Source organism: Perna viridis, chromosome 6, assembly GCF_037379345.1.
Source record: "Perna viridis isolate PV_CMFRI_1.1 ecotype Kerala chromosome 6, ASM3737934v1, whole genome shotgun sequence".
Taxonomy (NCBI): Eukaryota; Metazoa; Mollusca; class Bivalvia; order Mytilida; family Mytilidae; genus Perna; species Perna viridis.
Window position 1 is genome coordinate 2,926,018 of NC_142450.1, and position 72,089 is coordinate 2,998,106.

General features: G+C 33.1%; 2 protein-coding genes across 16 annotated transcripts in view; one reads left to right on the forward strand and one right to left on the reverse strand.

The window, feature by feature from the left end:
* The first annotated feature begins 659 nt into the window (after window positions 1-659).
* On the forward strand, window positions 660-39,780 carry LOC148613221 (rab-3A-interacting protein-like). Of its 11 annotated transcripts, XM_088586471.1 has the most exons (13): window positions 672-774; window positions 3,586-3,744; window positions 4,797-5,000; window positions 16,778-16,798; window positions 21,635-21,845; window positions 22,812-22,907; window positions 23,683-23,760; window positions 24,557-24,802; window positions 26,308-26,319; window positions 27,868-27,996; window positions 29,588-29,767; window positions 30,641-30,707; window positions 32,045-39,780. In XM_088586471.1, exons 3-13 carry the CDS (start codon window positions 4,852-4,854, stop codon window positions 32,113-32,115), a joined length of 1,260 nt encoding a protein of 419 aa, XP_088442597.1. In that variant the 5' UTR covers window positions 672-774; window positions 3,586-3,744; window positions 4,797-4,851; the 3' UTR covers window positions 32,116-39,780. The 11 variants fall into 11 exon arrangements, with proteins under 11 accessions (XP_088442595.1, XP_088442596.1, XP_088442599.1 ...); XM_088586469.1 differs by lacking the exon at window positions 3,586-3,744 and having other exon boundaries at window positions 660-774; XM_088586470.1 differs by lacking the exons at window positions 3,586-3,744; window positions 16,778-16,798 and adding an exon at window positions 20,737-20,757 and having other exon boundaries at window positions 660-774.
* A 25,945-nt stretch (window positions 39,781-65,725) lies between these two features.
* Window positions 65,726-72,089, reverse strand: part of LOC148613222 (ras-related and estrogen-regulated growth inhibitor-like) — a 21,416-nt gene continuing 15,052 nt past the window's right edge. For all 5 annotated transcript variants that reach the window (XM_088586488.1, XM_088586485.1, XM_088586486.1 and 2 more), the window contains 2 exons: window positions 71,023-71,096; window positions 65,726-66,966 (listed from right to left, as the gene is read on the reverse strand). In XM_088586488.1, the coding sequence (XP_088442614.1) occupies window positions 66,529-66,966; window positions 71,023-71,096 (512 nt within the window). In that variant the 3' untranslated portion in view covers window positions 65,726-66,528. The remainder of the gene's footprint in view (window positions 66,967-71,022; window positions 71,097-72,089) is intronic.

Sequence of the window (72,089 nt, forward strand, 5' to 3'; positions counted from 1 at the left end):
ACTGTCGAATGCTTAATAAAAATCTGTAAAACACATATACAATCTACCTTTATTCGAGCTACGATATTTATCAATGAAAGTTTTGAAAATAAATACATAGTCAGCAGTGCGAGCATTTTTTTAAAGCCTACCTGAGTGTCACGAATAAGCTTATGCTTTTTGAGAAAACTAACAAGTCTATTATTCAAAATATTGTTAAACAATTTGCCCACTACACTGGGTATATATACATGTAGTAATCCTGCTGTAATATTAAGTGTCATTTGGGTCATCGGCTTCATAGATTGGACATATATACCCATCAGCCCAGATTTGTGGGTATATACCGTTTATGAAACATATGTTGAAAAGTTAGTTTAAACATGGGATAAGGTTTTCTTGTCTGCATTTTAACATTTCTTAAGAATTAAGATCAGGGCTTGTAGCTTTACCAAGTTCAAGCTTTATACTGTAAGGATTTACAAACGGAGACATTCTGTCTGGGAGGATACATGTTTGCGCTATTAAATTTACTATCCATTCCACTTCTAATGACTAAATTTTGTTTTCTCAGCTGTAGTTAAAATCTTATACGGCTAGAATGTAATAAAAAAAACTAGAACGTTGTGCAAAAATTTATTCCGGAGATGTTTGGTTGTCCGGTTTCATTTCTTTCCTAACTAACTAATGCGCATGCGTTATATGCAATAGAGTAGAACTGTCACTTCTACAGAAAGACGAATCAGCTAATTTCTTCCTTTACAGTAGTTTCTTCCTTGTCTTGTTTACTATTTGGTAAGAAGTAAACCAGGCTTGATAAAAAAGAATTATGATTTTACTTTTGAATTATATACAAGTAACTGTATCACAGAGGCTAAAAGTAAATGAAATTCGACTCTTGAAAATGTAAACAAAAGAAGATAAAAGTAAAACAATACTCGTCGAGGAGGTGTTTTCCTTGCAAGTTATTCTCGCCAACCATTTTTTCGTCCTCTCCACTGCAATATGTTCATGCCCAAAATTTAAAACAAAACGTCAAACAGATTGCTGATCTTTTGCTATCAAATATGAGCTTTGTAAAATGGGAAAGTTTGATTTTACTCACCCTAGGCCTAGAGGCTAGACCACTTACTGGTGACAAACCAGCAACAAACCAATTTGTCTAAAGAATTAACCCTTTAGCCAAGACAATTATATGGCTATTTAAATTTCACTACCTAATACAATGCAGGTAGGCCATCCTAGCGCTAACTGTCACACTTTCCCCACCTCAAGAATCATCGTTCCATGACCTCTTAATTAAGGCTAGAAACCACTAATTCAACTTCCCATAGGCTTCTATGTTAATTTCACAATATCCGATGGCTTCTTTAGACTTTACCTTAACTTTAACCTGCAGAGAACTATATATATATATCAGCATGATTCTACATATGTCAGCTCACAATCCTCAGAATGGCATGTGGGGTTAGCAGACTTGCAGTGCAGTACTGGTCACTGGAAGTGAAGGGTCTATAAATAGCATGAGAAATCCCAGTGTTTTCACAGGGTAGGGGTATATTTAGAAATCATTATGGAGATTAGGCTTCACTTCACAAGAAGCAAAATACACCTATATAATGTAATCTTTTTCCTTTCAGAAACTGTTAATTTTTAAATAAAATGAGAACTTTTTTCACAGCACTATGAGGAACAGGGGGTAATTCCTGCGTAGGACTCTTTTTGCATACTTTCCAAATGCTCATTGGTGGTCTGTAACCAAAAACAACTAGCTCATGTTCCCTGTGGGATTTTTAGTTGGGCCCAAAATGTAATGGAGAGCAAGATTTGGCTCACAAAATTATACCTAGACCGCTTGGCGACTAGCCAGGGACAATCTGATTCAGCTTAAAGGAGACGTGACACAAAATAATTATTTTTTCAATTTTTGGTTTATTTGATTCATTACACCTAATATATATCATAAAAACGCCCTTTGTAGTCACTTATGTCGTTAAATTGAAGATAAATTGGTTCAAAGTCGACAATGAACCAAGCCGTACAAATTTTAATTAGCCATATGGTTACATGACCATGCTATGTCATTGGTTCTCAGTTCATAGATCAAATGGTTGAGATGCGTGGGGCTTCTGCACTTTTACGTGATTTCTACAAATGAGAGTGAAAATATTGAAAGTTTTTGTTTGCCAGCAAATATATACTTACAGTTGTATCAATTTATGAACAACTTTGAGAAATATTTAACTTTTACATGTGTGAAGAGGACTCCAGAGAGAGACTACACCACTTCTTTTTGAAAATTACATAGTAATATTTCATTATATTCTGTCGTGTTTGATTGAACTTTTTGCATAAATTAAATTAAATTCACATTCTAAGTTATAAACAGTTCCAATCGCTATTTTCAATGAAAATATTGATTTCATCCCTTTTTATGGAACGTTACTCCTGACAAGTGTACCAGTAGCCCGCAAGTACAGCTATAGGATAATGCAAACATGCTTATTTTTTAATTGGTTTTTGATAATTCTATTTGAGAACCCATAAAGTTTCATGCTGAAGCTTCCTTGTGTTCCAAATCTGTTTTGCTAAAATTAAATATTTTAACTGAAAAAATATAGTTGGTACCAGAAAAGCTCCCTTATACTCACCTACGGTCACCTATTATAAATTGTGTGGTGTGTCAAATTCTCCGTGTAAATTGTCTTGATTGAAGATTTGTAAGACAAAATAAATGCAATTTTATTTCAATTATCGAAGTTATACACCTGTGTCACGAGGTGCCGAACGATATAATGATAAAATAATCCGCCTATGCTTTCTCTTCACCATAATTAAGTCTACCGGGCTTGTAAATTGACATAACTCACTAGCAAAGATAGAACGATACACAGAGTGTCTCTATCTTATTTGCACCCTCCTGTACAAGTCCTAAAAGTAGTGCGCGAAGTAGTTGTTTTTTCACCACACGGGGATGTATGCCTAACAAAGATGAAATTGACAGAAATTGAGAAGAACTTTAGTCTTCTTACTTTCTAAACACGATTTTATGCATATTAGGTTGTCGTGATAACACAAATAATCATTCTAAATTTATTTAGCGCTTACCTGATAAGAAAACGTTTGTTATACTCGTATCTAAACATACTCTAGTTTTTATAAATATAAATGTTTAAAAAATGAAATTTTTGTGTCATGTCTCCTTTAAGAATTAATTCTTTAGCAAGGTCGATTAACTGGCTTTTTTAATATTCACATACAATGTACCTACAACAACACAGGTGGGCCATCCTGCCTCTTATCATACAATGGTTTTCATTGTGGAATAAAATTTTGGTGAGCAGATTGGCAAGAATTGCTTCTGTCTTGAAATTAGCAGGATCTACAATCTGACCATTTTGTTTTAAATAAGAGTTAGCTGCCATACATTTGCACCATAGCTTTTAAGGTCCTCTTTTGTAGGTTCCAGAGCTAAAAGGCTAGTATTTGGTAGGTGTAATCTTTTAAGAGTGCTAAGACAGAGGAAGACCATTGAAATAAAAGAGATTACTTAAATGTACATACAGTATTTGTTTTATTTATTTACACATGCCATATACATTGTAGCATATATGGCAGGATGGCGTACCTTTGTTGTAGTAGGTAGTGAGATTTATATAGCCAGTTAATTGACTTGCCTAAAGGATTAATTTTGAAGTGGAAGCTGTTAGATGCTGGCTTGACACTGAGTGGTCTAGGGTTTGATTCTCGGCGGCGTATAATTTTGTAAGTCAAATCATGCTCTCCTGTTACGCATGATTTTATTTAAATTTATGAAGATAAACCGGTACTATACAAATGTAATTGCCAGTCCTGAAATAATTAAATGTACATTTATTTAAGTGCTGATTGAAATAGTATTAACCCATTCATACTGAAATGATCCTTTTGGCACCCTCATTCCCAAGCAGAAATTATCCTTTTAGCACCTTTGTCCCTAGGCCGAAATTATCCTTTTAGCACTGTCGTCCTTAGGCCGAAATAATTCTTAAGGATACATGAATTTCTATTTTTAGATATCGTTTTTTGAAATACAAATACGTACGTTAAAATAACTCAAAATGTCAAAAAATAAATGACTGACATATGAGGATTATTTAATCATAAACAGTTTTTGCTATACATAGTAATTTTGCATTCTTTGTTTTAAAGAACTTTTCTAGAAAAAGACACATACATGACTTCATAAATATTTTTTAACAGAAGCACCATACATGTGTACATATGTACAATGTACATGTATCTTACCCTTCTACTACAGGGATGATTTTTTTCCATTTTTTAGCAGAATTCCACTATTTCAAATTTGGATTTTACTGTATATATTTCAGCAACAGTATGAGCAAAGAACATTCATTTGTACATTTGTATATGTAAATATATACATTGTACCAGGGTTTGACACCAACTTCATTTGCTTGGTGGTGAACAGGACTACTTCACATTAAGGTAAAAATGATTGTCCACAGACGGTAATGACGGTTCTGTTCTTAGACCTTATGAAAATAAGACAAAATTTAGATAGCCTATAAGACTACCATGAACAATTTTTCAAGTAGTCCTCTCCAGAATTAAGGTGGCACAGGACTACTGGACTACTACTGGTGTCAATCCCTGTATACATGTACAAATGTACATGTGTATCTGTATACATGTATGTACACATTGTACATGTCCAATGTACCAGTACATGCCAGTATACTTGTTTGATTATTTTTAGCAATCTTGTTGATCTCAGAACTAGTTGTTATTTACTAACTGATTTCATTCTTTTCCAGCAAATTCAGTGCCATGTTGACATACACATACTTATAAGTTCACCTGGTCAATGTTATGACGTCAGTTACTGTAACATCAAATCACAAGGCCCATTTAGGCAGTACCAATGGGCAGGAACTTACAAATAATAATGTTGTAGAGAAAGTACATGTAGCTTCCAGTAACCTTGGCAACCATCATAAGCATGAGAATGGAGATGACAGGTAAGTTATAAAACCTCACATTACTTGTATCAATATATATTTGTACCTTTTAATCAGTATTGGAAATATGCAGGAGCTGCACTGGCTTCCAAAATTCTGTCCTCAGAGTATTATTCAGCCATGGCCTTTTTCAGCTATGTTCAGGGGCTCATCTGGCTCAAAAAATCTCTCACCAGAAAATTGCCAGCTGCCAATTTTTGTCACCAATTTTCAGAAAGTGGAGCCAACTTAAGTTTCAGAAAAAAAACCTGTTCTGTCTTAAGGTGGATGTTCCAGTTACTTTGGTTAATATGTATTCCCCAGAATATCACTCTCTGGTTAGATGGTATTTATATTAGATGTTTTTTTACGTGTTTGTTTCTTGTCAATAAAACAAGATTAAGTTTTTAATTTACTACTTTGAGAAATAATACACAAGTCACAGAATATAACTTTTAATCTGTGGTCATAACATAACCATGGACACCCAAATTTCCAAGTGTCCATGAATTTACTGGTACTAGGACAGAGGTTGAATTTCAGCATTTTTTCCACTAGCTAAATTTAGCAAGTACTGAAAAATTACACTTGCTAAATTTAAGTTTTTTTGTTTTTTTCTGGACTATACCTATATTACATGTAGAATTCCACTAGCAAATTTTAGCAAGTGGAAATAATTTCCTCTTGCAAAATTTAATTTGGACTTGCATTTATTTCCCCTTTACATGTTATTTGACCCCTGCTAGGAGTCTTAGGAATTTCACGAACAGAATTTGTTGAACTAACAGATGTAGATGGTGTAGTTGGTTGACTGCCAGTTGTATTGGCAGGGATGAAACCAAATTTTATATGCAGACAGCTTTTTTCACTTTTGACTCTGTTGACGTAAAATATCATATTTTTGCTTTGCCATGACAAGCATTTTTTTTCACGTGTTTGTACGTAAGGGTTCGTGAAATATGTGAAATTCTCTCATTATTTAAAAAATCGTCAAATGCCTTGAGTGAAATTTCAAATGCATTGAATTATCTTTAAACATTCCCTAAAATCGGACTGTGATTGGATTTACGCATGGACTTAAAAAAGGCTGGCATGATTCTCAGTTTTTTTTACATGTAAATAATATTCACAAACATGAGAAATGAAATATAAACAAGCAAAACATTGCATATAATTGCTATATGATCATATCATCCTAATTGATATTCATAAATCATGATCAGGACTCAGAAGTCAGTAATTTTGCTAGGCTTGCTCTGAAAATATAATCTTTAACGACGTGTCAGTCTCTGTAAGAATCAGGCAGTGGGTAAAACATGGTATGAAAAAACCTTCATTTTGAAAGTGTGTATGTAATTTGTCTATTTCCACCATCAGAATCCAGAAAAAAAGGCAAAAAATTCCATATCACTTTGTTAATTTAGATATAATTTCATTGAACTGCACTGAAAATGAACTTTTCAAGGGCAGATAACTCTGTCAAAGACCTCATTTTTCTTACATTCTATTGAAAAAATTATGAACAGATCCATTGGTGCAGAGGTCAAAAAATGGTGTAGTCAAACATAATTAAGCATTCTTGAGTGAAATTATATTGTCAGATTGATGGGATTTTGACATGCATGTTTCTGATTTTTTACTATTTTGCATGAGTGACCAAAATTTTTGCCGATTGTATTGTTTTACATCACAAATTATTTGTGTGTGTTGGTAATGTTGTCTTTTGACCTGAAGAATCGGAAAAAATAAAAAAAATAATGAATCATGTTTAGAAAAAACACACAAATTTGAAGAAGTGGGCACATATTTTAGGGTTGTTGAAAAGGAATTAACAGTTTGTTCATCTTAGAAGTGTCTGAACTCATGGAAAGACTTGTGTGTTTTATATTCTACCATGATTTACCCACTGCCTGATTCTTAGAGAATAGTACTTAAACCAAAAGGTTCCATACTACAAAACAAATGTCAGGCTGGGATTAAATTAAGGTGAAAAATGAACTTCTTCGTGATAGTTTAGGAATAAGCTTAGGGTCAGAAATGGGCTAAAAACAAATATTTTCTGTTTTTTGGACAATAACATGAGTACAGGTGTTTTGATCTCAATGTACATGTAGTTGTACCACAAGGTTTGTTAACACTCTAAAGAAGTTATATTGATGAGGTTTTCATGACCATAACTGTTTGAATTTAATATATGTTATGCCTGTAATGGTCAAAAAATAATCAAGAGAACCAAGGTTATAGGTCAAAAGAACAAAAACAAATAATTTCTTGTTCATTGCAAATAACTTTCAAGAATAATCAAGGGAACCAAGATTCTAGCCGAAATCAAAAGAATGTATTCCATGGTCAAGCAAGAGGGAATTTTAGGGTTGAGTTTAGTAGTGTTATAGTTCAAGGTGTTTGGGTCTATGAGAATTGGGGGATAAAAGGGGATAGCCAAATAACAATTTTTCTGGTTTCCAAGTTTTCACTTGGATCTACATGTATACGAAATGTTTATGTAAGTGTATTTGAGAACTTTTGTTTTGGATCAATTTGTGTGAACTTCTACACATACAATGCACATGTTGTACATATACATGTATAATATATGTTATATGCATGCACATTACATTTGACATTTGCTTAAATACAGCATCTAACTAGCTTTTACAATTTCAATAACATTGAGTCACTTGTTTTTCCATAGTATCCTGACCACAAATTATTTAAATTTTGCCACAATACATTTAAATCATTGTATCTGACTTGAGATATTACCTTAATCTATCAATCATAGAATTTGTTATTCTATCAAGTTGTCAATTTCATATGTCTTGTTTTGTGAAATTTATTTATGATGAAAGTACTTTAGAAGGTACATGGATTCAAATTGTAAAAATTAAACATCAGTAATTATAGCAAAATTACAATTATCATGGTTAAAAAATTAGACTCATTCCTTTATCAAGGAAAAGCACAAAAATAAAATGAAATTGCACATATGATGTATAAAATGTACATTTACCACACATAGAAGGTTATGATTGATTTGGGGTGTGACTTTTATCCATTTACGAATAAGGGGTTAAGATAGGACTTCTTTGATTCTGTTTGAATTCTGGTCTAGTGTCAAGTATTTAAACACAAATCCATCTTTATTGATTTGGCCATACTTACTGTAACTTTTCAGGGTTGATCTCTGTGATCATTTCAGGCTGCACCTTATGATGCATTTTATTTCACGTATATATTGTATATACAGAGAAATTAAACCCAAGGGTTTGAAAATAGATTGTGTGCAAAAACTTTGGAGTTTGAAAATAGATTGTCAGCAATATTGCCAAGATGAAACAACAGTTACTAATTTCAGCCTACAATTTATTTTGGTAGTGAAAACTTTTATACTTTAAAAATACACAGGTATGAATAATTTGGTTGAAGAGATTTTTTTTGTGATTTCACATTATCTCATGTTATTGTCTATTGGACTATACCTGGTGACCTTTGAGTCTTGTTATTTTCACCTGAAGTAGACATATTTATTACCTATATTGTTGTTTTTTACCTGTATGAGGTATATACCAGGTAACAAATGACAGGTAATTTGTTGTTTTCATCTGTTTGATATCACTTAAAATTAATGTCAGGCAGGTTAAAAGTCTCTTGCACAAGTTTTTTAGTCATAGTGAACTTTTCTCGTGCAGTTTTGTACAGATGCATGTATGATTTTACAAACTTCAAGTCTTGTTTACCAATTAAGATTTCAGTTTGGTAAGGTTTTGTTAACATAGAAATTGGTAAATTCTAAAAGAAAATTCCTGCCTTCACAGTTATTATTTAAATTATTATTTTTACATACATACATATACACATATTTATTAGAGAGTTCTTAGTGATGTCATAGGGTTTGGTTGGCAAAAAATCTATGAAGTGGCTTGGGTTCATCAACTTTAAATAATCATAACTTTTTCATTTTTTAAGATAATTGAAAAATTCGTTTGGTATAATTGAAATTTTACGATAAATATTCAGTGATTAGACTAGAAAGTGAACACCAAATTTAAATAACAATTTCATAGGAAAAATAGAGGTTATGAATATCACAACAAAGTATGAATTACATTGTATCAAGTAACACTATTTTGTTGAAATAAAAATAAAACATTTTACAAAGTCAAAATTGAATACAAAATAACGAAGTTATCAAGTTGTGAAAATCAGGATTATTATCATGAAATTTTCAATTGTTTATTTAGTTGTTTTTTTTTAATTAAATTAATGAGACTTAAAGGAAATATAGCACAAGTACAAAATGTACACTATATGCCCATTATCCAATTCCTGAGTCGATGTATTTTTCCACTACAATGGCATGTGCAATTACTTATTCCTTGCATACATGCACATGTACATTTGTATTGATTTACTACTTGTAATGTCAGACTTATTATTTGCCCGATTATTACATCAAGTTGTAGTTTTTATCAGACTGGTTACAATGACATTGAAGAGGGGGTCAATTTCATATTATTGACAATATGATATTTGTGATGAAATAGTTATATGATCAGATGTCATCAAGTTGATTATTACTTATCTAAGGTATATTTTTATCATTTGATGTTAGTGGCTTGTTTGTCTGAAAGTAGTTTGTTTGTCCATTGGACATTAAACTTCCAGGTTTAGTTCATGCAGCTGATTTTGCATTCTGGACTTTAGATTTGTTTACAGAGAAAGTATACACTTGTTACTTACAATGAAATATTTGGATAAATGAAATTAGTTTTTAGTGAAATTTTTCTCCACTTATTCACAGCAAAGCCAAAGGACAATGAACAATTGATTAAATTTAATATACCAGTGTCAGGGAGTACTTAATGTAGTCAGACAGTTATACATTGTTGTGTAATGAAAGAATTATCAATTATCACTCTAATATTTACATCAATACTTAATTTATCTGTGTGTTGAGATCTACTTAACACCCAACTATAAGGAGATTAAATATAGTGTTGTGAAAATTTTAACAGTCACTCTTGTTGTATATGTACAAAGAACAGTATAGCATGAACAAGAGGCTCATGGTTCAGTGGACTTCGGTTTAAAATACAAAGTACAACTTTGTTTACGTTTGTTTGGTCAAACTATTTGTGTTTCGTAATTACTATCAATTATTACATTTTCTATGGTTAACTAGTCTGGACGTGATGTTGTATAATGAATTAAGAAAAAAATGGATTAAATAGTACATGTATGTGAATTTACATTATATATATTTCTCAGTTTGGAATATACCTCAGAAGAGTCTAATTATAGCTTGGATATTCCAAAATATTGGAAATTCTTTATGTCACATGTTTTAATGTTATTGTTACGATCAGAGTAGAATAAGACTGGATTGAAAAGGAAATTACATAATTGTGACTTGACAAAATTCACTGCCTGTAACCTGAATAAATTGTTATTTGAAACGAAACAGATGTATGTTCCTGTTAGAAAGTTTTATTAATGGATAATTTCTATTTGTGACTTCCTAGTTCTTGAAAAGACTGGCCATATCCATGGTGTAAAGTGTTTTGTTTGAAATAAAGTAAATAAACAATTGTCACAACATGCCAGCAGAAACTTTTGTTGATGGAATTTATATGATACCAGAAATCATTTCAGGGTAAGGTCATAGTTTAATTTCTTTAGAAAATTCAATTACAAGTAATTGGACGCAGTTGCTTGTCATTCATTATTTATAGCCACTACCCCCTAATTGGTACATCCAAATTCAAGCTAGTAGAAATTCATTGGTACATGTGTTATAAAATTCATTGGTACATGTGTTATCGAATATTTACTGAAATAATTCCTTTCTGAAACTCACAGGACCCTTTTTAATTTTAAGCTTTAAGTGTTGCTTATGGAGACATTATTGATTAGCCATTCAATAACCAAAATAAGCAACTAATCTAAAACAGTGTGTAACCAGAGTGAAAAGTTTTATTATTAAATTAAATTGTAAATATTTCGATTAAACCCTGGATGAAATGTGCAGACACCTATCCCCATTCATACTTATCAACCTTCTTCATTAAAAAGCAAATTACGAGTCTAACATTCCTAGACAAATTGAATATCAAAAATAAACAACTGGTATAATCCAGTAAATGCATAGAAATGGGCAACAGGTACTGATAAGAGGTAAGATGTCAAAAAAGTATTATTGAAGATCAAAACTGATAAAGCTGTCACCAGAGCTAAAGGGGGGTTAGCAACAGCTATATCCTTACATGTATGCTGCTGGAAAATAGTTTTTATTGACATAACGTGTTAAGGTTCAAATGTACCCTTTACCGTTATTTCTAAAATATTGAGATCAATTTCATTTTATTTATGCTAATAAACTAATCCAATCCATGACTTTTTCCCTGAACTAAATACAAAAAATGTATGCTGATTAATTCGGTCTTAATTAACAATGATCTACTTTGAAAGTATTATTGTTCACGTGGTACCACTTTTTGTGGTTTTCGTTGGTTTGGTAAACCACAAATTTGGTTCCCAAAGAAAAGAAAATTTTCTATTGGTCTGTATGATATACATGTACATGTAGTTCACAAATCCTCAAAATCAAGTTTGTATGAACTGGACATAATTTCCCCTAAACCACAAAAACTGGTAGCCATCAATACTTTTCTTTCTCAGTTAAATTCAAAATATTTGACCTCTTACCTCTTATCAGTACCTGTTGCTCATTTCTGGATTATACCTGTTGTCTACGAATGTTAGACGCATAATTTGCTTTTTATGAAGAAGGTTGATAAGTATGAATGGGGATAGGTGTCTTCACATTTCATCCAGGGTTTAATCGAAATATTTACAAAAAAGAGGGCAAAAAAGGCCGATAAAGGAGGGCTTTGGACTGTTATACCAAAAGAGTTATATTTTATTATTTATGACCATAGAAGACATTCTTATCCCATGTATACATGTATACCCCGGGCCCTCAAAAGGGAAAACAAAACAAAAAATGCTGAATCAAAACTTATAATTGAAAGCAAATTGTGTACTGATCTTGATCTTAGCAGATTTTAGTACAGTTATCGCCTCGATGGTAACATTTGAAGGAGGTGACAAATAAACTTTGTGTAGATGGTGGCATAGTAATTATTACAATGCAATTTTTCCAGGAATGGCATCAGTCTGCGATCAGGGATGATTGATATTTGTAATAATCTATATACCTGTCTATACAACAGTTTGCAGAGCTTGAGCTATTGCTTAACCACTGAGGATTTAAACTGCAGCTAGATAAGATGTGACAAGGACAGGTCCTATTTCAACAGTTGTGGCTCCATTTGAATGATTTGATGGACAGTTTCGACCTGGAGTTTGCTAAATTGAATTTTGACTTGAAAATTAAGGAACTTGAAAAGGCCAACTAGTAGTTTGTAGTTCAATTATGCAGGATATCACAGAGTTTTGTTCATTCATGTAAACTGAAAACAAACCTGAATACTTGTAACACAAACTCGCCCGGTGCTATGATACCATGTTGAAGAGATAAATTGATTGTCATTGGTTTTTAAATAAGAATGGTGAATTTAAATCAAGAGTTTAATTTTTACAATTAACAACAATGATTTTATGTTTAGGTATGTTTGATCACAGTTCTTTCCTATTATTACTTGAGGCATAAAAAATCAAAGAAATCAATTGAAATTGATTCAGTACATGAGTACTTTGATTTCAAATGAAGAATACACAGTAATGTCCTCCTAGCTTCTCCTTACCACCCCTCAAGGTATAAATATAATGCATCATGATAAGCTAAATTGTACATGTTGTAGACTGTTATCTGATCATATTGATGACAAAATTATTTTGTCATGATGTTAGCATCATCTACATGTACATATTCTTTTGGCAAAAATACAAATTTGCTATGCTAATTTTTATGACACTCATGTAATATACATGATCAATTGACGATAGAAAGCCACATGTGTACATATATCACTTGTTGATGACAAGTCTCCTTCATCTTTGTTGGCTCCTTTATAGGATGTACAGTTGTAATTTGTAAATCCACTTAATAGCATTCCTGATAATTGTATAGAAACTCAAAAAATAGAAACATTTCCTATCATATCCATAGTAAAAATTCCTCTTATTGGCATAACATAAGACCAAAAATTAGAAAATTGCTTATTTGCATACAACTTTTTTTTAAATTGACTTAAAAATGTAGCTAAATGGGTAAAATAATACTTTTGCATTCTTTTGACTAGACACGATGGCAATGATCTAATTAGACATGATAAGAGAATATGTTCCACTTAAACATCAATAATATTAGGTATTTTCCTTGAAATGATAATTAATGGCATATTCCTGTTAAAAGCATATTTTTTTCTGACAAATAGACTATTATGATTAACAGGAATCCACTGTTATTAGAATTTAAACATAGTCAGAAATTAATTCATAAACAGGCAAACAAAAATCCTATATGCATACATATACATATATAATGTACCTGCACATTGTAATATATAGAGCAAACCAAATTACTATATTTAATTTGTACTAAATGGCCACTTCCTTGCTCATATCTGTTCACTTCATGGCTTGTTCAATTAACAAGAGTGACACAAACTCAAGTTACGCCAATTTTTTACCGCGTCATAACAAACAGTACTGAAATATCTTCTTTATATCAGATGCAAATACTTCTTTAAGAAATAAACCATTAAAATGGTCCTCAGTTTCTCATGCAAACGTGACTAAAGCTTTCAAAATCCTTGAAAAAACCCTGAGTATACCATTGCTCAGATCTGTCCATTTCAAGGCTCGTTCAATTAACAAGACACACTTCTCAATTTAAACCAAAATGTTTTGGTACATGTATGTGTGTTTTAATCTACAATGTATGGAAAGCAAAATAAAGGAAATCTTTTAACTACATGTAAATGAAAATTTAAAATCACCAAAAATATTAATGGATATCTCAAAGCTGGTTCTGTGACTAATGAAGATTGTACAGGTAAATACTATGGCAAATGTTAGTACAAGTGCATGCATGTACATGTATAATTTGTAATTACAAATAAGAATTGCAAATTAAGATGACCCAGCTTACAAATTTTAGTTACGGTATGTACATGTACATACCTGGTACATGTGAATAACCGGAACAAATTTATAACCCATATCCAGACTCAGTCATCACACTGCTCGAGGGGACAGTAACTGGTACAATCAGGGCGCTAATGTTGGTTGTTGAATATTTACACCTATAATCAATTCAAAGGCCAGTTTTGTATGGTATTTAGTAGGTAGACAATAAATTTTTCACTAATGGGACATAGATGTGTAACATTTTATTCTTGTAAAAAAGGTGTCAGGTGAAGTTCAAATTTTAATTTGTAGCTATAGGGAGGTACCAAAACATGCAAGAAAAAAAACTTAATTTTAAGTGTATGTTTTTCTAAGAATCAGGCTAAATGGTAAAAATCTGAACATGCATGTCCAAACCCCACTGATCTAAAAAAAAAACCATTAATTTCACTCAAGGATGCTTTCTCAGTTTGAAAAGAATACTACTTTAAAATCTCTGCATCATTGGATGTGCTCAGAAATTTTTTTCTGTAGAATGTTAGAAAAATGAGGATTGTGACAGAGTTACATGTATCTACCCTTGAATGTTCATTTTTAGTGCTTTTCAATTAAATTATAACTCAATTTACTGAAATGATATGGAAAATCTTGTCTTTTTTTCTTGATCATGAAGGTGCAAATACATGTAGTAAAATTACATTTTCAAAATGGTGTTTGTTTTCATATCATGTTCCACCCACTGCCTGATTCTTACAAAGACTGACACTTTAGTCTCATGATGCTGAAAGTGTAGTTTTTTTAAATGTTACAAAAAGTTACTTTAAGGGGAATGATGCATAAAATTTACCTAGGAATGATTTGTATTTGCATTTTAAAGTAATTTGTGTCTTTAAGTGTGATATTTATTGTTCTTGAGATCCTGCATTGTTGCATCCTGATGTGAGGACTTCATAAATTAAGTCACATTTGAGACACATTTAAGTTTCTTTTACCCATTTTTGGCATAGGTGTAGAAACTAAGATACATTATGTACTTTTATCAATTCTTGCATTTCATAGTGTTTTAGACACTTCCTGATGAGATAATCATTGTTGATTGGTTTTAATTTATTCAGTTACCGGTACTGTGAAAGTACTTTTGTTTGTGGGGTACCAATTTTCTTGGTTTTCTTGGTATCCATGAATTGAAGTACTTTCACAGTATAAGGTAAATCTGTTTCTGATTGTATCATATTGTTAAGCAGGACTTCGAAGCTTGTATGTAGCCACATGCACATGGCCATGATTGTATTTACATTTGACCAGATGATGAGAGTTTTGATTTGCTCAATGATATATTTACATACATGTAAATGACACCTCTCATGAGGTTGAGTCACAGTCATCAGGTCTAGTTACCCTTGATTTTCTTTTGTCCTAAATTGGTTATGGTTAATCAACTCTGACCAGGTGTCAACACAATTGTTTAATTAGAGAGATTATTAGCTGCTGACAAGCTTCATGTCAGTTTTAATGTACAAAACCTAGGTGCCAAGAAAATCGCCAACTGGTTATTTTTGTCGCCAGATCAAATAAAAAAAAAATCACAAATTACAACATATGCAAAGCTCAGCGCGATCCCCGACATATTTGTAACTATACAAATCAAGACTTAGTTTATTGATACAGTAGTGTACGTGTACATGTATGCACAGGCACTTCCCAGCTATTCTAGTTGGTACTTGTGTCAGTTGTTTTATTATTGTTGTGTGTTATTGATTATGGATTCTTTTGTGATATTTACAATGAATATGTCCAGAAAGTTGAATCAGACTGAAATAATGGTTCTCAAGAAATAGAGGTCTGTGTGTGTGTGTTGTCAGAACCGTATTGGATGCCCTATACTAAAACATTTCTGAATTTTTTATACAGCATAAAGACTGCAAAATTTCAGATCGATTATGGTCTACTTGAGAGAAATCACAAGTCTGTGAATAGGTTTAAGGTCCAGTGCATAAGAAAATGTTAAAGGTCATACATGTTGTAGATCAGAATTTGAGGATCCCAGATCTGACCACCTTTAATTCCAACCCCTCCAAGTGATTTAAGCTATTTAAGACAATTATCCCCTATAAAGTAGTATTCCCATATTACATGCACATTGTAACAGTAGGTGTATATGATGCATATACCTCAGGCAAGTCAAGAAATATGTTAAAAAATACAAAATAATTACATTTGTATGGCAATAAAACTGAAAATAAGGAAATTAATTTCCATGATGTACAAAGGTTTACCTGAGAAGATAATTGTTATTGATGACTATTTTAGGAGAGTTCAAGTGGGGAAAGAAAACATATTTTATTGTTTTTGCTAGAACACATTAACATATTTAATTATTATGAAGAGTTCTTTCAGTATCTATTGTTATGTTACACAAGGAGAAAATAATCCTTCAAATGAGCAAATGATTATGTGCATTTTTTTGCAGTTATTTGTTTTTTGTCTTTTTTTGTTTTATTTATTCTCAAATTATTCTATTGACACCAAGTGATGTTTTCTGTTTTTCAGTTTCTGTCTTTTTATTCCTGCATTAATTTTTTTTTTAAAAATCTGTACATGTAATACCAATTTTGAATCCAAGTGATTCTTTCAAGCTCTTTGGGGTTTTAGTTCAACTTCTTATTTCTGATTTTAAAGAAATTCATTTTTTGATTTACTGACAGAGTACTGAAGAGAAGCCAGAGGTAAAAAAAAATTATTTAGATGTGAAATTGATTGAGTGATTGTTCATGCATTTTCTTGACACCAAATTATATTTGCCAAATTTTAGAGAGACTTCATTGTACAAGCAGTGATTGGGAAAGGCAGGGGTCAGGGGTTATTATAGACCTATTGAAGCTGAAAATGGCCCATCAAAATTGTAGGATTTTGTTAAACTACTTTTGGCCCTCAACTGCAACCAATTTTAAGGACTGAAGGAAATAATCATAATATTTAACAAGATAATCGCTGTTATCATCATTGACATGCACAAAATTGACATTCAAAAATATGCAAGTTTTGAGTTTTTTCGCCATATTTTCTCACTTTAAAGTGATATTGCATTCTCCTAGTCCAAAGAGTTGTACTTAAGAATATAAAAAATTAATAAATTTGAATATTTGTAAAAATTGCTGAAAATGTCGCATGTGAAAGAATTCTTTCCCATTCACTGTGTAAAAACTCATCAAGGCTTTGAGGAGTGTTGATAACATTAGAGCATGAATCTTTGTCTTAGAAGGAACTCCTTTCAAGTTATGGCTGATACCAGTATACCGATAGATCTTGTTTTTTTTCCATTTCATACTTATTTACACAGTGTGAGCTTTTTAACACCTAAAGTGTCTAGAAACTGACTAAATCAGTGCATCTGTATTTACAGTTAAATAGTTACATGTATGTTTTTGATTTGACATGTAATGGAGTTAATATGGAAGGCATTGAATTATTCATTTAACAGTACGAAATGTACATCTTAAGCCAAGTTAATTATAATGGTAGATAATCATTCAATATGAAGCAAGTGGAAGGATTTTTTAAGTATTTTTTATTTCTTACCAGATATTTGCTAGCCTAATTTTAGCTATTTGGAGTATAGTTATGTTGTAAATCTTAAGCCACATCAGTTTCAGAGAAGAAACATCTTTTTAGAGGCCAAGAAACGAAAGATTTATATATTAAAGTATCTCAATACTAGAAACGGACATGAAAAAAATCCTTATTTTGAAATTTTCACCCAAATTTTGAAAAAAAATTGTCAATTTGTTAGGGGTGAGAGGTGATAAGAATCTTCTAATTAATTTTATTTGCCTTATGCTCTGGTTTACATTGCCATAATCAGTGTATGTATATTGGCTTGAATGCCATAAGGGAAAATGTCAGATTCAATTTTATTCGCATTACCTATACGTGCATTGACATTTTTGTATGCAATTTGCATAGTAATTGTCTAATTTTGTTACTTAACCCATGAATAGACAAGCATTATTGTTCATGACTGAATATAAGATGTAGCAAGGCAGCACATATACATTTGTATATCTTTAAGCTACAGTATTGCACTGCTGTCACTTTGGTGAATGACAATACATTTACGTTGTAATGTTATTGTGTGATTTGGCACTTTCTGAACATTGCAGTCTCTCTATTATTTATGATGTTAGCATATTTGTACATGTATAATATTGTTTTGTCATTTTCTGTGGTGTTCATGATTGTTATATTGTGATTCTAGTTACTACATGTAGGTGACTGTTTGTGATTGTGGAACATACAAGTACATATATATTTGTGTTGGATACTTTTATTTATAATCATAATAATGGGAGATTCTCAATAATTTACATACTGGTATATATGTACACAAAAGAATGAGTTCATCTGAGCATGTAAGTATTTAATAGTTTAACATGTGTAAACCATAAGAACTAAGAACAATACTGGAAGCAAAATTTGATGAGTCAAACTATAACGTGCAGATTGAGCTTTTTTTCTTTCATTTTGTAAATTTGGGACCCTGCTTTGTACAAGTCAGACATACTGAGTCTATCAAACAGACCCTGCTTTGTACAAGTCAGACATACTGAGCCTATGAAGCAGACCTTGCTTTGTACAAGTCGGACATATGGAGTCAATCAAACTGACCCTGCTTTGTACAAGTCAGACATACTGAGTCTATCAAGCAGACCCTGCTTTGTACAAGTCCGACATACTGAGTCTATCAAACAGGCCTTGCTTTGTACAATTCAGATATACTGAGCCTTTCGAATTATTTATGTTTACAGGTTAAGAATTATACTGAGAAGTTAATTTACTATTGCCATGTGATATATTTATTTTCCTGATTGCTAATGTTTTTTCGGATTCCCTGCAGTGAACATATTCGCCAATAAATATCAATTTTGCAGTTTTGAAAACTACATGTATTCTATTAATTTATCATCGTGTCTGAAACCAATTTTGCAAATGATAATTTTTGCAAATCGGCTTGTAGAATGGTGAATGTTGGGTGGGCAGGTAGGTAAAATATTTTAGTTACATTTTTTCTCAGGAACTATAAATCCCATCCTTAGATATTTGATAGGCAACTTCAATATATGGTCCCATATTGATGAACGTGACTTCTGTCCTGTTGCACCTCTACCTGTTTACTGACTTTAAACGGGTGAGTGAGCCATGTGTTCATGTTGATCCATGGAGATCCCTGGTGTATTTTTCAACTTTAAGGCAACATGGCCATTTCTTTGACCCATTTTTTGCACTTACATGTATTTGTTCAAACCAAAAAGTAGTGGGAAATTAGTACATACACTACAATAATTAATATGTTTACATGTTTAAGCAGCATTAAACTTTAGGTTAATGTTGTGTTAAAATGATGGTTAGTTATACTTTTTTAATCAAAGACCTTGACAGTCCTTAATGTAACTGTTTTTTCCTGTTTTCGTAAACTTTACAATGCTTCAAAAGTAACTACATATAATTCAACTACCAACTTAATGATATTGAAAGTACTTCAAAAGGTCATGTGTGAAGTTTCATATTGATCTGTCATACCAATTAGTGTAATGAACTGGATATGATATACTGGAATGGGATACAGACATAGGAGTATTGATCTATACATTCACACGAAATTACAGTCATTATAAAGTCATTGCCTTCTTTAAGCCATGAGTACTTAAATAGAGATTGTTGAAACATATATTGTAAAGGAACATATGTGTTTATAGTTCATATGTTCTTAGCAAAACTCCTCATAAAGCACTTGAAGGAATTTGATTTTCTATCAGAAGGTTTGTAACCATTTGTACAGGAAGAAATGCAATTGTTGTTGGACTCCAAATGAAGATGACCCAACTTGAAGTGAGGTCATTCCATTAGTGAGATGCTTGAAGAGTCTCCAAATAAGTTGTGTAGGTAATGACCCATGTTGTGTTTTAAGCAGAACTCCCGCTAAGAATCACGCAGAATGTGATGTATGAGTAAAATGCCTACACATATTTTTTTCGATATTTTGTTTGAATTGCCATAATAAACAGAAATTATCATTCAGTTTTTCATGTAACCCATGTTCTTTGGAGATATATAGAATTCACTGTACATTTCAAAATGAAGGGAGATACCTCTGTACATGACTCAAAATACAATAGAATCTATTGGATTTTCAATGTTGATTATCTCCTAAAAGCAGGCAGATTAGAGTGAATAAGTATGCATTTCATACCATAGACCCAAAAAACAACATAAGTACAAAAATAAAAATATGTAGCCTTTTTTGGGGTGTATCACAATTTTCAGTTTTTGCCCTATTCTTCTAAAGACAGCTACTTAAAAGCTGCTGTTGATCAATTTATCCTAAATGTTTATACTTGATGATATTGGTTCAGATTTTTCAGGGTTTGCTATAGACAGGTTTAACTGTACAAGCCAAGCAAGGTTTGCTATAGACAGGTTTAACTGTACAAGCCAAGCAAGGTTTGCTATAGACAGGTTTAACTGTACAAGCCAAGCAATGTTTGCTATAGACAGGTTTAACTTTACAAGCCAAGCAATTGACAAAAGTAGTTGTGTAATTAATAATAGTTATGTATACACAAAGTTATACACTAAAAATTCATTGAAATGTGTTGGTAATTTTCAGTAGGGTTAAATTTTCTGTTGGGTAAGTCATTAAATTTAGAACATTATATACTCAGGAACTTTTAGTTATTATTATATGTACATGTAGATGTGTAGTTAAATACACTGGTATATATAGTTACATATATTTTCCTATACATGGACTATATAGCTGTATTAACAAGAAATATATACTGGTGTGTATTTCAAACGGCTTGAAATTGAAAAAGTGCATTAAATAAATCAAAAGAATATCTTTGCATCCACTATCTCAAATGAAATCCATGTTAACTGTTTTTTTTTTCAGGAATTTATTTGTTTTTGTCTGACAAATTTTGTAGTTTGTTTCATATGATGACAAATCGATGATAAAATTATATGTAGCAGTACATGAAAGATTGGAGACACATGAAAAATTTTCAATAAATAGTTAGGAATCATATATTTTAAAAGAGTTGTCTTCCCTTTTATTTTTAATTTTTACTGCATTTCAATATAATTTTGAAATATATTACCAACCTATTTATTTTTTTTTCAAAATTAAAATGCATAACAAATGCATGTTACACTTTTACCCTTTGAACTAAGTTTGGCAAGAAGCTTGAACTGCTGTGAAATGTTATATTGAAGACCAATGGGTGGCCTTGGGCTTTCATCCAGATGGTGTTGTTGTCTTTTTGGCATATTCACCATACCTATTCTCGTTACAATGTACATTTGTCATGGATGGACAGATGGATTGATGGACATGCAACTTATTTTGAAGTATGATGACAAGTGACAATAATCAACACTGTTATAGTAGTGTGGAATACTTGTAGGTATTTATAGTCATAAGTTAATAATAAGATTTGACTAATTATGGTTTTTTACATCAACTTAAATGACAAATAAAAGAAATATTTATTTTATATTTTCAGACTTGAAGAACTTGAACATGGCCATTCAGAGTCCCATTTACTCAGGCAGCGTAATGTGTGCAGACCTGAGCTGCGGCACACCCAGTCTGAAATTCTTCCAAGTGATCTTAAAGTTGACATCGAAGCCCAACGGAAACGAAGCCAAACTATGGAGATAGCTAAAGAACATGCCTACACAAGACTTCAGTTAGAGTTAAATAAAGCACAGGAGGTTTGTTTAGTACACATTACTACACTCCTGGAGATGTTTCCCGCACGCATGATACCCAAACGCATGATAAACGACCACTTCTATCGTGCATTTAAACGAATGCTCCTATCGTGCATTTAAACGCATGATAAACGAACGCTCCCGGCGTGCGTTTAAATGCACGATAGATGAAAGCTCAAATCGGCAATTTAAATGCAAGAAAAACGAAAAATTATAATATTGACATATAATGAATGAAAAAAAAATAGAAAATAAAATTAATGAAATTATATAAATTAGTGATAGCAAAAAATATAAAGTTAAATCAAGGAAATAATCAAAGGACAAAAATAAACAAATGTTTCTATCGTGCGTTTAAACGAACGCTTCTATTGTGAGTTTAAACGAACGCTTCTATTGTGCGTTTAAATGAACGCTTTTATTGTGAGTTTAAACGAATGCAAAACCATGTGTAAACACACGATAAACAATGCAAGGACGCTAAAATTAGAAACGTGAATGTCTCAAGGAGTGTATCTTCCTTATGTACATCTATGTAACTATTGACAGGGGTTCATACTAACACTGGTCCAAGTTCCTGATCTATGTAACAAGGACCTTCATCTAGATTCATTGACACTTTGTTGAGGACCTTTGATTTTCTTTTCAGGGTACCATTGATTTGAAACTTGAAAAAGTTCAGGACCTTCCACTCTTAAGTTGATTTTATCCCGTTGTCTAAGTAGACTGTCCTATGCCAAAAAAAAAACCATCAAAAATGCAAGAAATATTTCATAGGATGTTAAACAATAATTAATCAACTTATTGATCTCTTGGTTGGAGTCGCCATTTTCTAGAATCATCACTGGAAGACCCATACTACTCAACATGGAAGTTTTATTCAGTTGAAACAAAGCAAGATTTTTCTTCTTACAACAGTTACAAATTATACATTTTTTATCTAAAAAGTTGAATTTTGTTTTGTAGGAGCTAAAGTTGAAGGGCGAGGAGGTCGATAAACTTGTAGAGGTCAGAGACCAGATGGGTAAAGAGTTAGAGGAACTTACTGCTAGTCTGTTTGAGGTATATTTATTTACCTTTACAAATTTCACTGCAAATTATGTACAAAGGATACAATGCTGAAGAGTAAGGTCAATATAAATCTATTTATTCATTCACTTTCATCAGTCAAAATGTATTGACCTTGTATTTACATGTGATATATGGGCACTGAATATAACTTTTTGTTTGGAGGTCTTTAAGGTTACATTGTTTTGAAGTAGCCAGGATGTCACCCACTTTGATTAAACAGCCTTGAAATGTTACCTTTCTTTTAATTACATTTTGTATTTGCTGTGAGAAGACAATAATAGTGCACTAGCACTTAAAAAAAAATGATGGATAAAGTTGGAGCTGGTAAAAACACTCAGTGCAGCCTCACTCTTTTGGCCAGTTTTAAGCTTTATTTATATACATTATAGATATTTGGGTATAAAAAACTTAAGGCACCAATACTTTGTTAAATATTTGAAGACATTAGGAATTTTAACATTACTGTGAGTGCAAGACAGAAAAATCTCAGATACCCAAGGCTAAGCAAGTTGTCGATTAAGAGAATATTAAAAGTCTAAGATTTTCTATTCTTGCATTTTCTGAATTTGTTAATATACAAAGGGAAGATGGTCTCCTATTCTCTGTGAAGATCCCAAATGGCACATGATTTAATATATGTTTTTATTACTGGTATTCCATTTTAAATAACACATGATATACATTGTATATATGTTTTATTTATCAGTATTATATTTTAAATAACACATGATATAATATATGTTTTTATTATTCTATTTTAATGTAGGAGGCTAACAATATGGTTCAAGATGCTAATATCAAGAGAATGCACTCCGAGAAACTGCTGAAAGAAGCCAATGAACAGGTATGTTGATAGAGAGGGAAAGGAGGTGCAGTGTAAATTGTCTTAACCAGACCTTTCATAAACAGGCACCTTTCTAAACAAAACATGGATCTTAACCAAATCCTGATTATACAAGAATCCACTCCAAAGACATTTTTGAAGTCCTTGTAAATCATTTTAAATGGAAATTCTTCAGGTTTTTTTTTGGAGATGTGTTTGAATAGGTTTCTCTGTATGTTTTCCGGGTGTGAATATAATGATCATGATGTCTTTATGTCAGTTTTTTAAGCAACATAAAATTTCCTTAGTACAGTTTTTTTTTGTTTTTTTTTCAGCCATACGGTTACTGTTAACAAATTAATTTTTGTGGTTGCTAATTTTTTGTGGATTCTGTCAAATGAGCTTATTCACAGTTTCAAACAAAAAAATTGTGTTATATACTGTTAAACTTCAATTTGGCAGGTATCAATTTTTCTTGGTTTTCTGTCCACCATGAAAATAGTGAAAATTAGTAAGTTTACAGTAATGGGATTGGAAAGGGGAGGTAACTATAGTTATGAAATTTTTTCTGTTTTTTGCTGTGAACAGGTGAAAATAAAAACACATGCATACATTCTTTCTTGTTAAAAGTTGCTTATAACATGTATAAAATGTCTCCTTGAATAACGTGATTGCTTAATTTGACAAACACATTTTTATATCAAGTAGTTTTCATAATTTTGGCTTGATTAGCCCTCAACCTAAAAAAAAATGCTACTCTACCAAAAACCTATCTATATTTATATACATGTATAGTTGACATTTTCTCTTGTCACAGATAGATGTATTACAAGCTGAGCTTAAAGCGTTAAAACAGCTCGTTCTGACATCCACACCAAGTTCTCCCAACAAACATCTCCACCCACAAATAGATCCAGAACTACAGACAAAGAAAGAGAAAACTGAACAGAAAAAACCATTCTGGAAAACCCACAGAAGGTCAACAAGTCACCACGAATTTACAAAAGAAGCACAGCAGAAAGCTGAAGCTGAACATGAAGCTAAAAAAGACAGATGTAAAGAGGTATGGCTTTTTATACAAACTGCCAAAAAATATTTGCCAAAGTAAAATTCAGTGTTCTAGTATTCCACTTAAAAGTCACCTTGGGTAAGTGCCATTTTTGGAAAGTTTGAATTTATGTTTAAAAGATTTGTTAAGTGTGGGAAAGTTAATTTTTTGTGGAAACCTAAAATTACGAAAAAACGTTAGAGCATTTGACTTTAGTGTAATGATGGTACTTTTTTGGTCCTGCTCCAAATTGCAAGGTTGGGGTACATAGTGATAGAGATGTCAGTCCTCTTATCTGATCTGCCATCTGTTCTCCATTTGAGCACCCAATGCCCATCCGTACTTTCGTTATCCAGAGGAATACCATTCTTTGATCCATTACTCCCCCTTACCACTGAATCAAATTTTTTTCATCAGTGTTTCTGCTTAAAGTCTAATAATTTTTGAAGACATGGTATCTTATGTATGCAGAGGGCAATGAATCATAACAGGATTATTTTGGGGGCATTTCTACCCTCTACCTTAGCATGAAGGCAAACCTGCAATGAACAACCTAGTGTGTCGTTTTTAGAAAAGTTAAACAACCACAGTACATGTTAAAATGGAAATTAGGTAATCACAATTACAAAATTAGTCATCAAATTGAATGTTGGATTTGGTCAATTCATGATCTGGATAGGAGATGAAAAATTGATTAGGGTAAAGGTAATTTAGTCTAATGAAACCATTTACCCCTGATGTAACAGTTTATTAGCAACTTGGTGGGTGTTTCTAGAAAAAGCAGAGGATGCTAACTCTATCTTTTCCATACTCACAGTTTTTAGTGAAGTCTAGGATGCTCATTTACTTTTGTTTCTTGGTATCTGTTATTTTGGTTATGTCATTTTTTTTGGTGAGTGTGTCTTTTTTTCCAGTCTAGTCCTTGTCTATATATTTTTTTTGAGGCAGTCGGTATATTTATCACTTTTTATCCTTTTACCTTAAAGACACTCTTCCATGCAATCACAAGTCACCTGGTCGCAATTATGTTTCCTAATTGGCCAAATACTGATAACATAGTGGCGTTTGAAAAAATTGTATTGAAATTGCATCCCATGTGTTATTTCCTGAATGAAATGCAGAAAATTAACAGTAGAAAGAACAAAATTTTAGAGCGTCGGCTACATTTTTTTTTTTAGATAGTCCTTGTTTTTATAACTGCCTGAATGTTGGTTCCCTTGATTACTCTTATATAATATTACAGTGTTTTTTTATCAGAAGTTTGAGAGCTAAAAAAACTTCAATGGAATTAAGCAGGAATAATGTAAGTGGAAGTGGCAAGAGAGGACACATTCTTATAGGGTCTTTGATGTTAGTCTATTCAAAGTTGATTTAGGACTGATTTTTATTTTCTTCATTACAATTATAACCCAAAATCATTGCTCTACTTAAATGAGAATATCACAAGAGTTCTTTATTGTGAGTATTTTTTTTAGAAATTTATTTTTAGTAGAAATTCACATGTTAATTTTGTGTTGTAGGTTCAGGACTCTGTAAGCAATTTATATTTACTCAGGATTACTTATACTGTGCATTTCCATGTTTATATACATGTATATAGTCAATATCACTGACTTGACATGAAACTGATATATAGATGAAGCTTAGAGCCCTGGAAATTGCAAGATTGTGCCGAGCATTTTCACCGGTTCCAGCTGAATTTGTATATCAAAGGTGGTCTTTGTACTGCAACAAAAACATTTTTTATTCAAAGCTGGTGACATCCTGGCATCTTCAAAACAATGTAATATTTGTGACATCACAACAGAAAGTTATATTCAGTCAGTAACAGTATATCACTTGTAAATATATATGTATGATCAGTACATTTTGACTGCTCAAATAGAACGGTTGCAGTATAAACCATAGTAAATAAGTAAACATTATAACAATTCTTAAATTTTTTTACAAAGAATTTTTTCATATATTAAGCTTAAAAATGCTAATACAAATATCTTGAACTGCTTAGCATGTTTGTTTGTAATTTTGTATGGTGGTTCTCCATTCTTCTTTACTTTCTGAAAAAGACATCAAAATGTCAAAAATTTCTGATTTATACACAATATTTTTTATGTATACAACTTGATAATAACGAAAAAAATCTGTCTCTGCTTTACTTACTTGAATACTAAATACTCTCAGTTTCAAGGTGCTTTCAACAGCAAATTTGATATGATATTTCCAGTTATATGGTAGATATACAATAAGGTCAATATGTTTTATTATTAGATCTGTCAGAGTGATATTTAATGAAACCGAAATTCGAAGTCTATATTATTGTATTGTGTCTTTTAACCTTCAAAACTGACATTTTTCTCAGTGGCGGATCTAGAGATTTCAAAAAGGAAGGGTGGGGGGGTCCAGGCAATTATTTGCTCTTTTTGCCCAAATTATGCACAATATTACCCGATACAAAATTTTACAACTAAATTTGTGAGTTCTGACCCCTTGACCCCTTCTTTTCCCCCTAATGTCACCACTGATTCTTAACTAAACAGTATAGATTAAAGTGAGTTGAGATAAAAATTCTCATTAATATTTTATCAAATGCTTTTGATCTTTTGGGGCCATAAATATGTGTCACTTTACAATTACCATACCTACCTTATTTTCTGCTAAGACCCAAGTTGAAGGACATATTGTAAGGTAATAAAGACAATCTGTAATGATACATGCATCAGTTATTAGTAAATTTAAAAACTACAAACATCATTGAAATCAAAGTTATTAATACATTTCTGGTTTTTGATTTTAGAGTTGAATTAGTAAAAATCAGGTTCTTTTTATTGGATTATTGGATATCAGAAATGGAATGACTCACCAATTTTACCAATTATGTAGCTATAAAGTGACATATAGTCAGTATGTCCATAACATATAATACTGTGTATGTGGAAAATGTTGATAACTTAAATAAAAGTGTATTGTAGTCTGATAGGGAAAAATCAGGCTGGAACAATCTGTACCCATGCAAAAACATTGAAATCACCACAGTTAATGAATGAAATTATGTTCTCATGATGGCTGTCCTATATTTCCAGATTGACCAGCATAGTTTTGATCAGTTTTGTACATGGAGACAATCACCACTGATGGACAGACCTGAAGGTTTCCTCGCCAGAGTATATAGAGAGGATGTTCAGCCTTGTCTCAACTTTGCCAATAGGAAGGTAATTAATGTTTCAACTTTGCCAATAGGAAGGTAATTTTTGTCTAAAATTTGCCAGTAAGAAGGTAATGATTGTCTCAACTTTGCACCATGAAAACTGATTTGTTCAACATGTCATAGTTTTCCTTTCCTCTTTTGACTACCCCGGACTTTACTTTTTATGATCAACTTGGTGGGTGTTTCTAGAAAAGTAGAAGATGCTTACCCTACTGGTGCACCCGGTCCTTGCTCTCTCATTTTAGTGGAGTCTGAGTTGCTCATCTGCTTTAATTGTTACTTTGTATGTATTATTTTAGTTGCTTAATGTTCTATGTTGTGTATGTCTGTTTTCCATGTTTGATCTTTGTCCCTGGAGTGCATTCTTTTGAATTCCGCTAGAACCTTGGTGCATGTCACATGTGCAAATTTGACAATTCTAACATCGTTGGGAAATTTTCAGACCCTTATATATAGTTTTTAGTAGAGTCCGAGTTGCTTATTTTGCCTTTGTTACTTTGTATATTTTATTTTAGTTACTTTATGTTGCCAATAGGAAGGTAATTATTATCTCAACTTTGGCAATAGGAAGGTTATTATTGTCTCAACTTTGCCAATAGGAAGGTAATTATCGTCTTAACTTTACCAGTAGGAAGATAATTATTGTTTCAACTTTGCCAGTAGTAAAAAAATTATTATCTCAACTTTGCCAATAGGAAGGAAATTATTGTCCCAACTTTGCCAATAGGAAGGTAATTATTGTCTCAACTTTGCCAGTAGTAAGAAAATTATTATCTCAACTTTGCCAATACGAAGGAAATTATTGTCTCAACTTTGCCAATAGGAAGGAAATTATTGTCCCAACTTTGCCAATAGGAAGGAAATTATTGTCTCAACTTTGCCAATAGGAAGGTAATTAATGTCTCAACTTTGCCAATAGGAAGGTAATTATTGTCTCAACTTTGCCAATAGGAAGGTAATTATTGTCTCAACTTTGCCAATAGGAAGGAAATTATTGTCCCAACTTTGCCAATAGGAAGGAAATTATTGTCCCAACTTTTATGAAGGTTTATGAGGGAATAAAAAGTCTTATTTCCAACTTAGCCAAATAGAGTTATGAATTTTTATTTTTTTTATGTTTCATAGGCATGAAAAAGGTCATCGATTGCACACTTTTTACATGAAGTGCTGGAGAACTTCATTGAAAATGAGCAACTGTTTAAACTTATATGATGACGAAACATTAAAAAAGGAAGCATGATTTTTAAACACTGTAATTAATTGTAAACCATATTATATTGACAGTGTACTTTTTTTTGCAGTGGACAGATAAGCCTGAAAAATAGTACCCAAGAAATTGATTTATAATACTTTCAAATGCTTATTCTTCAAAAATAGTCAAACTGAAACTCAAAAATATGTTTACTTGACAGTATCCACGAAAATTAAAAACCGTTGAAATTAGTCTTTTTACAGTTGTAACTTTTTGTTTTGACAGATCATATTATACAGTTGTCTGTCCATCCATATATATCTCATGTTAAAACATGTTATTTTCCTTAATACATGTACATTATATATAGTATATGTAACACTATTGTTTTTATTTTTTTCAGTTGGCTGAGCGACTTCAGGAGTGTGTTGGCAATAACTCATTAACAATAGAGCCTATCCCTGGTGACAATTCTTATCCACGAAAATGTAGACTCACAGATAACAATAAACTGTGCAACTACAAAATCAAACTTGGAGATGATCCTGAGTGGTATTCTATATCTCAGCTGTGTCGTAATAGGGTAGGTTTAGCCCTTCTAAGTCAATTACTTGGTTCTCAGGCCAAATGTCATGAAAGCCAATGAAAAAATGGAGTCATTTTTTTTACTTTTTTTATTGTGATGAAGGTGCTTTTTACATTATTGTCAATAAATTAGTCAGAAAAATTGTGAGGAAAGTGTTTTTTCATTTTTTAAATATTTTGCAATAAAAAATGAGATACACTCAGAATAGGGGAAGGAGAACCTGAAAACAAGGCATTTTATGAGTCCCTATTATAAATTTTAACATTGATACAGAAAGTTACTGCTTATCTGCCTTGCAATTTGCATATAGAAATATATGCATTTAAATCCATGAGTCACACAAGTGTTTTTTTGTATTTGATTTATCAAAATACTAGATTATTAAAATGTGAATAGCTTCAAGTTGCTTAGTTTAGTTTAAATAGAGTTATTGCCCCTTGCATTGAATTTCTTTTTTTCCCCAAGTACCTTTTTACTTGTAGTAACAAGATTCTAGTTTGTATTTTATTATTTATATATGATAGCATGTATTAAGAAGGTAGACCTAGGGTAAGAGACACAACTTTTACAAATCATTGGAATGTTAGTATTCAGCGTTTTACATCTATCTTAAGTAAGCATCTAATTAACTCGGATTCATTTTATTCTGCTTCAAATGAAAGCTTGAGAGGCTTTTGTAAAATTTAATATGATACAAACATATCACTGATTTCATGAGTTATGCCCCTTACCCTAGGTCTACCTCCGTAACACATGAAGTACTTGTGGTACACTTAGAATATATCTTTAAAACATGTAATACACTTACAATATTTTTTTTCCCTCCATAAGTGATTATACTGTAATCAATCAGTCAATCTTTATTTTCAGATAGCAGCTGTGTGTGATTACTATACCTATATTAGATATATACAGCAAGGATTAGTTAAAAGTGATGGTAAGTAATCCAGAGACACACCCAGATATCTGAGATATCAGGAAGGGGATTTCAGAAAAAAGGGGGAGGGTCAGTCTTAGCTCAGATATATAATGCATGAAATTAACATTTTCAATAAAACAGGGAGGGATGCAACCATGAGACTCCTTGTTTTACCCCTGTTATCTGTAGAAAGATAATTTTGAAGGTTTATAAAAAGTGAATGTTATGTATTCCATTAAGAGGAATTGAGGGAACCAAGGTTATAGCGGTAATCAAAATGTAATCACGGGAGCCAAGGTTATAGCGGTAATCAAATGAATGTAATCCAGGGACAAAGACCAGACATGGAAAACAGACATACACAACAAAGAACATAAAGTAACTAAAATCATACATACAAAGTAACAAAAGTAAATGAGCAGCTCGGACTCCACTATAAACTGGGAGCATGGACCGGGTGCACCGGTAGGGTAAACGTCCTAAAAAAAATCTAGAAATTTTAGAGGGAGTCTATACAAATACCAGGAAGTGGGTGGCACATGACAAATTGTTCACAAAGTTTCATCCATTTCATATCACAAATCCATCCTTTCTGAAAGTGGAAAGCTGTGTTTTTTTATTTATTTATAACCTCAATGATTACAGAGAAATAAGTTACCTAGAAAGCATTGAAACTGATTGAAGAAAGGGAGAAAAGTCTTTGATAAATTTTTGTTGCTTTGTTAGGTAACTTTAAAATCATTTTCTGAGCCACCCATTGTTGTTATTTGACATACATATGATGTATACATCACATTGGAACAAAAATATCAGTGGGTTAAAATTTACCCTGTGCAAGCCATATAATAGGATCTGCCTAATTTTTACATAGATAGACACTACGATGATATATATGTTAATAAAATCAGAATATAGAACTTTCTCAAGAATTTTATTGAAGCTTTTAATTGAAATAGTAACAAATAAAAACGTTATGGTCGTGAAACAAATTGTGATAGTGAACGGTGGGAGGGTTTTCATTTGACTAATCCAAGTACAGTTCATTGTTTAAATAGATCACTTTTATGATCTTTTGATACCCCTAAAAACTGGCTTTTATATTGGACCGATTTTAAGTGCTGCCCAATATCATCTTCCTGAATGAGTTGGTTGTTATCCAATATCAACTTCCTGAATGAGTTGGTTGCTATCCAATATCAACTTCCTGAATGAGTTGGTTGCTGTCCAATATCATCTTCCTGAATGAGTTGGTTGCTATCCAATATCAACTTCCTGAATGAGTGGGGGTATACCTAGCACAACAATTGATACAACTTTATGTTAAGTACAAATTTTGAAATGTTATTACTTTTCAGATAAAGAAGTATTTTATGAAATGGTAAGACTACAGAAGCAGATGGCTTTAGCCAGATTAGGATACTCCTGAGGCATGGTTATAACAGATTTATTATAGATACATGAAAGGCCAGTCCAGTGAGGTACCTTTAGGGTACTTTCTTGCCATAAAGGTTTCCCACAGTATTACATGGAATATTAAGTTGATGCTCATTCAGTGCTGGTTTGAACTTGTTTTCATGCCGAAGATTTATGATTACTGATAGTGTGATAGATTAAAGTGTAGTTAGCTTTGTTATGGCCTTGGATTTTAAGAATTTGAAGCTTTGTCATAATAGATTTTTTTTTCAAATTTCATGGTTGAAGTGAAACACAAATTAATTTTACAATTTAAATGCTAAGTAGGATTGTAAATGATGTCACATGACCCTGGAAATTCACAAGATTTGGGTCTTAAACTCCCATTCAAAAACCTAAGAAATATTTGCTAATATCGTAAATACTACTATCTTATCAATAAAAACCTCTTATATGAGGATAAACAAATGGGATTTGTAGTTCTCTTGGAGAATTTTTTGGTAACTTCTTTTATTTCAGCCAAGTTATGTGATATGACAGTTTGGCCGGTTTCTAACTAACTGAGAAGTGAAATAGTGTATTAACCTAAAATATGAAACTGATTTGAAGTATAAAATCATTACATATTTATAGTATACCTGATTTATTATAAGGCAAATTTTTCCTGAATTTTTTTTTATTAGATTATAAATAGATTGGCAGGGTAAAAGGAGATATGGGTTGGGATAAAGATTTAGGATTGGTTTATTAAGGTCGTTATACTATTGTTTTAAGTACTCCTTTGTCTAAGAGTCAGGCAAAATGTATATAAGATGTGGCATGTGAAGAAAAAAAAACAGATTTTATTGCATTATCTAAGTCTTTATACCTCTTACCTACAGAAATAACCATCAAAAGTGTTAGTAAAGTTGTTGATAGGTCATATGCAGTTGAAGTGCACTTTAGAAAAATGGTGGGAACATTTTAAACACTTTTTCCCTATATAAGCAGTCATAAAACATCTACATCAGATACTGCAAGATAAAATGAAATAGCTTTATAGTTGATTTCTGGATATATTGAATAATTTTGAGGCAAAATGAGAAAAATGATGTGCCACCCATTGCCTGATCCTTGCAAAGAATGGTACTTGAGATGATTTCTGGCAAGCTCATCTATACATGTGCGTGTGTGTGTGTGTGTGAGTGTATATATATGCAACCTGACATTTAATGTCAGAATTTCAAACATTTGTTTATTTTTACAATGTTTTGTAGTCGTATGTTCTTGTGTAATGTCCTTATACTTACATGTAAATGTGGTGTGTTAAAATATTTATTTGTTGATCATAATAATGTACCTTGAAGCTTGAGTGGATTTTTATTTCCATTTTTCAAATTTCATAATGGGATGGTATTGTATAAAGTTAAAGAATCTTTAATCATCTAGACTACATATTGAGTTGAAATGTTTATGATATTACTACCCCTCCCCACTGACAAAAGTTGTGGCTCTCTTTTGCTGTGAAGATTGTTTTATTCTGGGGTATGAAATATCTACGTTTTCAAAAACTCTTCGAGTGTGTGGTTTTTCATTTTAAATTCAGGTGTTACATCACTTCATCACAAATTTTGATGAAAATTTTACCTATTGTTTGGAATTTTGAAGAGTGGATTTGCCTTAAATGACAAATCATAAAATGTATTACTTCAATCAAATCTTTTTGTCCCTCTGTAAGTTCCTCTTCTTCATTTTGGATTAGTCAACCAATGACAAAACTTGATTCACAAACCCATAAAAGAATCTAGTACCATTTTCATTATTATGGAATAAAGTCAAGGTCACAGGAACTAAATTGGAAGGAGTGTTGTTCTTGTTGGTTTTATGTATTGTAATGTACCGTCAAAAAGGTAACATATAAGGGAAAAGGTTTAAACTGTCCTCTGGAGGAGAAATTGGGATAATCCCATATGTTAAACTTTGTGATGTGTATTGTTATTTAAACTTTCGTTTTTACATAGTTACTGATAAAGTTCAGGGTTTTAATTGAATTGTTTTTATGATTTTTAATGATATACTTGAAATAATCTAAATTTTTATTTAACTTTAATTGTTGTAATGTGAAATGACATGAAATGCACAGACTTTGAATTGAAACAAAATTATTTCATTATAAAGTAATTTGTTTTTCTGAAAGGAAAAACATACTTTTATGAATTTGGTGCCCAACATAACTAGTTTAGTTCTATTTTATTTTAAAGGTGGTCATTTGAATCTTATGATCCATTTAACTTTTAACTGGATAATAAGAGTTGAGGTCAGGTATAGTAAAACATATTTTTAACCAAACCCTGAATAAACCAGAAACTGTCCTTACCAGGCATCTCCATATGAGTTTCCATACTGTCCATACCAAAACACCTTTCTGAATAAAACAAATCAATTGGTATAAAAACTTCTTTATTTAAACAAATTTCACTAATTAGAATGTGATTAATAAGACTTCCTTTACTAATTATAAAACTAAAGATGTATTGAAATGTAGGTATATTTATCTTTAAAACTGACAATGTCTTGAATTTAAGGGTGAACACAACACCTAAGCGTGTAAAAATCCACAAAACATCATCCCTTATTGTGTTAATAAAATTGTATAAGGGAGAAAAAAACATTTTATGCCAATGTTTTGTTTAAAAATTTAATCATGTAAACTCTGTTCAGTCATTGTTTTACGATGGACTGGCCATTTATGGTGTTATTTAACCCCTTGCTGTCGCTCAGGGTAAAATAATGCAAAAGGAATGGCCAGTCCATGGTAAAACAATGATGAAATGGAGTTTCCATGACTTATTTCGATTCTAATAGGACTAGTTTCTGCATATTTTTGAATAGACACAGAAATGGTGAGTACTAAGGAGTAAAATTCCGTTTCAACATCTATAAAATTTGGAAAACTTATACTTATGTATGCTGTTGCAAAAAAATATCATCAAATGTCTATGACGTTGGTCATTTTTTAATCACTTGTTTACCAGTGCTGTGGTCCAAAGAACTTTGAGACATGCCATGTTAGAATTAAAGTTAATGTATTGAATTTCTGTCCCTGATTATAGGTATATGAATGAAATGTTTTGCTTGAATGAAGATATGGGGTTGAGTTAAAGAATTCGAAGCGGAGTTAATTTTCTCATTTATTGTTCTTGTTAAATTTTAATATTCTGATACCAACGGCACTGAAGATTTTTATCATGCACTGTTGACAGTAGTTCATTTCTACATTTTGCCAGCAAGGCATTTGAAAACAGTTAGGTATTTCAATAAAAACAATAAATTCAGTTTTTTTATGATATTGAATACTTGTAAACATGCATTTTTGTAAGCATTAACAAATTTTAATTTATGATTTCCAAATGTATGGAGTCTCATGAAGTATAAGTCTGTTGCAACATGTCACTGCTCACTTTTCACTAAAACAATGTTGCAAGCATAAATATTGTCAATTTATTTCTGCTTTGCCATGTTAAAGTTAAAACTGCTATTCAAAGTTTTGCAAAAGTAAGAGGAATCCTGCATTAATGTTGATAAAACCAGATATGAAATACTGGGATAACAATCCAATCTCATTTTCGCATTTACAAAATCTATACAATATTAATTTCAGAATAAACATTATAGTCTCTATTGTTCAGTTGTTTTACCTATGTGGTTGAGTCATGCTTCTCCTCCCACACACTCACACAGTGATTTATATTATGTTGTTAAAAATCATTTCAGTTGTACAAATTGGGCATTATTTAAGCATTCAGAGAAATATATTGCTAAAATGAATGTTATTGACTTGGGAAAATTTTTATTCATATCCAAATACTTCTTTCAAAGAGCATTGTCTTAAAAAATTAGAAATAAAAAATTGTCAACAGAGGATATAATCTTTGGTCCCAGATGCGTTTTTTAATATATTTTTTAAAAACTTTTTAAAGTTTTCTCCATCTGAATAAATTGAATATTCAGTTATTAGTTAAATCCTTCTAAATCAAAATAAACAGACATTGTTATTGTTGTCTAGTGTCACATGACTAATCACTATCAAACACAATCATGATTATGTTTAATTGTTACAAGTTGATTGGTTGTGAAATATATTGTTGAAAATGAGAAGAAATTTTAACTGTGTTATTTGTTGTCAAATACTCAGCAGTTTGAATTTTACTAGAAATTTATTTGTATTTTTATAGACACATTCATATAATAGATACTTATATTATGCACAATAAGGTTGTTAATAGTTTTTAATTTCAGTTTCTTGGTTATTCATGCAATTTAAAATAGTGTCTAAAAAAGTGACACTTATTTTGTGGTTTGGCGTTTATATTTGTATCATAACAAGAAGATTTTTTGAGGACATCAATTATTATTAAGTTTGTAATGTGTGTTGATCTTTTAAAGTTCATATTTTTTATTTGTATTTTTTATGGTTTTTCCATCTGCCACAGCTCAGGTTTTGGTTAAATTTTAGCATTTTGTTAGGATTTAATGGTATAAATCAGTACTCAGGCTCACTATTGCAGAAATATCAGAAGTTCAATATGAAGGTATTAAAGCTGTTGCCAACATATATTATGTTTAATTAACAACTGAACGTATCTATCCACTTCTTGCTTTGCTGTAGAGTAGTTCAGTAAATTGCATAGTTGTTTAATTTTACAGATTCTCGGTAGTTTCAGTAAGATTTGAATACAGACTGTGCTCTACAATGTGAATCTCCATATTATCACAATAAGTTCAGGATTTTTGGGATTATTTTCATAAAATGTGGTTAAAATTGTCATCATATAGCTTAAACAAGTCTGAAATTCATTAAGTTGCTTGCATGTAATCACAAATTTAAAACTGCATTTAGCTAAAAAAAAATAAATAACAACAACAACAAATATGTGTATTCCAGTAAAAAAAAACTTGTAGATAAACAATAATGGGGTAACTTGTTAGAAAGAGTGAATTACCAAAATATGATCACCAGTGTGGAAGAACACACAAATTAAATCTGAATGTGTTCTTGGCTCTGATTTTATTTTGGTTATTCATCTATGTATTGTATAGATTTTTTCTATTATTCATAGCTATTTTCAACATTTATTTCAAATTTTGTGAACGATTGATTGATATTTGTGTAGTGGTGCTTTTGCAGAAGAAAGTCTAACAGTGAATTTACCGAAATTTGATAAGTGTGAATTATCAAAAATATTTACATATGGAGCATTCGGTATATCACTGCCATCAATATAATAAATGCTTACCAAGCATTACTTCATTTTCAGTATTTGTTATTCTTTGCTTATTTTTTACATACTATATACCAGCTTCCTATTATACTATCAATAACTTGTAAATCATTTACTGTTTGCATGTGTTTAACCTATGATTGAACAATTTAGGTGCTATTTTAATAAACGATTGTTTATGGAGAAAAAGAATATCGTAGAACCATATCTGATTCTGAATATAAAAACTGAAGAAGTAGCCCTCTAAAGAAACAACTTGGATTTGTCATGGAAAAAACTTACTGACCTATTGCCCTTTATTTTTGTATATGGTATCAGAAACTCACAATTTTAGGCTTCATCCCTTGTTTAGTGATTAATGGATGTGATAGTTTTTTTCTCGATTGTGGTCTTATAAATATTTATTCCTGTGTGAAGATTTTTATTTATTTCATCTGATTTATTTTACCTAATGTACACATTTAGTGAATATGTTTTAGTTTTAATACAACACATTTGTTTTACAAGAATAAAACCTTAACATTTTATGCAAAGATTAGAATCTCCAATATTTGGGGCCTAGTAGTTATTCTAAATGAAGTGGTGTTATAGAAAATGTAATGGATGTGTCATTTTAGAAGACAAGTGTTTGTGCATTACAGATTGAGTGTTGTTAATTTGGGCATAATTGATTGAGCTTTTTTTATTGATTCAATTTATCACATGTTCATATGTTACTTCTTTGTGTACGATATTTTGTGAATGTCAGTTAGAGGTATGCAAAAAACAACACTTAATACATGTTTTATAATGTTAAATGAATGATGTACCATTTTGCTTTTGCGACTGTGGTGAAACCTGTCAAATCTGAACCCTCTTTAGACTAAAGTTAAGGAGGTAGACTTAGGATAAGGAACATAACTCTTCGAATCAGTGGTATGTTTGTATAGCATTCAATTTCATCAATGCCTATCAAGCTTTCATTTGTAACCAAATGTAATTAGTCCAAGTTACTTTGATGCTTACATGAGATTGATGTTAAATACTGAATATAAAAGTTCCAGTGATTTGTAAGAGTTGTGTCCCTTACCGTAGGTTTACCTCCTTAAGATACAAATCTTATTAGTTCAGTTTACACAGTTTCCAAACGCATTGAATCTGATATGCAAGGACTTTAGAAGATGTCTGGATTGCAAGGTCACCTGTTTATTTAAGGTTTGGTCTGGAAAGGTTTCACTGTATGTCTTGATGCAAAATTGCATTTGGTGAATATATGAATTATACAATAAATATATTCAAAATCACTGGTATTCTAAAGAAAGAAAAATAAAAATGAATTTATGTGAAATAAAAACATGAGGCTGAGCTGATGTATTTTGTCTTAAATGTCACCAAATTGCTATCTATCTCTTTCCTTCAATTAAACAGACTATAAATTATGGTCTTGTACTGTGAGTTAAATCACAATTTGTTTTTAACTCACTACATTTGAAGAGGGTGTCCATGGAAGATCCAGCAGTGGGTGACACATGCCTAATTTTGTTATTTTTGTTTTCAATTACTTTCATTCATTTGAGATCACAAACTCGTGTTTTCTTTAAAATGGGTGTTGTTTTGTAATTTTCTGAAAAGGAAAGAACTAAATAAATTACAAAATTTATTAAAGGGAACTTACTCTTTAATCTGTATATAATTTAATTGATATATTTGTGAATATTGAACATATATCCACTTTTTATACAGTAAAATCCCCGTTCTTCTTTAAGACATAATCAGTTTAACAATGCATTGGTACAAAAATTGATGGAATAAAATTTACCCTGTGTTGCCCAAGTCAAAGTGTTTATGTCGACAGTCTATTAATTTCAACGAATGTTTGAAATTCCAATCTTACTTGACTGAACTAAAATACTTCAGGTTCGAGCATATAATCCTTAAAAGTGTTCAAATTGTTTTGTAATCCAAGACGCATCAGTTAACAACAATTCTCTGGGCCCGATTGTCCAAATTTTTTTTCTGCTGGACAAATGTCATCCACGGGATAAGTCTAGTGCAATCCATACAAGTTATCAATTGATCAAAGGAATGATTGCAGTGCAATTCGGGATTCCCTCAGATCTTTAATGTATAGCTCTCTGCTTTAGAAAATCAATGTTTTGTGATCTTAGGTAACAGGGAAATAACCGTTGTCAGTATTTTAAGCTTCAAAACCTCAGCAATTTTGGTCAACACCTTAATATGCTATTTTGTTCAAGTATTTTGAATATGTATTTTTTTATGAATTTGTGATGCCACATGGTAAAACTAAAAGGGCATTTGCTGCTACTACATTGTTTTGTTTTTTGTTTTTTTCTTACGAAAAACAATAAAAAAAAATAACAAAGGCCATGTGTATGTATTTCTACTTAATGAATAAATTTGTTTCATTACTGATTAAATTTTCTTATTTCTGACACGGCAATATCTAAACTTCATATTTTTGTCATGATCTTTCTAAGATACTTTAAAGTCACGATACAAATTGGTCACTACACCATGGAATATGTGCATTTTTCAGTAATTTTGCTTATGTGATTAGAAATCATTTACTGATTTCAAGGTCAAGTTCTATACGAATGTTACTGAACCAACATAATGTGTTAAGAGTGAATCTAGAGTGCAGCTTTGAAGCTATTATTAGCTATCGACACAAAGTACAAAAGCATAAAAATAAAAGGCCAATTGAGACACATTAAAGTCAAAGTATATGTAAAAGACACTAAAGAGTAATCAAGGGAACCAAGGTTATAGCGGTAATCAAAAGAATGTAATCCAGGGACAAAGACCAGACATGGAATACAGACATACACAACAAAGAACATAAAGTAACTAAAATCATACATACAAAGTAACAAAAGTAAATGAGCAACTCGGACTCCACTAAAAACTGGGAGCATGGACCAGGTGCACCGGTAGGGTAAGCGTCCTCTGCTTTTCTAGAAACAACCGCCGAGTTGCTCATAAAAAGTCAAGTTCGGGGTAGACAAACGAGGAAAGGAAAACTATGACCCGTTGAATAGATCAGTTTTCATGGTGCTGATGGATACATCATAACGATCCACGAGTTCATGATGACGACCATAAAATTTCTGTAGTGATGACTTCAATCTTGTAGCAACATAACCCTGTTCCAGAAGCCTATTTGTTAGAGTTCTAGCGCGATACAAAAAGTCTGCGTAGTTTCGGCAAGCTCTGGCATAACGTATGAGTTGTGATATGAACACTCCATACACAGGAGCCGAAGGGATGTTGCCACAGATGAAAGGAAAGTTGACAATTCTGAATGAAAAGTCATTACGTATGTCGTAAAGTTTGGTCAATAGTTTTCCTTTATCATCGATTTCTAAGTGTAGGTCAAGATATGAGGCTGACTCGACAGTGTCTGTAGTATCCTTTATCTCAAGTTCTTTTGGGTAGATGCGATGTATCAAATCCCCGAAATTAGGATTGTTTAAAGATAATACGTCATATATATAGCGGAAACTGAGATTGAAGGATCTAGCCAAACGATTTTCTTTCTTTCTGATCAGATCATCTATAAAGTCAACCTCATAAGAGTGAAGAAATAGGTCAGCTAGTAAAGGAGCACAATTTGTTCCCATTGGAATGCCGACCGTTTGTTGAAAAACACGTCCACCACACTGGACAAATATGTTGTCGATTAAAAATTCCAGCATTTTGTAAACCTCTGTATATTTAGAAGATGATTTGGACTATTTCTTACAAAGTATGAGGAATCTCTACCAAGAACTATATATTTGTATCTAGGTATACCATCTTTTTAGGAAACATGAAACATGAAACAGAGACGATCTACATTCACAATGTAGATAATAGAATAAAATACAATTAAATATAAAAACTAAAGACAAGTGAAACAAGATACACACTTAAATTATGAAAATGAAATTCCCTATTTACGAAGATTAATTTATAGTTTTAAGGACAATTTCAAATAATTCCATTGGAAGTTGAAAGTTAACCACCACTACAATACTAGAGTGTGTCAATTTCTACTTTCAATCCCGATTTAACCTGCCATGTGTAATAGCACGTGTTCGTGTAAAAACTATTTCTCATATAAAGATGTAAGTATGCTAACCGGCAAAAGCAAGTTCTTGTGAAAAAAAGGGGAAAAAAACTGCTTCTTTTACAATATTTTGCAAGTATGTTTAACCTTGTCTAAACTTAGATATAGAAAGCCATTCATCAACAAAAACACGAGATTACAATCATTTAATTTTGTCGTTTTTCTTTTATCGCTTCAATCGTGATTTGAATTGCTCTGTTATGATAACAACGCACTTACTTAAAGGGCTTTTACACTATAATGAACTGATGGAACGAACTGCTAATAAAGCTTCAAACAAATACTTAAAATATGCATGTTGACAACGCCATGTAAACGGGTTTTGCTGTCTGACAACGAGCACGAACACAACGAACAGACAACGTTTTGATAACGTACAAAATGACCGCCGAACGTTTTCGGCAATTCTTTGGCGTTCGTAAGTAATTTATATGCTGGTACACAATTTCTAAACGTTCGGAACGAATTGCAACGTCCCCCCCAAACAAAAAAAAAAATAACGACTAAGAACGAACTGAAAACGAACGATAGTCGAACTTTGGAAAACTTGTGCGTTCCCTTGGCGTTTTGGGGCGTTTAAAAATGTATTTGGTTCCAAATTAGTTGGCCAATTCGTTACATTGTACAAGCATCGTAAGTAACTGATGACGTCAGGGGAAATTTTCGCTTTCCATGTTTTCAGATATCTAGTGGAATAGCAATTTCGACTTTTTGAAATTCACTGTTAGATAATAATGACACTTTTTTAATTAAGCTGATTCTAGTTAATCAATTAATATTCGAGTTGCTCATTCTGTTTTCTACTTTGTTTTCTTTCGGTTTACGAACTTAGACCACTTAAAACTGGAAATATGAACCAGGTGCATCGGAAGAGAAAACGTCCTCTGCTTTCCTAGAAACGCCCGCGTAATTGCTCATAAATTCAAGACCAAGGTAGACAAAAGAGGAAAGGAAAACTATGACACGTTGAACAAATCGGTTCTCATGGTGCAGATGGACACACCGTAGCGATCCACGAGTTCATGAGTACGACCACAAAACTACTGTAGTGTTTTTTGTAACAACATGACTCTGTTCCAGAAGCCTAACTGTAAGACGTCTAGCGCGGTACAAAAGGTTTACGTAGTTAAGGCAAGCTCTGGCATAACGCATAAGTTGTAATATGAAAATTCCATATGCATGTGCTGAAGGGATGTTGCCACAGATGAAAGGAAAGTTGACAATACGGAAAGAAAAGTCATCGCGTTTGTCATATATTTTTATCAATAGTTATCCTTTACCATCGACCTCTTTGTGTAGCTCAGTATATGAGACTGCTTTCATAGCGTCTGTAGTATCCTTTATCAAAAGTTCTTTTGGGTAGATGCGATGTATAAAATTCCCGAAAATGACGTTTTTGAGGTGATTTAACCAGAAACTATAACATTTGTAAGAGTTGTTTTCTCGGCCAATACTATTTTGTTGCATTACGATAGTTTTCATGTCTTCTTTAGCTCATCTGGCCAAAGGCCATGTAAGCTATTGCCATCACTTGGCGTCCGTCGTCGTCGTCCGTCGTCGTCGTTAACAATTACACAAAACTCTTCTCCTCTGAAACTACTTGACTGATTAGAACCATACTTGGTATAAATGTTCCTTGGGATATCTTTCATAGAACTGATGTGGGAATTCTTGATTCGTTGAAAAACATGGCCGCCGTTTCTAAAAATAGAACATGAGGGTCAGACAGTAGATTTTTGAATATGTCTCGAAAACCGTTAGGTTTAGCTACATTCTGTTATGGTTAAAGTGTTTAACATGATGAGATCTATCTCTGAGCAAATTTTGGTTTTATTCCATTAAGCCATGTTGGAGTTATTGCCCTTTTTTTCAACGATTCTTGCTATTTCTAATATTATTTCTTTCAAAAATCTTCTTCATCACATCAGAACCAAACTTTTCTATACATCTCACTCTACACTCCCTTTACAAAACAAGTCTAGACACTCCTGTTTATGACCCCACCTCATCATTATACAGACTTGTTGCCATCATTTGGGTATTTGGTTTCCACAGACTCTTTAAACCAGTTTGTGTGAAAAGTCAAGATGAAGAAAAACGATCATTTCTTCCACTACCCTTTGTCAACAAAGGTATAGATGCAATTAATTTGGCTAACATCCTCCATCACAAAAACGTTACCAACAAAATTCCCCCATATTTCAAAGACAAATTCATACCAATTATTTCATATTTCTATACTTCACCCATTGCATCCAAAATTTTCAATTATAAAAGGCTATTGCAGAACCTCGAGATTGAGGACTTCAAGGCTAAACCACCTGACTGTTCTTGCAAAACTCTCCATTCAAATATGGCCCTTCTGGTCACGTTGTTACGGGAGATTTAACCATTATCGAAAACGAATCTCTACGTAATATCCTTTCTAAAGGTCCTAAGTACCGTGAACCACGCTCCATAAATTGGAATTATAACTTTAAAGTTCTTATGGATGCCGTCGAGGACTATGCAAGAAAATGGATAAAACGAGAACGAGAAGACATTGATTCTCTGTTAGAGTGGTTAAAGGCCGTGAGGTCTTTAATTTTGAAACGAATGAAAGTTTTAAGTAGGTCAATGAGTGCCAAGGCTACATCAGTTTTCAAAGACCCCGATGTAGCAAAAACATTGTCTACTATACATGACAAATATGTTGTCGTACCAGCAGACAAAGCCCAAAACAACATTGTTTTTGTCTGCAAAACGTTTTATATCCAATGTTTATTATCAGAGGTAGACGTAGAAAATAATAGCAGTGATAAGACCTATACTGCTACCACTCTCTCCAAAGAAGAGATTGTGGAAAACTATAAATCTGTGCTATCTCTTTTGGTCGCTCTACCAAGGACGATGATTGTGATTTACCGTCTATGTACTGGTTTCCTAAACTTCACAAGAATCCATACAAACAACGTTTCATAGCTGGATCTGCAAAATGTACCACCAAACCTCTTTCAAAACTTTTAACTTCTATACTCACAACTGTCAAAGAGGGTCTGTAGTCCTACCACAACACTTGTGACTCCCGTAGTGGTATTAATTCAATGTGGATCCTGAAAAATTCGAAAGATCTTTTGGAGACAATCAGTTCAAGACTATTATCTGAATATAATAGCATTAAAACCTCCGATTTTTCAACACTGTATACATATGTACTTCTATTCCCCATACTCAGTTAAAATCTCGACATAAAAACAATATACATCGTTGTTTTTTCCAAAAAAGATGGTACATCTAGATACAAATATATAGTTCTTGGTAGAGATTCCTCATACTTTGTAAGAAATAATCCAAATCATCTTCCAAATATACAGAGGAAGATGTTTACGAAATGCTGGAATTTTTAATCGACAACATATTTGTCCAGTGTGGTGGACGTGTTTTTCAACAAACGGTCGGCATTCCAATGGGAACAAATTGTGCTCCTTTACTTGCTGACCTATTTCTTCATTCTTATAAGGCTGACTTTATAGATGATTTGATCAGAAAGAAAGAATATCGTTTGGCTAGATCCTTCAATCTCAGTTTCCGCTATATAGATGACGTATTATCTTTAAACAATCCTAATTTCGGGGGTTTGATACATCGCATCTACCCAAAAGAACTTGAGATAAGGGATACTACAGACACTGTGAAGTCAGCCTCATATCTTGACCTACACTTAGAAATCGATGATAAAGGAAAACTATTGACCAAACTTTACGACATACGTGATGACTTTTCATTCAGAATTGTCAACTTTCCTTCTATCTGTGGCAACATCCCTTCGGCTCCTGTGTATGGATTGTTCATATCACAAGTAATACGTTATGCCAGAGCTTGCCAAAGCTACGCAGACTTTTTGTATCGAGCTAGAAGTCTGGCAAATAGGCTTCTGGATCAGGGTTATGTTGCTACAAGATTGAAGTCATCACTACAGAAGTTTTATGGTTGTCGTCATGAACTCGTGGATCGTTATGATGTATCCATCAGCACCATGAAAACTTATTTATTCAACGGGTCATAGTTTACCTTTCCTCGTTTGTCTACCCCGGACGACTTTTTATGAGCAACTCGGCGGGTGTTTCTAGAAAAGCAGAGGACGCTTACCCTACCGGTGCACCTGGTCCATGCTCCCAGTTTTTACGGAGTCCGAGTTGCTCATTTACTTTTGTTACTTTGTATGTATGATTTTAGTTACTTTATGTTCTTTGTTGTGTGTGTCTGTTTTCCATGTCTGGTCTTTGTCCCTGAATTACATTCTTTTGATTACCGCTATAACCTTGGTTCCCTTGATTACTCTTCCCTGACACTACTTGACCACCATTTTGTTTTTTGTTTTGGTTGAATCTCGAAAAATTGGTATGAATGTTTCTCGGGATATCCTGTATAGAACCGATGTGGGGAATTTTGATTTGTCGAAAAACTTGGTCGTCGTTACTAAAAATAGAACAATAGGAGTCAGACAGTAGTTTTTCGCATATATCTCAAAACCGTTATGTTTAGCCAAACTCTTTCAATTGCTAAAATGATCCTTAATATAAAGCCTTCAAATGTCTTCAGGGATCAAAGTTGTCAGGCGACTCCTTGGAAGAGTTATTGCCCTTGACAGATGAATTTTTTTTTTTCAATTTCTGAAATGATCCTTATGAAACACCCTCTCTGTTTTAAGATAATGCCACTGTTATTACATTAAAACATGTTATAGTACGTTAACCTTACTAACACCATAGATATCAGAAATCTGATTAGTCATTTTAAGTATCATTCCATCTAAAATTCAGACATTGCCTATGCTTACGTTATTTCTGATGAAGAACAACCCACCGAACAAACGAAATTTTTTTCCGTCTCCACATGCTATACTGAAAACTGATTTGTTAAACGCATTATAGTCTTCCTTTCCTCTTTCGTCTTCCCAGGACATGACTTTTTATGAGCAACTCGGCGGGTGTTTCTAGAAAAGCAGAGGACGCTTACAGTACCGGTGCACCTAGTCCATGCTCCCAATTTTAAGTAGAGTCCGACTTGCTCATTTGCGTTTTCTACTTTTTATGTATGACTTTAGTTACTTTATGTTCTTTGTTGTGTATGTCTGTTATCCATGTCTGGTATTTGTCCCTGTATTACATTCTTTTGATTACCGCTATAAAATTGGTTCCCTTGATTACACATTTACATAACGATATACATTTCTTTATTAAAATCTGTGTTTTGGAGAAAACCATATATAATCATCTCCCATTCAAATTAACCAACTCAGACCGAATCAAGAATGATTATTCTTCCAATGTTCAAATTCAATAAACTATATAATTATATAATTTAATCTAAAAAAATACAAGAAGAAAATGACAAACTAAGACAGATTTTGTGGTATGTAACCGATACTTAATTAGAAATTAAAGTGTGAAGTCGATTTTTTTTTTCATGCAGTAATCTCCTATCTGATTCTTAGAAATACTGCTAGTGAACAAGCTTCGATACGATCTGCCTTCAATCTTGCAACAGATATTAGTATCTTTAATCTATAAGAGCTGGTAGATATTGCTCAAAATGTTTCCTTGACATTATACGTGAAATATGATAAAAACCTTAATACAGTCTTGGAAAAACATCAGTTTTCAAAAGCATTACCCTTTGGAAAAATAATTATCTATATCTATAATCTTGTATAGATGACTTCGGATAAATATTATTGTCTACTGGGTCTGTGTTTTCGGATTATTCAGGAGATAATAATGTAAAAGAAGCAAATTTTGATAATACGTTATGTTTCGTTTATTTCTGTCGAGCTGTTTATTGATCCTGTTGTTTTCATTGTGCAAAATTTTGTTTTTTCGTTCGTTAAGTCTTTACTTATGTTTTACACCTTTTTGTTTTTTGTTTTGGTTGGATCTCGAAAAATTGCTCTTATTCGGTATCAATCGAATTATGCAATGACTTGTTTACATATTCGTTCATAAAGCAGTCCGATAAGGGAATCGTGATTAACCTTCAACTCTTGTTTCCTTGAACGCCATAAATATGTGTGTAACAAACTCCTGAATGAATGGTATAGTGAAATAGGTCTCAAAAGGTATTTTACCAAATCTTTTTCAGATATTACCAGTCGTTGGCTGGAAAATACTCATACTCAGTTTTTTTCCCAAATTAGTAATGATTGCTTATATAAATTATTCTTTGTGCTGATGTGACCTCTGATTTACAGAGTATGACACTGACATTTAATTGCCACAGGAATATTCACGCCGCAATGGAAGAGGGAGGTTTGGCGAGCTGTAAAGCATAAATTTAACCCACCATTTCCTTTGAAATGCCTGTACCAAGTCAGAACCATTGCAGTACAAGCTACTATAATACTGTACTATCTAATTTGTCAGATAATTTGAACTTGACTGGATTATGGATCGGATTAGTGTTCGGTAATTTTGTTGCCAAAGAAGATGCTATTTGAGATCTCAAAGAAATTGAAAGCAGTATCTAGAACTCAAAAGGCGGGGAACAAGTTAATTGGCAATATTATTGGCGGAGAAGAAAACAGAGATTAAAGGAAAGGTACTTTATATATAAACTCGACGAAAACGCATTAAATACGAACATTTGAAAGGTAACCAAGACTATATTATAAACCTTAAACAAGAACAAGGTCGACGCATGTAGTTGAAGGAGTTTGGCATGTTCAATTAAAGAATGACTGTTATATTCTTTCCATCTATGAGGAAATAAGACCAATCAAACGAGCAATGAGGTTATTTCAAACAGACCGAAAACAAAAATAACAGTCATTCCTAATAATTTAATTTTAGTATGAAAATCAGCAAAAAAGGTTAATGACGTCACAGTCACATTTCGAAATATTGTCTATGAGATGATGGACAAATTTTTTATCCAATCAGAAAACTTTAAAATTATAAAAATAAATTATAGTATAATAATGACAAAAACTATGACTAATGGAACTATTATTTGTTTTAGTATGATGAAAATAAGCACATATCCAGTCTGATGAAGGTTTAAAAGTGGTTGTAAAGCTTTTAAAGTTATTTCTAGAAACGCTTACCCTACCGGTGCACATGGTCCATGTTCCCAGTTTTGAGTGGAGTCCGAGTTACTCATTTGCTTTTGTTACTTTGTATGTATGATTTTAGTTACTCTATGTTCTTAGTTGTATATGTCTGTTTTTCATGTCTGGTCTTTGTCCCTGGATTGCATTCTTTTGGTTGTCCTTTAGCCTTGGTTCCCTTGCTTACTCTTTAAATAGTTGGAAGATTCAAAATGATCATGCCCAAAGCCTGGCCGTCTTCTGTAGGTCTTCCTTAGATCCATACAGTTTCTCTGTAATGGGGGTTGGTTTTTCCCATATCTTCTCTCTCTGTGCCTGGTGTAACTTGCACGTCCGCAGAAAGTGTTCTGTATTCTGCTCTGCTTCTCCACAGGGACACACAGGTGATGGTATGAACTTCAAAACTCTGTACAGATGTTGGTTGAGTCTGTTGTGTCCTGTCCTGAGCCTGAAGATTGTAGTTTGCTCAAATCTTTTTAGTTAATGGTAGCTATCTTGCTTCTGAGGGGTATTGTGCAGAGGCTTGATGATGGTCTTCATCTCTGTTTAGCGGACAGGATTTTCATCTTGCTCTTGTTGAGCGCCTTCTTTGCAAGCTCATCGGTTTTTTCATTTCCATTGATTCCACAATGTGAAATGCTTCTATTACGGAGAGGGCATCTATTAGGAATACTACTTGCATATTTTCTGCGGTTTCCTTAATGTAATTTGCCGCATGGATGAGTGCTTCTTCTTCAGCCTTGTAGTTGGAGCAATTTAATCCTGTTGGTATTGCCATTGACTGTTGTACTCCATTTGGGTATTCTATGTAGATACCGGCCCCTCCTTTTGTTGTCGCATTTGTGGCTGAACCGTCTGTATAAACTCTTGCCCACAATTCTGATGGATACTCTTCCAGCATGCCCATTGTTACGGTTTTTCTGAGGATGTTTGATTGTTCATCTTTGTCACCGAGTAACGGAACTGTTTCTGAATGGTTACATTGTCCTCTTTCTCTGCACATAGATTGTCATTCATTTTAAAATCTGTAGGTTTGACATGCTTAGGTAGATGTGTTTTCTTTGCAATGCTCTTGTTTCTAGAGTGAAACTGGATCTTTTGAATCTGCCTGAGGATAGTTGTTTCAGTCTCTCATTCATTGGGTGGTTTTGTAAGCATTGATATTTGGTGGCCTGTATCATAGCTTTACATTCTCTACTTAATGGTTGTATGTTTGTAATTTCCTCCATACTAGCAATAGGTGTTGATTTCATGTCTCCTGTGATGACGAGGAGTGCCTGATTCATTCTGGACTTTATCCAGAGTCTGATTGTGAGACTTAGCCGCTGTCATACAAGCACTACAGTCATATTCTAGATGTGGGCGTACATTTCCCTCGTAGACAAATTTCAAAACTTTCTCATTAGCACCCCAGTTTGTACCAGCAAGTTTTCTCATGATGTTTAGTTTTCGTCTGGCTTTTGCTTCTGCAGTCATTTTATGCTGTTGCCAGTTAAGTCTTTTATCGAAGGTTACACCAAGGTATGTTTGCTGATCTTCCATTGTAATATGAATGTCATCCATGGTCAGTTTGACAGATTGGGTTTTAGGTGAGAGTGTAAAGAGGGTTGCTGTTGTTTTCTCTCTTTTGGTAACATACCACTCATTGGCCCATTTGACTACCATATCTAATGCCGTTTGTATCCTGTACCTTGCAGTAGTTGCATACTCTTCAGAGCACCAGAGGACAAGATCATCTGCGTAGAGTGCTGATTGTACACCATTTGGTAGCTCTGGAACTAGGTCATTCATACAGAGTATGACGAGAGTCGGTGGCAATACTCCTCCCTGTGGTATACCCTGTTTAAGAAGTATTTTTCGGCCATGCTTCCCATCTACGAGCACTCTTGCCCTTCTATTGTACAGATAGTAGTTGGTTCATTTGTACATTCTTCCCCTTACTCCAAATCTAAGAAGTTTCGCCAGAAGGCCATCGTTCCAAACTTTGTCAAATGTTCTCTGAAGATCTACAAAGACAGCTAGCGTTACTTTCTTTGATTGAAATGCATCCTCAACTACTTGAGATAGATGTGTTATCTGATCTTCTGTGCTCTTATACTGTCTAAAAGCAGCTTGTTCATGACCAAGAATGTTCTCTGATTCCAAGTATGTCTGTAGGCGCTTGTTGATTATACGCTCCATTAATTTGCAGCAACTGCTTGTTAGGCTAATTGGACGGGAGCTTGAGGCTTTCGACTTGTTATTTCCCCTCTTCAGTATTGGCATCATTATGGCTTCTTTCCAACACTGAGGGACTTGACCTTGTCTCCAGCTCAGGTTGAGAATCTCTAGCAAAGTTGTTAATACTAAGGTGCCAAGGTGTTGAAGCATTTCATTGGTGATGTTATCTGGACTTGGAGCCTTTTTTGTTTTCATTTTTCTGATGACTGCCTCCATATCAAACATGATGATATCTCTCTGCATAAGTTCATGTGTTGGCACCTTTGATCTTTCTCTCAAATAAGTTTTTACTTCTTTTTCCGTGATGGTGGTATATCTGTTGCTTTTTGTCGCATAGCCTTTAGCAAATTCAATTGCTGCCGCTTTCCCTATGGTTGTTTCTCCTTCAACTTCTAGCGTGATCTTTTCACATTTGCTTCCCTCATCATTCAGTACTTTTGTCAAGTTCCAAAGCTTTTTGGTATCTTTTTCCATACCCATAGATGATGTTTTCTCTCTCCACCCTTTCCTTTGACATTCAATCTTTGTTCGTAGATGTTTGGCCTTGCATTTTTGGAGTTTGATGTTATTTTTGTGACTGGGATTTAGTTCTGCATCTTCCCTTGCCCTTGTGAGTGCCTCGTGTGTTGCCTGTATCTCACTGGACCAGTATGGCTTGTAGTCCTTTCTTACACCTCTTGGTATACTTTCCTTTGCTGCCTTTAATACAACAGTGTGGAATATTTGACCACATTGTTAATATTCTTTCCCTCTATTTCTACGTCCATTGTAAGTTCATCTGTTCTAGCTTGAAACATACTCAAAGTTTCCTTCTTGTAATTCCATCTTGGTAGCTGAGCATACTCAGATGTTGTCCTTTCTGCAATGGATATCATGACAGGTCGATGATCACTGCCTCCTAGCTGGTCACATAACTTTCTACTGATTTTTTTGTGTATATCATCAGTACGGAAAGCTAGATCTGGTGTGGTGGTTGTATGCCATCGATGAGAATAAAAAGTAGGCGCGTCAGTGGCGTCGTTGACAAGGATAAGGTGGTTTTCATCCTTTCAGTCTTCTATGGTCTACCCTCTTTTGCACATGGTATTATATCCCCAAACTTTGTGATTAGCTGTTGAAATCACCTACTATGAGGAATGAACTGTCTGGTATTTGTATGGTGTCTAGTGACAGTTTCTTATCATTGGGACAGTAGAAGTTAACGAAGTTATACGAGCTTTTCCTAATAGTTGCTTTGATTTCAATGTATTCTGCTTCCTCTATAAACTTTTTTTGTCTCTAAGGCATTAATGTTTTTTCTTACAAGAGTCATTACATCACTTCCTTTCTTTCCTTTCTATCACTCCTGAAGACTTGGTATCCTCTGATCTTAAAAGGTTTGTCATCTTGCAGATGTGTTTCTTCAATACAGCAGATGTTCACATTGTTTTTATGAAGAAAGTGTTGAAGTTCTCTCTTGTTTGATACCCTTCTGCATTCCACTGCACGATGTTAATATGTGGTTGCTCTTTTCTTTTCGGTTTGATCTTTCTATGGTCAGTAGCTCTCCTCGTTTGTCCCCTGATTCCACAAGACGAAACTAAGGTACCTCCAGTAGCCTCCTTCGAGACAGAGAGCCGGGCACTGCACCTGCCTGGTGGGTCCTCACAGGGCGAGCACCAATCTTTTGTTCATGGTTTCAAGTGTCACTTTGGCTGTTTGTGCATGGTGTTGTGGTCTGTTCGAGTGCGCTATATCGCCCAACACATCCGTCTTCAGCACTCTAGATTTTCGGTCGGGGTTACCTCATCCTTAGCTTCTGAATAGAAGTTCTGATCCTGGAAGTACAGGAAGGAAGTTACAGATTCCTAGTTCTGAATTTTCCTCGAGGTTGTTTCCTGAAGCCTTTCCCTGTCGAAGGATGTAGCCGCAAGGCATCGGAGGTTTTAGATCAGAGTTTTCCTTCTCCTAGATTGGCTACCCTCCAAGGTTTGCGAGCCCCATCTACCCGAGGCTATTTGGTTTTAAGGTGCCAGTGACTCGCCTTCGCCCCTTCTCCAGTCAGTCGAAACGGCCGGACCAGGTCCACCAGTTGATAAACCTGTCGTGAAGGTTGGAGTTCGACTTAAGTTGTCAGAGTCTGTTTGAGTCGCACGCCGAAAGGGGCATTTAACATGATATTGAGAGCCCGTTCCCGACACCACCCCTTGGTTTTGACAACCTTCCGCGACCAGTTTACTACATAAGAACAGAGGCAGTATTGAAAAATTTAAAGCACAAAATACTACGTTTTAATTGTATAAAATTTATGATAATTTCTATTTTGTAGCAAGAGTGACAAATTCTTTGCATAGTTTCTGTTGTCATTTACATCTGCTTATTTTATTGAAGAGATGGATTTATTGATAACGATCTCGGTTTTACATGAAATCTATTCTTGTAAAAGTACAAAAGGTGAAGTTTCTAAAAACATTATGTCAGATATTAGGTATATCTAGACTCCAGTGTTTAAAGTACAGGACTAATAGGATTTAACATGAATCCCTTTTGTAGATTTAGAATATTTTAGTGGGTGAAATGTCAACATTTTAGTACCAGAATATCCAGTACATTGCGGACTGAAACTAATGACAACTCGACGCGTGATTTCTTACTAGTGGAAGACATTGCTGAATTTTGAAAACTCACGAATGGTAGTACATTTTTCACCAGAAAAACACTGCCCTTTATATGCACATAACATTTAGTAAGGGAGAACATTCTCCTCTTTTTCCAAAATGCCATTTATTACGTCTATATCTTTATATGTATCATTGGTAGTGTAATATGAACCATAGCGTCGATAAAGGCCTATGTATGATGAGGTCACGCGCACTGATGTATTCCTGTGTATTTACACAAAGTCAAAACAAGGAACGGGAAAACTAGAGAACCAGGATTAAATGGCACTCAAAAGAATATAATTCAAGGATAACGACTATGCATGGAAAAAAGATCCACAAAAAAAAACCACCAAAAAAACCCCCCAAAAAAACAAATAGTCAGAAAAAAATGTACAAAGAATTATAGTTAAATGAACAGCCCGGGTTAAACTTAAATTTGGGAGAATGGACCAGGTGCATCGGTAGAGTAACCGTCCTCTGATTTTCGAGAAACATCCACCGAGTTTAGAATATGCAGACTCATAGAACAAAGGTAAACGAGCAAACCTGATTTCACAAAAATCCTTTGGGCGAGGACCAGGTGCACTAGTAAAAATACCCTATTATAGATTCAAAGATATTTTTATGCCTATATGATTCAGTCAAGATAAAAAGCAACGTTACTTCAGCTCATACAGATAATTAGCATGAAAAACTCCTCATAAATAGAAAGATTCAACACTTCATATATATTTATATAAGCGCTTGAAAAGAAGGGTAAATTTCTAATGAAACATTGCGATCAGTACCTGATGTGTAAACTATTAATTATCTCATAGAAAGAGTAACCAAAGGAACCAAGGTTATGGCAGTATTCAAAAGAATGTAATCCAGAGACTAAGACCAGACATAGAAAACAGACATACACAACAAAGAACGTAAAGTAAATAAAATCATACATACAAAGTAACAAAAGCAAATGAGCAATTCGGACTCCACTACAAACTGGGAGCATGGACCAAGTGCATCGGAAGGTTAAGCGTCCTCTTCTTAGAACAAATGAAATGAATGGTAGAGTGAAAAAATAGACAGGTTATGTAAACCAGGAAACAACGAGTTAGATCCATCTGCATTAAGAGATACGTCTAGAATTGAGTTGCTCAATACTTAGTAGCCATTCTATTAAATAATGAAAAACAGGATATGAATACTCCAACTAGGATATAGAACTGAAACATCACCACAACTAAGTATTCACACAATATTTTTTTTTCATATACGACACAAATTATATAAGATGTAGACACTTATATGATGGATATACGGTTACACCTTCACTGACATTATCCCTGGTAGAAATATTCTTCAGTTGCCGAAGTCCTTGCTCAAGCCAAGTTTTTTTTCTCAATTCCCTAATTCAGCTAGCTTGTAACAATATCTAACAAACACACAAACAACAAATGAACTACGCAATAACCGGATTATATATTAGACCTTGATGCAAAAGTGAATACGGTTGGTTTTGCACGTATTTCAAGTTAGATAAAGAGGTAAACTGACACAATAGAAGAAAAAGCGAACTTTTGAAAATCAACATTCAGAAGAAAAAAAAACAGGTTTGTTCAATCGCAACTCAACATAAATATATACAAATTTGTGTAAATAAATATACTGAAGATGATTAAAACAATCAATCGGTACATAGGAGGAAAACAAGTACCGTACGATAAATCAATGAAAGTGTAAGTAATTACTTATTTTTCACTAAATAAAACTATTTTTTTCTGATTATACTGTGTTACACGGGAATTAAAACTATCTAATATGAAAGGTGGACACAAGTTGGAATCAACTTGAAATGTGTTTCAGAGGCACTTACTTTTCATTACTACTTCACAGACACTGTAATTAACTTCACTGCATAATACAAGTGTTGAATATATGTGGTACATAAAAAACTGAATTGAAATCTAAAATTGCAGAATTATTAACGTATTATCCACCGTTTGAACTTTGTTATTACTATTCTTCTACATAAAACACCCCATATTGATTAAACCAACATAATAGCCGGTGTTTGGACGCAATAAGTTTCTCAGTTCTTGTTCTTTTACCACAGTTGTTATATTGTTCTGTTTTGTGTTAATCAATTTTTATGATTTATTCCATGGATATTCAATTTTTATTTTTTTCTGTGTGATTTTTTTCAATCAGTTTATGTAATCTGCTGGTAGTTCTCAGCTATTTATAGAAGTAATTACGTATACTGTAAATTATTTTATGAGTGACAAAGCACTATCAACTTATAGATATTGATAATGGAGTAAAATGCGTAATTTGTTACTGTGTTTAATTAAGCCAGCATCATTCGACTGAATATTACTGTGAAGTTAATTGTCTTGCAGTTTTAAAATAGTAACTTTTGAAGGAATATTTTTATTGGGTTTTATTGAACTTAAAAAGAAACAAATACTTTGTAGGTTTAAGGCAAAATACTTGCACACTTTGAATGATTATAACGACGTACACTTCTGTGAGAAAATCAAATTATCTCCAACTACCCAATCTTCAGTATGAAAGAAAAGATGTGTTTTTTTAATGTTCGGAGGGTCTGAACAATTATTTTAAGTAGCATTCTAGCTAAGAATCGTGCAAAATGTGATTCGTGGGTGAAAAGCCAACTTATTTTTATTTTTGATATTTTATTTAGATTGCCATCGCAAACAGAAATTTACATTCATTTTTTCATATAACCTGTATTCTTAGGAGATAAAAAATATAAATATGCACTGTATATTTCAAAATTAGGGGAGATAACTCTATTCTATTGGATTTTCAATGTTGATTATCTCGTCCGAGCAAACAGATTAGAATTAATAATTTCACATTTCACAATAAAGACCCACAAAACAACTTAATTTCAAAAATAAAAATATGTAGCCTTTTATTGGGATGTTTTCAGATTTTGCATGATTCTTACAAAAACTGCTACTTAAAAACAAGTTTTTGTAAGAATCGGGAAAAAGGACAAATCATGAAACACGCTTGTCATCCACTGACCAGAAAATATAATTTCATTGAATTATCTATTTCCACCAATTTATCTCTCAGAGATGCATCATTAGAGATGTTGATAATTCAAGACAAAGTTCTGTTTACCGTTAAGAAGGTCTTCCCCACAAAGTTAAAGATTAATTTTGAAGTTGGTGTCTTTCTAGTGCAACTTGTAGTTCAATTGTATTAAGCTCTTTCTTTCAATTATTTGTTGTTCAATATGTACTCTACTGTTTTGACTAATTGTTTTCCCATATTTGACAGTTTGCGATTTTATCGTACCCGTTTATATTGTAAAAAACCGGAAATAATTAACTGTAATGAAAACAAAGGTTTAGCGCGCTATAAAAACTGTTTTAAACTATAATTTTTTTCTTTGGAAATGATTGTACCAGGTCAGGGCCATTGCGGTAGTTCCTTAAATTCCGATTTTTACCTTGAAATTGCCATTCATTATACAGACTCCTTTTCCCCTTGACTTTAGCCTAGAGTTTATCAGTTCGATATGTTTTATATGTGCATGTGCATTTGCAGTGCAATTCAATGATATATAACTCATTAAAAAAAAACAAAACAAAAACAAAACAAAACAAAGCAACAGAAAACAAAACAAACAAAAAATATGAAACTGTACTTCTTCTTGTCTTTATTCTGTGACTCTGATCTTACAAATAGTTAAATGACTCTGTCGAAATGGTTAAAGTTATTTCATACCATGTTTCATCAACTGCCTGATTCTTACAGGGACTGACACTTAAGTATTATATAACAAAGATATTACTTTGGTCAAGGTGTTCTTGGCTAGACGTGATTAAGTTAAGAATAACTTGTGTGAAATATATCTAACTATTGTGCTTTGTCAATATGGTAATGCCGGCTTGATTTACAGTCATTAGGGGCACTGATCTGTTGGTTTACGACAGACCTCTCATGGTGTAAAATGGTTTTTAATAATTGTTTATAACAGTTAATTATAGGGTTTGCATAACAAGTATAAGCTTCAGATATTTAATCATATCAATTACATTGAGCTGCGAAAGGTTAGCAATTTATATTGAAGCCTATTGTTAATGAGAAAATCATGTTTCATTACCATTAACTTATCATTGAAATATATTTATATACTCTGACAGTAAAATAACATAATACCACTAATATGTTTCTGTCCTCCTTTGAAATAATATATAATTTGGCCGAGTGGTCTAGAGCGTTGGACTTAGTGCGGGCGATGTTGCCATAGATGTTAGAAAAGAGAAGGGGTTCGAATCCCACTGAGGGAGCGACCAAATTTGCATCGCAAATATTGACACGCCCCTATTCAGTTAAATTCAGAGCTACTTTTCTCATGTTTAAAGATAAAAATATGTTTTAAAATTAATTTTTAAGAATTGGCTATGATATAAATTTTGTCTATTGAGAAATAACATAAATTTTCCATGTGCACTTCGCGCAATAAACAATGTGCACATGGAAAATTTATATTATTTTTCAATAGAAAATATTTTTATCATAGCCAATTCTTAAATGGCTCGTAATTTTTTCCGCTATTGCTGGAACTACTCGAGTAAAAGAAGAGTAGACCTATTTATCCTGCAATGAGGTTATTTGTTAAACGAATAAAGGTATACGGTTATTTTTTTGCTGTATCCGTACATTAGCAGGTTATCGACTTTCTGGCTCCTCCCACTCACGTGATCGGCGGAACTACTTTTTTCTTGTATGCGTAAATTAATCATGGCCGCCACCATAGATACAATATAAACAAATTGCGATTGCGTATCCGGTTAATCTTTTTTTTTTTGCTGTTTTGTTTCGTTTTCACCTGAATGAAATAAAAGATTTTATGTAAACCAAATAATGATTTTGTTTGTATTTTTTCTCACCGTCATATATATGGCAAATCCCAAATCTCGTTCAGATTTTATTCATTATCAGTTTGCAGACGACTTCCAATATAACAAACAGAAACAAGTCAGCTTCCACCTTCCTCGCGAAATTCAAAACTTAAAATCGACTTTACAACATTCAAAATATTTGTATTTATTGTTCATTTTACTTATTTGTCTCTTGGAATTAAATAAATTTTGATACATTGCTTATTTTCTTCAAACAACTTTGACGTATTATATGGTGCGGATTGAATTTCAATGTTTACTGAGTCATGAGCCATGCGTATTAATTTGTTTCTTCCGGTTTGACGATCGGGGCTCCTCATGGGATATGCATTTTAAAATTTTATTTTAAAAATGTACACACCTACAAAACTGTTAATATAACAGGATAAAACAATATAGGTACATTGTCGAAAATTATTGAAGATATGTGTACTCGGCTTGGAACGGGGGAAATAGCTCGGCGGAGCCTCGCATTTCCTACCCGTTCCGTCGCCCCATCACATATCTTCAATAATTTTCGACAGTATACCTATATTGTATATGTCTCGGTACTGTAATATGTGGAAAAGTGTCAAGTTTCTAAAGCGTTTAGTTTCTGTGCTTTTTGGTTTGTAAATATTTCTTTAATTATTTATCTGTGCAGAGAAAGCAGCATAATTGATATCTTTTGGAAACTGTTTTCTGAAAAAAGTTCAATGTTCTTGACAACGTTCACTTGTCTGAAAACTATTTCCACCTATGTTAACAAAAATTAGAAGTCCCGATTTGGAAGAAATTCTCCAATCTATCCGATATTGGGATTATTCTCCAATCTATCCGATATTAGAATTATTGTCCAATCTCTTCAAAATTGGAAGTATTCTCCAATCTATCCGAAATTGGAATTTTCCCCATTCTCCAATCTATCCCAAATTGGAAGTATTCTCCAATCTATCCTAAATTGGACTAATTATCCAATCTACCCCAAAATGAAATAATTCCCCAATCCATCCAAAATTGGAATTGTTTTCCTATCTATCTCACACAGTGTAGTCACAGAACCGAGTATACAATGAATAATTCAACTTCGATATCAACGCTACATCACTCCTGGCAGGGACTTTTATATACACTCCCTACTCATGATGAAAAAAATAATTAGTACAGACGATTTGTAATATTATAACAAATTGTTTGTTGAGAGAAAAACTCAGGACAATAACGGGATTCCAAGTTGAATCCTTGAGTTAAGTTCATACTGAAGTGCATGCGTAAATGTCAGTCTCTGTGAGAATCAGGCAGTGGGTGAAACATGGTATAAAAAAAATACCATTCTAGAGTTCAATTTGACTGTTTGCACTGTCAGAATTAAAGGAAAAAGACATGATAATCTATAAACATTTTGGTAATTTGAGTGATAATTTCAGTGAAATGCACTGGAAATTATCATTCCAAGGGCAGATAAAATTGAAAAATTTCCGAGCAAATCAAGAGTTGCTGAGATCAAACAATGGTCTTTTCAAATAGAGAAAGCATCCTTGGGCGAAATTTTATTGTCAGATCGGTGGGGTTTTAACGTACATGGTTCTGATTTTTTCCATTTGCTTACAAATACTTACACTTAAAAATATGACTCCAATAACCCTTGACTTAAGTGGGAGTCATCATAGTCATTGATCTAGATACATATTTTAAATTCAGGTACATTGAATGCTAAGTGACAGTCCTTGTAAGGAATCAGGCAGTGGGTGAAACATGTTATGAAAAAAACCATCAGACTAATTTGACTATTTGCACCATCTTAATCAACGAAAACAGACAAGATTTTCCATATCATGCTGGACCATCGAGTTATAATTTGATTTAAATACACTGAAAATTAACATTTCAAGGGCAGGTAACTCTGCAAAAAAACATCATTTTTCTAATAGTCTATTGAAAAATTTCAGAGCAAAACCTGTGATGCAGAGATCAAATAATGGTCTTTTCAAATAGAGGAACCATCCTTTTTCCCCACTTTGCCCGATTCTTACAAATACTTATACTTAAGTAAAACTTTCTTTTTAATCTCAAAGGAATTACTTGTGTTTAACCTTTCAATGAGGTTACATCAATAACAGTTGATGATCCTAATGTTACATCTATAACGAGTGATTATCTTTCTGAGAGATTCATGTTTTATCGTGTTTGCATATTTGAATAACAGTAGCGTCTTTGTCAAACACGTCTGGTTCAGTACGTCTTTAAGAATCTGAATATTATCAGTATTACATATGCACCAAATAGATCAAACAGACATTATCATTATTGTATTGAGATTAAGCAACCTAATCACAATTTATGTAACATAGAATTTTTTTTGTATTTTTTAATGTGCAATCAATGAAACTTATTTACTTAGCAATAATCTAAACTCAAAGATTGAGAGGGTATCCAAGCAAAAACCAGGCAGTGGGCGGTACATGTACATGACAAAATTTGTTTTAAAAAAAGTTTCATCTGTTTATTTCGCCTGAAGATAGCTGAAATATTGCTGCTCGTGCGTTAAACACCAACAATCAATTAATCAATCATCTGTTTAATATTACAAATGCATCCTTTCTTGATTGTTGTTTTTTTTTTTATTAAACGCAACGAACGAAGAGAAATGAATTACATAGAAAGCATTGGAATTCATTAAAAAAGGAGAGATAACTCTTTAATTTGAGCAGAATTTGGTTACTTTGTTAGGGAACTTTAAAACCATTTCCCGAGCTATCCATTGTCGATTTAAAACATACATATCATACAAATGATAACACATAACATTGGAACAAAAATTTCAGTGGGTTAAATTTACCTTGTGCCATCCAAATCATTGAATCTGCCTGATTTTGTTTACGTGGACAACCTCTTAAGTAGCACTCCAGCTAAGAATCATGCAAAATGTGATACATGGTTGGAAAGCCTACATATTTTTATTTTTTATATTTTGTTTAAAATGCTTTAGTAAACAAAAATGAACATTTGGTTTTTCATATGACCTATGCTCATAGGAGATAAAAAAATGTATAGAATGCACTGTAGCATTCAAAATTAAGGGAGATAACTCTGTGAATGACACTCAAATACTATAGAATCTATTGGATTTTCAATGTTGATTATCTCCTAAGAGCAGGCAGACTTGAATGAATAATTACACATTTCATAATATAGACCCATAAAACAACCTGATTACAAAAATAAAAATATGTAGCCTTTTTGGGGGTGTATCACTTTTTTTCAGATTTTACATAATTCTTACAAAGACAGCTACTTAAGTGTTAATGTGAACTACAGAAATACAATTATACATACAAATAATACGTGGAATATTTTCAGGATTATCTTTGCATACTGAATGTTCAATTTTATTACTGATAACTTCTCTTGCCCACAACGTTTATGTTAACTACCGGATTTTCCTTATTTAGGCCACGTAAGCTCAGTGGCGGATCCAAACACTTTGAAAAAAGGGGGGTGCCAGGACATTATTTGCATTTTGACAAATTTTCCAATAAAAATGGGGATAACAACCCCCTAAACCCCCTCTGGATCCGCCATTGAAGCTCTTTTATCTGCAGCCAGAGCTTTCAATAGTGTGCATGAAGATTACAGAGAGCAGTTTTAAATATTATGCTGATTTATAAACTAAATATTCTTTCGATATGAATAAAAGTAAACAAAAACACATATTAACCAAGTGCGGGATCATCTTTTAAACAATTACAACACCTGCTATGTTTGTACATGATATTACACTTACTGTCAACTTAATAATGTGGCATTAATCGATTTGAAGTTATAACTACTTATCCAAAATCTAGTGTATTCGTCCCAGAGTAAGTCAGTGATAATTAAAGGGGTACATTAAAGGGGTGACGTTTTGATTCTGTGGGGGTTGGGCTGGCAGTTTTTCAAAATAAATATTTTGGCCCTGAAAAAGTTGGAAATAAATTTTCTGGACTACACTTCACTTTTCAGTTACTACATACATTTTCCGAACTCAGTCCACATACTTCAGACAGTGGTTGGAAATAAATTTTCTGACGCGCAAAATATCAAAAATAAATATTCTGATCCAATAAAATCCCCCTCAGAATCAAATGGTTGCCCACTAAGTTGCATAAACGTTAGAGTTTATTGTGGAGGAACTGAAGGTACTACATTATATCTATCGGTAAGTTTAGTCATCTCTATCTCGAGAACATTTTATGCAGTTGTACACTTGTACTTCTTTCTGTCCACAGGTCTGCACGTACCATTTTTTTTTACCTTTCAACTCCTTGTAACAACTACTTGCTATTTTGAAACAAGCAGAGTTTACTTAATAGCGTATTTACCCTTGTTGGAGACCTTTGGTGATATCAGAAAGTATTTATCAATTCTTATTTAGGTTATTTTGCGTTTCACCATATCCGTTCCTTTGTATATATAGGTGTGTCATAGCGTATGGTATGATTTCGGCCTTGGACCACTTGGCCTAAGGAGGTAGACCTATGATAAGGTACATAACTCTTAGAAATCATTGCAACGTTTGTATTCAGCATTTTACATTAATCTCATGTAAGCATCAAGTGACTTGGACTGATTTCATTCTGTTTCAAGTGAAAGCTTCATAGGCTTTGGTGAAATTGAATATAATACAAACATATCACTGATTTCAAGAGTTATGTTCCTTACCCCAGGTCTACCTCCTTAAGTCGAAGTGCTAGGAACTACAAATGGGCGTTGACTGACATATTATTTGTTTCTTTATCACTTTCTATCTTTCCTTGTCTCATTGATTCAATACATTACATGCACCCATGAGCATTCTCTAGATTAGTTCAGAGTGTTTCATTAAATCAATCTTAAAACGTATAATTACATGTAATGGACTTTAACATATCAGGTGTTGATTTCACCGAAAATAAACATATTTTTTCACCAAAGGCGGGTCAAACGGTTACCCACGTCATACTTGAACATTTTGGTTGATTATACGGAAATGGATGCAATGATCAGGATTGGAGCGGACACTTCTTCGGCCAGTCGGATTCCCAAGTATTCATCTTGGCCCGTTTCAAGGAACTGTCTATGTCCCTGGATATATCGGAAGACGACACTCATTTTTGGTGATTCAATACCATAAAATGCTGGTTGGGAATTGATCAATTATTTTTTGTTTTGTTTTGTTTTTGTTTTTGATTGTTTTTGTTTTGTTTTTCCTAATTTGTCCCCGATATTCTATTCACTTTTGTAGGGTTATCTGACATTAAATAAGTATATTTTGTTAAAACGCCAACATGACGTTTTGTTGGTATAAGTAACGCGGTTTTTGCTGTATCTTTAAAATCTTATTTTTCAATCATTAATTCAAATAATCAATGATAGAGTTAAAATTCTAACTTGGATAATCAAAAACGGTAAAAAAAAAAGACTTTTTATAACGATTTTGTTTTAAGAAGACATTTGATTTACAAAATTCTGGATTTTTGTAATTTTGAAATGATAATCTTGGCGTGATGGCGTGCTTTAAAACACGATTTCTCCGCTGAATCATGTCTATTTCAATGCTGTAAAAATTAAATGCAAAGCATCTTAGATACATTTTACATAAGAATTGCGAATATAAATAAAAAGAAATCTCTCTCTAAGCGCAGAGAGTGCAAGACCGGTCAAATCTCAGACACCAAAGGGTAACTCAAGGCTATGCCGAGTTAGAGAACATTGCAATTTCTAGCGGTACAGTGGCGGATCTAGATGTGCAGGGGTTGGCTTTTTACGAAAAATAGTAAACACTGTCCTAGCACACACCCTTTCTTCTGAGGAACCCCGTCTGGCACGCCTCCTTTTCAAAGTGTCTGGATCCACCCATGAGGTACTGAATTCATTTCTCACTAATGTTTTGGGTAGTACCCCATTTCAGAACACCCTTCTTTAAAGCGATAATGGAAGATATTATACTATTTATACGTATGGTTTTGATGAACAATGGATATTGGGAAAATTTGTAAGATTCTCTGGCAATGATTCCCCCGATAAACAATTTCATATTACACGCAAATGAAACTCTGCATTTTGCACTCAAAAGTTGTTTTTCTAGATCATTTATAATCGAATTTCGTATGTATAAAAGATCAGGCTCAACACAACAGCATATTGAAAAAACTAATCTCCACCGAATCAAACGTACATGTAACCCAAACGCAGATGAAAAAAAAATACAAATAAAATACAAAACTAAACAAATAAATGGACTACATAAACCAAAGCAACGAACCGATTCCATAAACATTAATGATTATACAACAAATATAATAGCTTAAGCATTCAAAAGTAGTCCAAAATTTGGGCCACAGCATAAAAAGGCGTGACATTGAAATCATCTATTAGTTCGGTTTACAAGGACACGAACATGTGTGTAACAAGCATACTTGTCATTGAAATACCGAATATCAAAATGTACTAAAGTCGTCAACTCTTTTAAATAATGATAGCAACGATGGAGTTTCTTTATTGGTAAAAGGTGTGACGTAAATGTTACAAATTGAAGTGGTCTTACTTTAAATGGTATTATGTAACTAACTAAATCCTTTGAATTTGACAATTAACATGTATGCGTCCATTGTGTTGTATAATATAATGGTATAAATGTCATCTATATGACAAATTTACAGTACCATCATATACTTTAAATACATTTCGTAATAAAAATGCATCCGTTTTGTGTGTGTGTGTGTGTGTGTTTCTGGTTCCGTTTTGCTCAAAATCATATCCCTCAAATTAATCCAAGCCTTCAAATGGTGGTGTGACACCTTGTACGTTATTAAAAAAGATCAAATTGCTTACAGTCAGCTTTTGTATAGACATGTTTCTTGCCCTTCATTTCTGAATGGTTTAAGTCTTAGCCTCCAAAAATCAAGCCGGACCTTTGTGGAATAGAATATGGTGGTGTAATATCATAAACATCCATATGCTTGTACCGGAGTTATGTAGTTAATATCTATGACATGAAACGCTGTTTTTGTCCCCCTTTAAAATTTTAACTTAATATTCCAAAACGGTTGGGGCCATTACCCCTAAAATCAAAACCAAACTTTTCGAGGTTTGAAACCGTGTTAAAATATTTTTATAATATCAACTGACAAATACTCTTGCTATCAGACGAAAACCACGTGTCTCTTACTACTACAAAAAGAAACTTCAGACAAAAAAAGAAGACTGTGTGAACCCCCCCACCCCCCACAAAGAGGAGTCAAGGTCGTTTAGAACGTTACACCAGTCGTCAAAACCAACAGGATGTGCAGAACATTAATGGCAAGGGAATACATTTTATAAATAATAAATTGTCACCTAGAAGACGAAATGTATCCGTTTTCTTTACACATTAATCAAAGCAACGATTGAATCTTTATTAACCATCATAACAGGTGTGTAGTAATTATAACAGATTGAAGCGCTGTCGTAATGTAAATTATATTATGTAATTTCAGAAACCTTTGCTTTGTTCTGTAAAAACATATATTCTTCTAAACAATTCTATAGACCATCTTTGACGTAATTCGTGTTATATTCCCTATGGATTTTCAATAGCCAAATGTTTAAGCGTTTAAAGAATGTAACTCTTAACAATTTGTTGTTATACCCGTTGAAAGTGAGACATATAATTTCGTCTCTTTAATCGTTTGTAATGTTGATGGAATGTTGAAAATGCTTTCTAAGGAATTTGAACGGTGAAAAAATGTAATAACACCATAAACCCTTCTGTGCTATATCTGTAGGATGGTCGATTAACATGCGTGGCGCATGCTCAATATACACTTCCACGAGGAAATGTTTCTGTTCTCCACAAGCCTAACCTCGCGAAAGTGTATATTGAGCATGCTAACCATCTAACCACAAAAGGGTCTACATGTACATACGACTTTCACATTCCACATTTACGTCGAATCTGGTGGAAACTGGTTACTTTACGGTAGAAAGAATATCGGATTCGACGGTTACAAGAACCGTAAGAGTTATATGGAAATACGTCACCGAACATTAAAATATCTTAAATGCTTCTGTAATATAGGTATCATTGCAATATCACATGATTTTACGCCTGTTGACCGACCTCGATATAATTCAAGAACTTTTCTGGAACGGAAGTAAATGTGAAAGTCGTATATTGATACTACATGTATACGATATCGGATATGTCATGCGCTTAGTGTACGTTTAGCAGGTGCTTTACCAGATATCACTTTTTGAATTGCCTGTTTAAATTTTACAGAAGAACTCTGTTTTCTTTGTCTACTTTCTTTCACAACTCTAGTCTTCTTTAAATCCCTGACTAAAGTTCTGAATAGATTCGAAATTGAGCCTACGTCTGTCCAATCAGCAGCTGACACCTCGCAAAACTGACAACCAATCTCGTCTGCGAGTTCTGTAGCTTCGTTTTCGGGAACCTGTCTGTCGTGAAGTAAGTCACATTTATTTCCAACAAGAATCCCAATAACAGATGTAGAGTTTTTCACTTGTTCTACATGTCTTTTTAACCGTAAGATTTCGTCGAAACTTTGTCTATCTGTGATTGAGTACACAAACATAAAACAGTCCGCCCAGTAAGCATATCCATCTTTCCATGCATCTTTTGACTGAAAAAAAAAAGGTGTTAAAAGAGAAATAGTACTGAAGTTTTTGGTTAATAAAGCTCAATCTCCGTAGACCTATTACCGCTTCCTGATTTAATAGGTAACGTATCACTCCGCAGGTTGTAAAACAAAATCACAGAGCATACTCATTACAAATCTGCAAAGCTGTTTCCGGAGTACTGTGCATTAAAGAGTGCATTGGGTTGAACATTGAGCGTGAGAGAGGTGTAAAGCGAACTAGTGAAAATGCCCTATGCGCAGGTGATGGAATAAAGTTCTGCATTCAAGTTCATCCCTGAATTCTGCGTTCAGAGTAAAATAGCTCCGAAATAAATGACCAGAAAACGAAGGAATAAGTCTTACTACTACACATGCAAATACAAAACATTTCATCTAAAATTAAGTAGTTCCACAATAAAGATTTTATTTTTGTTTACACCGTCATACGAAAGGACGGACATGCGTTTGAAAATGTAACAAGTGGATAACTTTTGATTTCTGCATGCATGGTATATATATATATATATTTTGTTTTCGTTTTAGGTTCGAATTTCAACCGTGGTATCATTTAATTACTTTTAAAGCCATAATATCAATATATGCACAATCCACTTAAATGTCAATGCTTAAGTATGACAGATTGTAACTTTGTGTCAATATTTACAGATATATCATATTCCTTTTAATCTTAACATGGAATTTAATTTGATTTAACATAAAAACAACAGAGATATTTTTGAGTAATTTATCTCCTTATACATCTGTTTCTATAAAAATGTATTACGGTATCTTAATAACAGTAGTAAAGATGTTCAATTTCAATTGAATATTGTATGTCAAATGATTAAGTCATATTATACAGCTTCGATTCCCATATAAAAAAGCGAAAGACAAGTTGAAACGGAAAACGAATTTAAAAAAGGACGATTATTATCCCTGTTCTTCTATTCTTTGTAAAAGAAATAAAGACAGGGTCGAAGCTAAAGCCAGATTTTATAATTCAAATTACTCACATGCGGTGACAAGTGGTCTGGATCTACATTTTTGTCTCGGAGGAAGACCCACAGGTGAAGCTTCCCAACATTTAATAAAACGATAAAACACAAACAATTCGTCGTCATTCAGAATCTCAATGAGGTCAAGCTGTATTTTTAGTGATAAGTTAAGTAAACCTTACTTAAATTGTGAGTATTTTAACTTGATCTACTGTGAGGTCGGGACGTTGACATATTATAGAATGACCTATCGAGTAACTAAATTCCTTTGATCTCGTTGAAAGGTATAGTATTAAATATGGATGTAAATAGTATAGACGTCTTTTTAAACGTTAAGTTAAAGAAATGCAAAGACACGGTGAAATGTATAGGCGGACAACGAACTCCAGACTACAGATAACTGTACTGTACTATACAAAAGGGGTTACCATGGTGGGAACCGTTCCATCAACAAAAATAATTTTAAAACAAATAAAGAAATATTTTGATACTAATCTATATAATAATTTTACAAGTAGCAAATCACTATCGAATCATTTATATCCCTCCGATTTTTTCTGAAGCCGTAACGTTTTACAGTTACCATAGTGATCATTTATATGTTCTGGGATGCGGGACAGCCAATTAATTGGTCAGTAAGATTATAGTAAAATATTTTTTTTTAATTTTTTTTGTAATTTTTATATTGAACCCTTTCTGTTGAACTTTGAAGAAAATAACACATAGTAAGAATGATCAGTAGAAAATTTCTGTTAAAATCCGAATAATTATAGATATGAAACCTACAAAAGACCGTTAGCGCCATGATTTCTTTAACATTTCCCGATTGATGCGAGACATTTGGCAGTTTGACCTTGATCACTCGGAACTGAGAACTGTCAAGTCGGAAGTAAGAAATGTCGAGTTGAAGTGAGAATGTTTAAGTTGGAAGTGAGAGATGTCAATGCAAAACTGAGAAATGTCAATGTAAAAACTCAGAGATGTCAATGTAAAACTGAGAAATGTCAAGGTACAACTGCTAAACGTCTCGTATTCATTATGGTACAACCAGTCTTTCGTAGGAACGGGTGCTCCTGGTCCATGATCCCAGGTTTTAGTGGAGTCCGAGTTGCTCATAAACTTTTGTTGCTTCGTTTATTTAGTTTATTTTATGTTCTTTGTTGTGTATGTCTGTTTTCCCTGTCTAGTCTTTTCTCTGGATTACATTCTTTTGATTTCCGGTAGAATCTTGGTTCCCTTGATTAATCTACCAAATATTAAAATGCCTGCAGTTATAATAATACTATTGTAGTTGTGGAACTAACACAAAGTTCATGTGGAGGCACCAGAGTGTTTAACGAACTAATATCAATCTGATAAAATTATATACTCAAAACTTAATTTACTGGTATAATATCAATGATATGAATTTGAAATTTTACATCAGACTAAATATAACATGGAAATGACCTTATGCCATGGTCAAAAGGCTTACTTTTATCAAAAGTTCAAAACTATTCTAAATCCTAGCAAAGAAATAAACAAACCTACCACGGCATTCTGGATACGCCATGACGAAAAGTCAAAAAAATTCTTGACAGTATCACCGGTGAGGATCACGAAGTGAGTGTTTTTCATGATTTAACACACAGAATTTTTCAACAATTTTTTCCCCGCCACCCCCCCCCCTTGGATCCCCCGCTATGTTGGTTCTCATTATAACAATGCCTGATTCCTTTGGAGTGTGATACACACATGTACACGTAATATCATAATCAAATGGCTATCAACCGGATAATTTGACCTTCATTTCAGTGTCAACCGAGGTTACTGGTTCCACTCTTCACATTGACTTTAACACCAGTTTGGATCTCTTTTACCCTGGTTATTAAAGGTAAACTCCGAGATTGCATAACGAACTTGATAACGTCCCTTGATCGAGCGCTCGGTAAACAGTCGTAATATTTGTACTAAACAACCAAAGTTATATCAAGGTAATATTTTAATTTGGCACTGCTTGCAAATTTACATTGATACAACATGTTTATTCGATAAAAATAGTTATCAGTTCTAAGTAGGGAACATGTTCAGTAGGTATGAGGAGATATCGATATTTGATAAGGAAGAAAAAAAACGATCGAATTTACCGGTGTTTTACGGGAAGAATGTAATTGAGAAATTGTGTCATACTAACCGACCCTACTTCTATTTAGAAGTCGTTTGGTTCGTCGGTTTTTATTACTTGTATTGTAGCATGTCCTTTCTTTGTGGTTTCTTGACATTTGTCCGTTTTTGTACATGTATATTACAAAAGAATTTCGTACGATAGATTGATTCAAAATAGTGGCATAGGAAATTTCAGATCTGTTTAACTGTTCCTAGCTTGGCTTTTGGTGGATGACTGTTTCATTGGCAATCATACCTCGATCATCTCCTATTTTTATATTAATAGATTTGTATTGGCGTATCGATCAAAAGATTAGTATTGGTGTATCGATAAAAAAAATTTCGATAAAAAAGTTCGAGAGAGACCTACCAAAGCAGTGATAGATTCTGACTACGAAAATCGTCAAAATTCATCAAAAGAATATCAGAAGTATTAATTAATACTAAACAGAAAATAACAAATAAGCAATTTTTTACTGAAACAAAAAATACTCTAGGGGTTTTGACATGGAAAAATATGTCAATTTAAGGGATTTTTCGGTGGGGTAGGGGTACAGTTTTTTCATTTTACCCAACAACCCTAAGTGTTGCCGAAACTCTCTTGGGACCATTGTAAAGCAGAGACATTGGGCTACATAATGACACCTAGACGTGCTTAGTGTGTTCACACATACTGTCCCGAAACATGCATGTATCCTTCAAAACGAAATGCGACTAGCATTAAAAAGTAAGCTCATATCGGTCCCTAAAAGTGATCACATAGTCATGGAAAATGGGAAGATAAATTATCAAGGGTAGGGGGCAACAATTGAGTACTTTTTCGATTATGTACATATATATAATTAAGGGTTTACGCGTATTTGAGATCCTATCATCTCTTCTAATGTACATTGGGGGTATAGCATATTCATGTGCCTACCTGACCAGCTGTGTCCAGAATTTCTAATCGGAACTCCTCGTCATCTATTTTACAAGAACATTTGTAGACTCTTTCTGCAAATAAAAAAAATAAGAAAATTAAATCAAAAACATTGCTCTAATCCAGTGATAATCAAGCATCAATAACAGGCACGGATCCAAGAACTGGCGTACCGGGCGTACGCCCCCCTTTTTTCAGTAGAACAAAAATTTCACCACAAGTTTCACCCCATAATATTTTTTGCCTTGCTTAGCACGACATTTAATTCAATTAACGCCACCTTAACTCAAATCCTATTCACACTATTGCAAATAGAGCAAAATTATTCATTTCACACTAGTGTGAACTGTTACCACGAAAAGTACATGTATATATAATATTTACAGCAGAAGTAAATGACCGTAAGGATGTAGTCAACAACCCCAAGAAATTTAACAACCTGGATTCAAAGCTGCTTATGACTTCAAAACAGATTTCAAATAGACTAACGACTTTTTTAAGTAGCAGTCTATATAAAAATCAGACAGAGAACGAACCATCCATGGCATGTCAGAAACCCAGAAAACTTTTTATTTCTAATTCAGGAACAGTTATAGACCACATTACAAGTCTTTAAGTTAGTCTGTCGTTCGGATGTTACGCTTTACATTGATTTTGTATGAAATTGGCACTTTTTATGGTCGTCATCATGAACTCGTGTATCGTTACGTTGTATCCATCAGCGCCATGAAAACTGATTTGTTAAACGTGTCATAGTTTTGATAGATAGATGACGTCATAGATGACGCTTACCCTACCGATGCATCTGGTCCATGCTCCCAGTTTTTATAGTGGAGTCCGAGTTGCTTATTTGCTTTTTTTACTTTGTATGTATGATTTTAGTTACTTTGTGTCCTTTGTTGTGTATATCTATTTTCCATGTCTGGTCTTAGTCCCTGGGTTACATTCTTTTGATTACCGCTATAACGTTGGTTTCCTTGATTTTTCTTGCAAGAGTTATCGTTCTTGATTTGGGTGGCTTAATTAAGTTAGAGATGAATATATTTCTAAAACGATGCAGATCTGCA

What these genes read in the sequence shown, in the direction of transcription:
- LOC148613221 (XM_088586469.1), top strand. Translation starts at nt 4,852, where the DNA reads ATGACGTCAGTTACTGTAACATCAAATCACAAGGCCCATTTAGGCAGT. An exon ending in AGTTAAATAAAGCACAGGAG is followed by an intron (nt 21,846 to 22,811) that starts GTTTGTTTAGTA and finishes TTTGTTTTGTAG; the next exon opens with GAGCTAAAGTTGAAGGGCGA. An exon ending in TCAACTTTGCCAATAGGAAG is followed by an intron (nt 27,997 to 29,587) that starts GTAATTAATGTT and finishes TATTTTTTTCAG; the next exon opens with TTGGCTGAGCGACTTCAGGA.